The following is a 72,089-nucleotide window of genomic DNA, read 5'->3' on the forward strand; positions in this document are numbered from 1 at the left end:
GTTTTTCCTTTGTGTTTTATCCCCTGATCCCGGAATAAATTTCTACTTGATGGGAAAAATCAAAAATCATTGTTTGTAACCAGTAATGAAGTGTTATAGAGTACTTAATGCCAATCTAAGACGTGTTCTACCTGACATATATATATATATATATATATATATATATATATATATATATATATATACATATATATACTCCTGGAAATGGAAAAAAGAACACATTGACACCGGTGTGTCAGACCCACCATACTTGCTCCGGACACTGCGAGAGGGCTGTACAAGCAATGATCACACGCACGGCACAGCGGACACACCAGGAACCGCGGTGTTGGCCGTCGAATGGCGCTAGCTGCGCAGCATTTGTGCACCGCCGCCGTCAGTGTCAGCCAGTTTGCCGTGGCATACGGAGCTCCATCGCAGTCTTTAACACTGGTAGCATGCCGCGACAGCGTGGACGTGAACCGTATGTGCAGTTGACGGACTTTGAGCGAGGGCGTATAGTGGGCATGCGGGAGGCCGGGTGGACGTACCGCCGAATTGCTCAACACGTGGGGCGTGAGGTCTCCACAGTACATCGATGTTGTCGCCAGTGGTCGGCGGAAGGTGCACGTGCCCGTCGACCTGGGACCGGACCGCAGCGACGCACGGATGCACGCCAAGACCGTAGGATCCTACGCAGTGCCGTAGGGGACCGCACCGCCACTTCCCAGCAAATTAGGGACACTGTTGCTCCTGGGGTATCGGCGAGGACCATTCGCAACCGTCTCCATGAAGCTGGGCTACGGTCCCGCACACCGTTAGGCCGTCTTCCGCTCACGCCCCAACATCGTGCAGCCCGCCTCCAGTGGTGTCGCGACAGGCGTGAATGGAGGGACGAATGGAGACGTGTCGTCTTCAGCGATGAGAGTCGCTTCTGCCTTGGTGCCAATGATGGTCGTATGCGTGTTTGGCGCCGTGCAGGTGAGCGCCACAATCAGGACTGCATACGACCGAGGCACACAGGGCCAACACTCGGCATCATGGTGTGGGGAGCGATCTCCTACACTGGCCGTACACCACTGGTGATCGTCGAGGGGACACTGAATAGTGCACGGTACATCCAAACCGTCATCGAACCCATCGTTCTACCATTCGTAGACCGGCAAGGAAACTTGCTGTTCCAACAGGACAATGCACGTCCGCATGTATCCCGTGCCACCCAACGTGCTCTAGAAGGTGTAAGTCAACTACCCTGGCCAGCAAGATCTCCGGATCTGTCCCCCATTGAGCATGTTTGGGACTGGATGAAGCGTCGTCTCACGCGGTCTGCACGTCCAGCACGAACGCTGGTCCAACTGAGGCGCCAGGTGGAAATGGCATGGCAAGCCGTTCCACAGGACTACATCCAGCATCTCTACGATCGTCTCCATGGGAGAATAGCAGCCTGCATTGCTGCGAAAGGTGGATATACACTGTACTAGTGCCGACATTGTGCATGCTCTGTTGCCTGTGTCTATGTGCCTGTGGTTCTGTCAGTGTGATCATGTGATGTATCTGACCCCAGGAATGTGTCAATAAAGTTTCCCCTTCCTGGGACAATGAATTCACGGTGTTCTTATTTCAATTTCCAGGAGTGTATATATACAGGGTGGTCCCGAATTCATGGTACAAACTTTAATGGTAGGTACAGGACATTGTAACAAGGATTTATTGTATAGGAATGTATAGTCGCAGGTGACGCGGTGAGGCGTAAACAGGGGAAAGAGAAATGGAGTGATCGGTTGGTGTCACTGCCGGTAGAGGGCAGTAGATGAACATGATGTATCGCAGTAGGGACAAGCGCCATTCACAATTGTGCTGCCGTAGACGATGGGTGACTTTACGTATGCAGAAAAAGCAGACATGCATTACATGTACGGCCGTGCAAATGGTAACGCCAGAGCTGCGTTACGAATGTATCGCGCGGAGTATCCTAATCGACAAATGCCGGATCATAGAATTTTTAAACGGTTACATCGTCAACTTTGTGAAACAGGTACGTTCGACGTCAACAGACATGACGCTGGTCGATTAAGAGCTGTACGCACTCCACGACTGGAAGAACGCATCTTGAACATAGTGGCTGATAGACCCGAGTCAAGCACAAGAACTGTTGCGTGTGACGTACATGTGAGTCATCAGACTGTATGCAGAGTGTTAAATGAAAATCGCTTACACCCCTTCCATTTTCAAAAAGTACAAGCATTGAATCCGGCAGATTATCCTCTTCGCGTGAACTTCTGCCAGTGGTTGTTGCAGCAATGTGCGTTGCATCCGGATTTCGTAGGTCATGTGCTATTTACAGATGAAGCGACATTTTCACGCGAGGGTGTCTTTAATGCGCACAATTCCCATGTGTGGGCAACAGATAATCCACATGCAACGCGTCCACATGCGTATCAACAACGTTTCGGTATTAATGTGTGGGCTGGTATTGTGAACGACTTTTTGATTGGGCCATACTTACTACCCACGCGACTCTGTGGCGAAAGCTATCTTATTTTTCTGCAAGAAGTGTTACCAGAACTGCTGCAAGATGTTCCGCTCGCCATTCGTAACCGCATGTGGTTTCAGCACGATGGAGCGCCAGCACACTTCAGCACTGCTGTACGGAATTACCTGAATGCCACGTTTGGTGCTAGATGGATTGGGCGTGGTGGACCAGTCCCTTGGCCACCCCGATCTCCTGATTTCTCTTGCCTCGATTACTTTTTATGGGGACATCTTAAGAGCCTTGTTTATGAGACTCCAGTTGACTCAGATGAGGATCTCGTTGCTCGCATATCTGTAGCTGCTGCAGGTGTGCGTGAAATACCAGGCATCTTTGAACGTGTACGCCAATCGCTGCACCGACGCTGTCAAGCATGTATCGCTCATGGTGGACGCAATTTTGAACACTTACTGTAAACATGACACTTGTCAACAACGATTTCAATAAAATCTTTCGTTTTCCTTTCGGCCGTTATTTCCCCTGTTTACGCCTCACCGCGTCACCTGGGACTATACATTCCTATACAATATATCCTTGTTACAATGTCCTGCACCTACCATTAAAGTTTGTACCATGAATTCGGGACCACCCTGTATATGCGAGACAACAGCCATTTGGGTTATTGAAGTATTACAACAGTTCTTTTATTAAGAGATATTTATTTAACATTTTGACGGTACACTAATAGAATTTCCGTGTTTAAAAATGAAAATACATTTTGGCATACATTTTAAATAGTTACATACATTCGTGTCCCAAATTAAAGACACAAACGCATATTTTGCAAGGTTGCGTTTATTTTGCCACAAAACAGTATAAACAGGCAATAGCAAAGTAGAAACAATGTGAAGAATACAGAACGTAAACAGCTGCTACACGCATAACAGTAGACGAAAATGTTCTTCGTTTTTCCCAACTTAACAGATTTGCACACACATTCTGACGACGGAGAATGCTATGAATAACGTCATAAATGTCATTTTGAGGCAAAACCCCCATTCTTCCTGCGGAGCTGCCAACAAGTCCTGGAGAGTGGTTGGTGGTTGCTGACGTCATGCAACACGTCTTCCTAATGCATCCTAGACGTGCTCTATGGGGATTCAAATCGGGAGAGCGAGCAGGTCACGCCATGCGTGCAGAATCTTTCTTTCCCACGAAAACATCAACCACTTGTGCTCTATGAGTTCGAGCATTATCGTCCGTGAATACGAACTGTGGGGGCATAACATCTAGCTACAAGCATCACGATACCTGTCAGCAGCTAAACCTTTCCGATTTACCCGCACAATTTCATGAAGAGATGTGTGAGTGTTCAACATGACAGTTGCCCTCACCGTTAGCGATACTCCTCGATGTCGGACTCTTTCTACTATATTTGGGCCTCTAAATAGTGTTCCACATCCACTTCAGATGCGACTCCCTCGAGAATCACACTCCAGACCCAATCGGGACTCATTTCTAAAAAGAACATTGGCCCACTGCTCGACAGTCCACGTGCCCTGTTGACCACTCTAGACATTCCCTTTTGTGAAAACACGTCAGAGGCACAGAGGCACACATACAGCAAATTTCCAACAGTAAAGGCCACTCTGTCGAAGCCTTCTGTACACCGTTTGCTTCGATGCAACATGTCCAGTGCATGCTGCGAGGACAGATTCCAGCTGTAACGCAAGACTACGGCGGTACCGTCGTCCCCTGACAGCCATATAACGGCCCAGTCGTTTTGATATCATACGTGGTCGGCCCTGCCCTGATCTCCGGGATACAGTTTCGGTCTCTAGAAACTGTCGCCTCATCCAAATAACAACAGAGAGAGTCACGTTGAGCCATCGGGCCACATCAGTTTGCAACCGTCCTGCTTCCATTACTCCTGTAGCCCTCCACCGCAGAGAGTCTGCTAGGCGTCTTCTTTATGCCATACTACACCGTCTGTGACTGTACACACAGTGATTGTTGATGTGGGACTACCCGGCAAACATTACCCCCTTTGCTAGGTGTCCTGACGTCATCGTTGGCGTAGTTTTCCGTTGACCGAAATGCCATCTTCAGTGCAGAGCACGATCGTACGGACATCTGTTGACATCATGAATTAGGCGCAGGATGGGGAAATAGCGGTTTGTTGCTTTAATTTTGGACTCCAGTATGTAACACAATATAGCCTTATTCATGAAATTCTCGTAAACAGCTTACTCTCTTGTTTAGACACTGATGAACGTTGCATTTACTACACATGAAAACTGTCTTTTCCTGGCAATTTTATCTTTTACATCTTTGCCTTATGTCTGTAACAGGAGGCAGATGACGTAGCTCTTCGGGATTTGAATTCTACTACATAATTTTGTTTACTACGGCGAATTCTGAAACTGTCGCAGTCCTCCGTACGTGACACATAAGCTTTTACATCTCCATTTGCATTTCGTGAAGCATAAAACGTTCGGGATCCATCAGTAATAAAATATAATCTTCTGAGGATTGGCAGTTCTTAGACTTCCCTCATGGCAGTAAAAATGAAATGTATCAGACAAAGGAGTGCTGATGTCGAATGTTCGTAATAAATTAAAGTTTATCTATGCTAATAATGAAACCAGTTCGTCACTGAAATATTCTGGTGCTCCAAATTAGCATATGTTTGTTTTAATTGATTCCATTCCTTACATGCGCCCACGAAGAAACGCCTGTTGTTGTTGTTGTGGTCTTCAGTCCTGAGACTGGTTTGATGCAGCTCTCCATGCTACTCTATCCTGTGCAAGCTTCTTCATCTCCCAGTACCTACTGCAACCTACATCCTTCTGAATCTGCTTAGTGTATTGATCTCTTGGTCTCCCTCTACGATTTTTACCCTCCACGCTGCCCTCCAATGCTAAATTTGTGATCCCTTGATGCCTCAAAACATGTCCTACCAACCGATCCCTTCTTCTAGTCAAGTTGTGCCACAAACTTCTCTTCTCCCCAATCCTATTCAATACCTCCTCATTAGTTACGTGATCTACCCACCTTATCTTCAGCATTCTTCTGTAGCACCACATTTCGAAAGCTTCTATTCGATTCTTGTCCAAACTGGTTATCGTCCATGTTTCACTTCCATACATGGCTACACTCCATACAAATACTTTCAGAAACGACTTCCTGACACCTAAATCTATACTCGATGTTAACAAATTTCTCTTCTTCAGAAACGCTTTCCTTGCCATTGCCAGTCTACATTTTATATCCTCTCTACTTCGACCATCATCAGTTATTTTACTCCCTAAATAGCAAAACTCCTTTACTACTTTAAGTGTCTCATTTCCTAATCTAATTCCCTCAGCATCACCCGACTTAATTTGACTACATTCCATTATCCTCGTTTTGCTTTTTTGATGTTCATCTTATATCCTCCTTTCAAGACACTGTCCATTCCGTTCAACTGCTCTTCCAAGTCCTTTGCTGTCTCTGACAGAATTACAATGTCATCGGCGAACCTCAAAGTTTTTACTTCTTCTCCATGAATTTTAATACCTACTCCGAATTTTTCTTTTGTTTCCTTTACTGCTTGCTCAATATACAGATTGAATAACATCGGGGAGAGGCTACAACCCTGTCTCACTCCCTTCCCAACCACTGCTTCCCTTTCATGCCCCTCGACTCTAATAACTGCCATCTGGTTTCTGTACAAATTGTAAATAGCCTTTCGTTCCCTGTATTTTACCCCTGCCACCTTCAGAATTTGAAAGAGAGTATTCCAGTCAACATTGTCGAAAGCTTTCTCTAAGTCTACAAATGCTAGAAACGTAGGTTTGCCTTTTCTTAATCTTTCTTCCAAGATAAGTCGTAAGGTCAGTATTGCCTCGCGTGTTCCAACATTTCTACGGAATCCAAACTGATCATCCCCGAGGTCGGCTTCTACCAGTTTTTCCATTCGTCTGTAAAGAATTCGCGTTAGTATTTTGCAGCTGTGACTTATTAAACTGATAGTTCGGTAATTTTCACATCTGTCAACACCTGCTTTCTTTGGGATTGGAATTATTATGTTCTTCTTGAAGTCTGAGGGTATTTCGCCTGTCTCATACATCTTGCTCACCAGATGGTAGAGTTTTGTCAGGACTGGCTCTCCCGAGGCCATCAGTAGTTCTAATGGAATGTTGTCTACTCCCGGGGCCTTGTTTCGACTCAGGTCTTTCAGTGCTCTGTCAAACTCTTCATGCAGTATCTTATCTCCCATTTCATCTTCATTTACATCCTCTTCCATTTCCATAATATTTTCCTCAAGTACATCTCCCTTGTATAAACCCTCTATATACTCCTTCCACCTTTCTGCCTTCCCTTCTTTGCTTAGAACTGGGTTTCCATCTGAGCTCTTGATATTCATACAAGTGGTTCTCTTCTCTCCAAAGGTCTCTTTAATTTTCCTGTAGGCAGTATCTATCTTACCCCTAGTGAGACAAGCCTCTACATCCTTACATTTGTCCTCTAGCCATCCCTGCTTAGCCATTTTGCACTTCCTGTCGATTTCATTTTTGAGACGTTTGTATTCCTTTTTGCCTGCTTCATTTACTGCATTTTTATATTTTCTCCTTTCATCAATTAAATTCAATATTTCTTCTGTTACCCAAGGATTTCTATTAGCCCTCGTCTTTTTACCTACTTGATCGTCTGCTGCCTTCACCACTTCATCCCTCAGAGCTACCCATTCTTCTTCTACTGTATTTCTTTCCCCCATTCCTGTCAATTGTCCCCTTATGCTCTCCCTGAAACTCTCTACAACCTCTGGTTCTTTCAGTTTATCCAGATCCCATCTCCTTAAATTCCCACCTTTTTGCAGTTTCTTCAGTTTCAATCTGCAGTTCATAACCAATAGATTGTGGTCAGAATCCACATCTGCCCCTGGAAATGTCTTACAATTTAAAACCTGGTTCCTAAATCTCTGTCTTACCATTATATAATCTATCTGAAACCTGTCAGTATCTCCAGGCTTCTTCCATGTATACAGCCTCCTTTCATGATTCTTGAACCAAGTGTTAGCTATGATTAAGTTATGCTCTGTGCAAAATTCTACAAGGCGGCTTCCTCTTTCATTCCTTCCCCCCAATCCATATTCACCTACTATGTTTCCTTCTCTCCCTTTTCCTACTGACGAATTCCAGTCGCCCATGACTATTAAATTTTCGTCTCCCTTCACTACCTGAATAATTTCTTTTATCTCGTCATACATTTCATCTATTTCTTCATCATCTGCAGAGCTAGTTGGCATATAAACTTGTACTACTGTAGTAGGCATGGGCTTCGTGTCTATCTTGGCCACAATAATGCGTTCACTATGCTGTTTGTAGTAGCTAACCCGCACTCCTATTCTTTTATTCATTATTAAACCTACTCCTGCATTACCCCTATTTGATTTTGTATTTATAACCCTGTAATCACCTGACCAAAAGTCTTGTTCCTCCTGCCACTGAACTTCACTAATTCCCACTATATCTAACTTTAACCTATCCATTTCCCTTTTTAAATTTTCTAACCTACCTGCCCGATTAAGTGATCTGACATTCCACGCTCCGATCCGTAGAACGCCAGTTTTCTTTCTCCTGATAACGACGTCCTCTTGAGTAGTCCCCGCCCGGAGATCCGAATGGGGGACTATTTTACCTCCGGAATATTTTACCCAAGAGGACGCCATCATCATTTAATCATACAGTAGAGCTGCATGTCCTCGGGAAAAATTACGGCTGTAGTTTCCCCTTGCTTTCAGCCGTTCGCAGTACCAGCACAGCAAGGCCGTTTTGGTTAATGTTACAAGGCCAGATCAGTCAATCATCCAGACTGTTGCCCCTGCAACTACTGAAAAGGCTGCTGCCCCTCTTCAGGAACCACATGTTTGTCTGGCCTCTCAACAGATGCCCCTCCGTTGTGGTTGCACCTACGGTATGGCCATCTGTATCGCTGAGGCACGCAAGCCTCCCCACCAACGGCAAGGTCCATGGTTCATGGGGGGGAAAATAAACGCCTAGTGATGCCTATTTTATATTAACAGTATTCTCAAATTCACCTGCAGGTGCATCTAGTTTATTACATCAAAATCCGATTTGTGTCATGTTGCAGATACTGTGGAGCAAACAATATAATTTCAGAAGTGACCTCGAGTCTGTATCTATCTTGAGCGGTCCAAACAATGACGATTACTACTATGGTGCGTGCTGTGCACAAAACAGCGTACTCCTGTAGAAGTGCCTGTAACATTCAGGAGACGGAAACGCAGGTCACAGGCTCCCGTACCTTTGTGAAGAATCTACACCTACTGTTACAGGCACTAAAAAACAGTTAGCTTTCCGTTTATTAGCACCGCTTTGATATGAAGCGAATTCAAATGGTTCAAATGGCTCTGAGTACTATGGGACTTAACAGCTATGGTCATCAGTCCCCTAGAACTTAGAACTACTTAAACCTAACTAACCTAAGGACAGCACACAACACCCAGTCATCACGAGACAGAGAAAATCCCTGATCCCGCCGGGAATCGAACCCGGGAACCCGGGCGTGGGAAGCGAGAACGCTACCGCACGACCACGAGCTGCGGACTATGAAGCGAATTCTCTACGTTCGGCGTTAAGGTGTGTTACCAGAATTTGATAACAGCATTTGCCGAAACTGTGAATGAAATAAAAATATCGACGTGACGGAACAGTATAATAAAGAGTGTTATAAAAAACGTAAGTAAAACGTGTCGGGAGAAAGGCTTTTGTGACGAGGACAAACACCAGTTTTCATGCTGCCCTCATGTATTAACAGTGACAGCAATACATTTCAAACTTTCTGCTACAGCAACGAACTCAGATATCTGGTGTTATTGTAAATTGCTTTAAACTAATCTTCTTGAATCCTCAGTAAGAGCAACAGCGAAACGTAACCAATATCAAATTGAAAGAGATTGTTTTTACGAATAGAAATCAAAGCTGCAGGACAAACACCAGAATTCGGTCGAAAGTTTCGCTAACTAAATTTAAAAAGAATTAGCTAAAAATACATTCACTTGTACGGAAACCACACATTGGAGGCACCAAGGTTTATTTAAGAGATCTGATTAAAAGATTTTCTCCTGAAAGGATTTTTATTACGCTGCTTTCTTACAGAAATAGAATCACAGTATGTTACACACTATGCGTATAGTAATAATGTATTTCTGTCAAAATATTTTTACTGAGCAAAGCACTATGCGAAATAAATGACTTAGGGGTAGTGAGCTTCGAATGAGCAATAGCCTTTATACGGATTTATCAGCAAACCATGAACAGTATCCTTGATTCGTAGTTAACTGTGCACAAATTGCATATTGTTATTACTGTGTAAGCTACATGCGTCATGTATAGACACTGTATTTAGGTACTGAACTTTCTACACGAATATGCAAGTGACACCAATATTTACCTAGTACTCGCGTTTGAAATTGATTAACCTAGTATAGGCACAGCCGCAAAAATACTGAGGACTAAAAAAATCGATGGAACTGTTCCGAGAACATTTGAATGTTTTTTATGCTTTTCTTATTTTGTTTTGCTTCTTTGTTTGCTGTAACGATACACCAAACCGAAGTAAATTAAGGACAGAAGCATGCAGCAGCGCCAGAAACTGAATATTAGTCAGTTGTGTTGGCTGACTTCCGTTCTTAATTATGGCCAGTTGTCTCAGGTCCGCCGGAGATATATCTGGAATGATGTGGAGTTACGGTATCGTTTTGGGTTCCATCGTTTCACTGATAATGCGGACTGACTCGTTTAGATGTTTTGTTGGTATGCCTGCTTCAACACAACACTGGTGCACAATGCTGTACAATGTAATACATAAGTGATGGTGCGGTAATGCGTAGGATACTTGCTTGCGCTCTCCACTCTATACCTGCTGATTTGCTTATTGTGTTATTTCTGGTCTTCACTTTTTGTTCAGTTGAAACATGGCTGCGGTTTTGCCTCGTTTCAGTACGACAAGGGCCAAGCTGTCTGCGTAGGCACGACAGTGGAAAACGTGCTCCCAGAGTGGAATACCAGTGAAGCGTCATCTTAATCTGCAAATGAGTGGTTCCATCGCAATGGCGTAAAACACAACAGACAGTGGGCAACCACATCGTACTGCATGTTCGATCGATAAATGTTCTGAGAGAAACCTTGATGTCACCCCTCAAAGGCGGCTCATGAGCGCCTGTGTGAAAATGGCCATGTGGTACATCACTATCCTGAGGAATGCAAGTTTGATGCCGTCGCCGGCCGCGGTGGTCTAGCGGTTCTAGGCGCTCAGTCAGGAACCGCGCGACTGCTACGGTCGCAGGTTCGAATCCTGCCTCGGGCATGGATGTGTGTGATGTCCTTAGGTTAGTTAGGTTTAAGTAGTTCTAAGTTCTAGGGGACTTATGACCACAGATGTTGAGTCCCATAGTGCTCAGAACCATTTGAACCATTTTTTTGATGCCGTCGAACACGTAGTTGGAGTCGAGGGAGATTAAAACGCCTAGAAGTCTGGAGTGCGTTTCCACAGTGATAACATCTGGTTATTAAATGATAGCAGCCTTTATGCTACGCTCGCCACCTAACGAGGTTTGTCCATGTTTGAGTTGCATAGCTAGAAGGCGCCTGATAATCTTGAAACAGTGTAGCTTGATCAGCCAGTAACTATCATATCAGATCCCTTCCGCAGGTTTCAGGACTGGTATAAGTAAGCCTTCCACGAACGATGGTGATAGAAACACCACGCGGAACAGAAGTTCCCAGTACATGTCTCACCGTCCCAATAACATCCAGTCTTGCAAGGTTCTGTGAAGGTCGTATAGTAAGCTGTTGAGGCTGGCAGACTAATTTAGTGTGCCTTTGGCCACAGCTGTAAGGAGATGGCGGCGGTGGTGGTTTAACGTCCCTTCGACAACGAGGTCATTAGAGACGGAGCGCAAGCTCGGGTTAGGGAAGGATTGGGAAGGAAATCGGCCGTGCCCTTTCAAAGGAACCATCCCGGCGTCTGCCTGAAACGATTTAGGGAAATCACGGAAAACCTAAATCAGGATGGCCGGAGACGGGATTGAGCCGTCGTCCTCCCGAATGCGGGTCCAGTGGTCCAGATGGTCAATGGTCACTTCCACAGTAAGGAGGGTTGCAGCCACGGCATCTAAAGTGTGATGGGTGTTCTGGGTAACCTCGAGCAGTAGCCCCCACACTAGCTGGTACTTCTTAATAGAGGTGTGTGTGGTGTGTTGTGAAGGCATCGACGATGGGAGCTTGCAAGATCAGCTGTCATCCGTCAGGTAAGTCTGAAATTGAGATTGGGCCTGCTGACATCACTGAAAATTTTGAACAATATGATGCATAGAAGATTTTTCACCACTCCCTCGGCTGTGTGATCGAAACGGCAACTGATCAAGGCTGAATTTTTTTCTTTGATGTGTTGAGCTTTGTTTTGACGGTTTGGGATTGGGGATGGTCCAAGAGATCGCATGGAGAGGTATATTAAAAATCTGTTCCGTGGTGCTTCTACCTGTGTTTTGCTTTACCATATTTTGAGAAGGTGCAGCGGATAGCCGTTTTGCGGCGTAGTATCCTCCACAGCAGTGTGATCTCGTATCGTATGATGTGTTTAACTCACGCATGACTTGTGTATGTGGCGCGTTGATGATATTCGGGCTCTCGTAACAGCACAGTGCTGAGTTGTCAGGGTCTTGTGCTGCGCCATGTAGATTGTCTACAAAGGTTCATAGTATAGATATACATGTCATGATCCGGATACAAAGACTGTCAGTGTCCCGCATCAAGAAGATTGGGTGTCAGAGCATCAGCGACATGTGTTCTATCGATTTGGCTGACGAAGTGGCTCGTGATGTGTTTATGCCCCGGACGATCACCATGTACTGCTTTACAAGTGTTGACGAGACGAAGGCAGCGGACCAGGAAGCAAAGTTCCAGGCATGTGGTGAAATGTGGATATTGTTCTGTACTCTCAAGAACACAGTTGAAATCGCAGCTCACGATGAGGTGATAGTATCTGCCTTGATATCTTCAGCGTAGAACTGTGGCCAATCCCTGTGTCCGATGGTGAGTAGAGATTTTGAGCGTGGTTCCCTCAACTGTCAGGGCCACCCCTCACGACACTGGTAGATATATGGTAGTGGAGCAGGATGGCAGCACCCATGTGTTCCACATCCTTCAGGGTGGCCAACGTCCTGTAACCGTAAAATCTAGACCAAGTTGCTGTCCTCAGTTCTTGTAGAAGGGAGATGTCAATGTCCGCTGCTCTTGGCGTATCGTGGAGTAGTTTAAGTTTAACGTGGAAGCCGATAGTACTTATTCGGAGTACCTGGTGGGGGACCAGTGCTGCTGATATTCTCATAACTGCTGAAGTTTGTCGTGGAGTATTGTGGAAGTCGATAGCGGTCACAGGAGTCGTCGTGAGACGATGCTCCACTTTCATGTCGGTCTAGCGGATGAACACATATTTCCACGTCGGGTGGAGGCGGAAAATGCCCATTAGCTGCCCATGAAAACAGTCTGTCAGTTTCACCATCGGCGAGAGATGGCGGTGCTGATCGAGTCGGCTCTATCGCGTCGGCGACGAGGTGCGTGCTATTTTCCTTCTTGCTGACAATCTTTGGTGGACGACCCACAGTGTGCTGGGGACTGCGTCTCCATGGCAACGTATGCCGTCAGATTTGTGCGCCACCTTATCGTCTTGTAAAAGTGTTTGAGGTTGTATGTCACAAACCACCACTCCTCAGCAGCCGCTTATCATATTATTAAGCACCTGATACGTCGTGAATTGTGTCCATATTTCGGCTACATGAGTGTGGACTTTTCCCTACGGGCTTAGCGCAGCGACGACTTCGTCTTCATGTACCTCGAAAGGCACTTCGAAAACATAGATCATTCGAAGGACAACTCTGCCGTGGTCCACATCCACGGGTCCAATGTTGTCGACAGTGTCGAAATTTGAGTCTAGATTGCTTTCGTTGGATTATCTCGTGGCAGGCAGCGTCGGAAATCATCTTAATATAAGCGACGCTGCTGACGGTCGGTAGGTGAATGCCGATGGGATCGTCACGAGGGATGTTGACATCATCTCATAAGAAATGCTAGACGATCAGTGATGTGGGTTGCGCAGGAGCACTTAACAGTGTTCTTGCTGTAGGAGTTGGCCATCACAGTTTGTTAAACTTAGAAGCGTGATGTCGCGCAAGTAAACAAACACTACATGGGCGCAGTGGAGGGGATGGATGAGCGCTGTCGGCACTGCGGAACTGCCAAAGGCAGACTGGCCATGCGAGCTCGCCTTCCATCGTGCCCACATTCCCACATGTCCCACACTGTAGATGAAGTGTCTTCTGTCCATCATCCCCCGTTTGCTCGCAGCTGTTCAGCTGAGCCCCACTGGTGTTCGGACGAGTGAGTACATCTACACAGAAGATTGCATTTCATGTAAAGCCTGACTGCAACTGAAATCTGAAAAATTCTCCTTCATTCTGTATATATAAGGCTGCTGAATAATACAAATAATTTACAAGACTACTTCGTCAGCAGAAATTGAGAACTTCAACGGCAGTAATCTTGAATTTAAGAATCGAAATTCGTACAGAACAAGGGAGATATTTTGCAACTTTTTGCTGTCAGTTGAACACGTTTTCTTGGTAAATATATTCTAAGCTTTAATAAGAGGTTACCTATCTATGCCTCTTTCTCCTGTGGTGGCAACGTGTCAAATTCCCCGTTATATAATATACGAAGTCTGTTCAAAAACTCCGGAACTTTGTCCACAAAATTTTTCTACGCTACCTTTTACTAATTGTGCATGGTACCCTTCATATTACTCTCCTCCATAACTGATACACTGCTCCAACGCCTTGGTACGCCTCTTGCTCGATCGCGCGAAGCGCCGTCTGCAAAATTTCTTTTATCTCGTCTAGCGTTGCAAATCTTCGGGGTTTGCAACTCTGGAAAAAAGTCCGCAGAGGCCAGATCTGGAGAGTATGGAGGATGAGGCAGCACAGTGGTTTTCCTTTTTGTACAGTAGTCACGCACCAACATGGATGAGTGTGCGCGTGCGTTATCGTGATGAAAGAGCCATGAATTGTCTCGCCACATTTCAGATCGTTTCCTTCGCACATTTTCTCGCAGGCGTCGCAACACGTTCCGATAATATTATCGATTAACAGTTTGTCCCTGTGGTACGAATCAACGATGATCCAATCCTTCAAAGTCAAAGAAAGCTATCAGCAAGGCTTTTGACCTCACCTGAAGAGGCATTTTTAGTCTTGGAAACCTTTCCGAAGACTGGTCTCAACGCCGTAACCGTAGAACCACATCTCTTTACCGGTTACGATTCTCTTACGGAACATCTCGTTCTCATTTGCGCTATACAAAAGCTCCTTACAGATTGCAAGGCGAAGGTCTTTCTGGACTCGTGAGCTGCGGGGCGAACTTGGCGGCATCGCGATCCATTCCAAGATGCTGTGTCAGGATTTAATGAGATGAATGTTACATTCTTCTGCAATCTTTAGGACAGTCAGTCTTCGATTGGGACGCATAATTTCATTGACGTTCCTGACGAGTGTCGTCGGCAGACGTTGAAGGGCGCCCTGAACGAGGTCATCTTTAACTTCCGTTCGATCATTCTTAAACCGTGTGAATCATTCGCAACACAGAGTACGGCTTAAGCACTCATCACCGTAGGTTCAAATGGTTCAAATGGCTCTGAGCATTATGGGACTTAACTTCTATGGTCATCAGTACCCTAGAACTTAGAACTACTTAAACCTAACTAACCTAAGGACAGCACACAACACCCAGCCATCACGAGGCAGAGAAAATCCCTGACCCGCCGGGAATCGAACCCGGGAACCCGGGCGTGGGAAGCGAGAACGCTACCGCACGACCACGGGATGCGGGCATCACCGTAGGCTTCCTGCAACATTTGGTGTGTCTCTGTAAAGGTTTTCTTGAGTTTCACGTAAAATCTTATGCAGACACGTTGCTCTTCTAAATCTGCAATCTCTAAACTCGCAAACTGTGCGACACAATGTTCCACTCAGTACAGCACTGAACAATAAACAGTCGTACAACAATGAAACCACCGGTAGTTAACTACGAGGGTTTGAACTTAAACAGTGGCAACTATTTATACACAACCGATACAAAAGAGTTACATCTTTGCACATGTTAATGTCCTTCATAGTAGTCACCAGCGTTGCGTAGAACCCGTTGCCAGCGATGTCGAAGGCGTAGTATACCGTTAGCAGAGCCTGCTCTGTTGACGGTGAGAATGGAGCGGTCTACTGCCTGTCGAATCTCTGGAACAGTTCTGAAGCGAATGCCACGAAGTAGTTCCTTCATCTTTGGAATCAAATCAAAGTCACAAAAAATTTAAGTCCGGGGAGTATGCTGGATGGTTCAGTACTTCCCAGTGACATCGACCGAACAGAGCAGCCACAGCTTGCGCTATATGCTCCCGCGCATTGTCGTGCAAACTGATGGGTGGGTTGCGCAGAAAGTGTCGCCGCTTCTTTCGTAAATCTGGTCGCAGGTGATGCTCCAGAAACGAACAGTAATACTGTGCATTGACAGTCTGCCGTGGAGGAACATAATGCGTTAGGATAGCACCATCGCAGTCGTACATGAGAATCACCATAACTTTAGACCGCTCCATTCGCGCCATCAACAGAATAGGCTCTGCTAACAGTATACTACGCGTTCCACATCGCTGGCAACGGGTTCCACAGGACAGTAACAGGTGCAAACATGTAACTCTTTTGTATCGGTTGTGAATAAATAGTTGCCACTATTGAATTTCCAACCCTCGTATTAAACACAGACGTATGCAGGGATGCCAACCGCATTTGGCTCCAACACACCATTGGCGCAACATTACGATATGTTCCAGATTTTTTTGAACAGGCCTCGTACTTATTTCACACTGCGATTCAGCCTCTTCTTTTTTAAAATTTGTTGACGTAAGTATGGAACACTACCACAGTAATGTTGTACTTTGCACTTCGTACTCTACGTCGAATGCAGTCACTCCATTGCCAGACATGCTAAAATCGTATACACTACGAGGTGTGGCTAGAAAAAAACCGGACTAGTACTGGTGAAACAATAAAACGAATGCAATAAGGCTGAATGTCGCGTGGCCTGTCACGTGCCTCTCGCTCCGCCTACTGCTCGAGTTTCATCTGCCTCCTGCACTCAGTCTGCCCGTGGCGTCTGTTTTAAGTAGTTGACGTTTTGTCTGTGCGTCGGAAAATGTTGAGTGTACAGAAAGAACAGCGTGTTAACATCAAATTTTGTTTCAAACTAGGAAAATCTGCAAGTGAAACGTTTGTAATGTTACAACAAGTGTACGGCGATGATTGTTTATCGCGAACACAAGTGTTTGAGTGGTTTAAACGATTTAAAGATGGCCGCGAAGACACCAGTGATGACACTCGCACTGGCAGAACATTGTCAGCAAAAACTGATGCAAACATTGAAAAAATCGGTAAACTTGTTCGACAAGATCGCCGTTTAACAATCAGAGCAGTGTCTGAGTTAACAGGAGTTGACAAGGAAAGTGTTAGGTAGATTCTTCGTGAAAGTTTCAAAATGAACAAAGTGTGTTCAAAAATGGTTCCATAGTGTCTGACAATTGAACTGAAGGAGCGCCGAAGAATGATTTGTTCTGACATCCTGGAAAACATTGAAAGTGATCCCACCTTCTTACAAAATGTTATTACTTGCGATGAATCGTGGTTTTTTCCTTACGATCCCGAAACTAAACGCCAATCGATGCATTGGAAAACTCCTGGTTCTCCACGACAAAAAAAAAGCACGAATGTCAAAATCGAAATTCAAGGCAATGATGATTGTTTTTTTTGACATCAAAGGGATTGTGCACATTGATTGGGTACCAGAGGGACAAACAGTGAATCAGCATTACTACATTAGCGTCCTGGCTACCCTACGTGAGCGAGTACGGAGAAAACGGAACGATTTGTGGAGAAAAAAGTCACGGATCCTTCACCAAGACAATGCCCAGCTCACAGTGCGTTGTCAGTGAAGACGTTTTTGGCAAAACACAAGATTCCCATCTTAGATCATCCACCCTACTCACCTGATTTGGCCCCCTGTGACTTTTTTCTTTTCCCTAAAGTCAAGTCAGCTTTGAAAGGAACTAGATTTGAGACTGTTGAAGCAGTAAAAGAAAAAGCGACGGAAGTAATGTATGGACTTACCGAAAATGATCTGCAGCATTGCTATGAACAGTGGAAAATTCGTATGGAGCGGTGTAGAGACCGAGGAGGAGAGTACATTGAAGGAGATAACATGAAATTGTAAATAATTGTAAATAAATTTTTTTTCCAGCGTCAGTCCGGTTTTTTTCTAGCCGCACCTCGTATACTGTACGGTAATGACAAACAGCGGCTAGTGCTCGGACACAATAGAGCTGCTGATGTGGCAATGTGTTCTGAAGCTGCGCGTTAAGGGCACAGCTTCCCCTCTGCCCCTGCGTAAAAAGCGAGTAACGGCGATTCACTTGACAAGCTACAAGTCGACTACAGCGCACCGAAAACCAGACTCTGCGCCTCACTTGCTAAATGAGGCATAGTGTTCAATGTACAGTGAATAGCTTCTACTCTCTACTTGTGCTTGGATGACGTCGCGTGTGAATCACCTTTAAGGGACTACTGTCTGCCTTTCTAAAACGCTAGGCGTCACAGTACGTGGCACAGCGCATTGGTTCAGTGCCTTTCCTGGTTTCAGTCGGTCCCGTTGCAGGTACTGGATGTCTTTAGGGACGCGCAGATTTGACTTACCCCCGCCGTCTGCTGTATAACGCACACGAGATACCCTCTCGGGTCACCTTGTACCAAATGTGTTACCTACAATCAAAAATGTTCCTCCGAGCAGTCTGTTGTACTTCTTATGAACGATGACTGTATTTTATTCGTTACCTTGTCGATAACGACAACGTCAGCTATTTGTCATTAACAGAAAAATAGATACTTGTCAGGAACAATTGGTCTAAGAGCAGTCGTGCATGGTTTGACGGTATAAAGGTTACTGTGGTTGTTTGAGGTAGAAGTTCTTCTAAAACTGCGTTAAAACGTTGTTAGCAGTTCTCTGATTCCATTTTATACCGAATAAAGTGGCGGTTCATTTTAGTTCCTCAGAATTGTGTTTATTATTATTATTATTATTTTATTATACATTAGATCTCGACTACTTCATCTGATCCATCTAAAGCGACTGGCAGACGATACTTCTAAGTCTTGTTCAGTCACAGAAATTTTCGTGTTCTGAAATAGAAAACGTAACTGTAGGTAATCCAGAAAATGAGGAAGAGGAACCTGATGAAACAGAAAAGGAGGCCAAAAGGAGGAGATTACCAATTCAGCTATTATCCCCACTAATCGAAAGATACAAATCCACTTTACACATACCGTAGGCGGTTACTGAAGAAAAGAACAGATGCGGCTGCCGTAGACGGGGTTAATCAAACTTGACCAATACAGCATGTTTTCGAGATTAGACAGGATTTTGTTTTACTTGAGAAAGACATTGTTTCTCGAAATTTCATATTCCACAAAATATGCCAATTATTGTAATTTAAAAAAAAACTGTACTGAATTCTTGCACTTCAAAACGTTTGTTTACGCTATTTATATCAACAAGTAACATTAATGGGACAACGTTCAATAGTCTTGCGCACTTCAAAACGTGAAAAGATGTCTGTACTGCTTTAAGAATATAATTACAGACCATTTACGCACGTTTGTTTATTCCTCACTGAACTGTTGTTGAATGATGGAAGAATGGCAATAAATCGGACATGTTCCTTTTATTACTAATTTTGGGAAAAATCGTTACATGTTCACCGCCAAGAACGTCCGAGCCGCTACCGAGCTTCGCGTTGTATGACGAGGGGAGGGGGGGGGGGGAGAGGCGCGGCATCCAGAACTAGTCTTTGTCTCGGAAGAAACAAAGGAAAATATGAATATGTGATAGTCTGTCGTTGTATTGTGTTCAATCTAGACCGACTGCCATATGGCTCCGCAAGGGCAATTAAGATGTCATTAATAATTTTTGCAACAGTTAGAAACTTGCGTCTACAGAGCAGAGTGCCTGTGATATTATCGAAGGATGCACCGTGTTTTCAGTTCAGTGATTAACTGTTTAATTTACACAGTCAGTTTATTTATTTTCTGCAGGTTTGTGTAGTGGACAGTTTCTAAATTGCTGCATGAAACTGAGAAAAACTTTTCGTCTTTGATTCATCATTTTATGTTCATTGTTTTACAAAACGCTGCCGCAGCGATGAATTTTTTTAACGTAGTCGCATGGTAAATCTAGAGTTCCAGTTATGATTTTTTTTTCATTAATAAGTAGAATTTTGAGGGTAATTTAGGCTTCTTATAGCGGTCGTTAAACCGAGACGAAATGCAACAAGTGTCTAAAATTTAAGGACGAAAGGAAATTTCGAATAATATATCGCTACCAAGTAACACTGTGTCGACGAAATTTGTACCATACATACACCGCTGTTTGGAAAAAGCGAAACACCAAACCCGAGAGATGTGATCACAATGAAATTTATTCCACTGATTAAGGACCTGACACTACACAGATGATTACCACCACGGACGAGTACGTACACTGTGACTGTGGTTGTTCAGTACGTAGTAATGCCACCAACTGTTGCAATCGAAGGTGTCAGACGTCGTGGCATAGAATAAAAATGCGTGTGAATATGCTACTAGGGATTGATCTGCCACGCGGTTTGTAGACACGTCTACAAAGCATCAACTGTGGCTGAGGGAGTACCGGAACGAACAGGTTGCCGACCGGCCGTGTCCCCGACATGTCTAATGGGCAATATGTCAGGTGAATTGGGAGGCAAGGGAAGAAGTGGTACCCTCCATTCTTCCAAGATGGTTTGCACTTTCCGCACCACACGTGCCCGGGCGTTGTCGTGCTGAAATATGGCATGTGGAACGTCCTGCAAGGAGGGGGGGGGGGGGGGGGGGACAGTGCCTCGGGCTGCAAAACCTCCCTGACGTAGCGGTAGCTGTTCTGATTGCCCTCCAGACGTAGGAGGCGAGATCGTGTGGGCGCCACAAACCATCACACTTGGCCTTTGTCCACTATGCCGCTCAACAATACAGTCTGCCCGATTGCGCTCACCACAGAAGCGTCGAATGCGTATGCGGCCACCACTGTATGACAAGTTGAACCGGGACTCGCCCCAAAACACTATATTTTCCCACGCAGCACGGAAGTATCGGCAGTCGAGTGCCCATTACAGTCTGCGGCGTTGGTGGGTTCAGGTGAATGGTAGTCGACGCAGTCCAGCCGCAGAAGACGGCGCTGAACCGTCAATGCAGACATGTCCACATCCGTTTCAGTGCACCGGCTTCGCGCCAACGCTGTGGGCGAAGCTTTTCTGTCCTTTACGCCGAAGCGGACAAGATTGTCGTCATCTCTCTCTGGGATCCCACTGAGTCGCTCAGTACCCTGTCTGCGCTGTGTACAGCCCTCTTCATTCCACTGGTTCCACATAAGCCTCACTACTGAAGCAGTATGCCTATACGAGCCACAATCTCAGGGAACGACAGACCACCATCACGGAGACAAATCTACATCTACATCTACATTTATACTCCGCAAGCCACCCAACGGTGTGTGGCGGAGAGCACTTTACGTGCCACTGTCATTACCTCCCTTTCCTGTTCCAGTCGCGTATGGTTCGCGGGAAGAACGACTGTCTGAAAGCCTCCGTGCGCGCTCTAATCTCCCTAATTTTACATTCGTGATCTCCTCGGGAGGTATAAGTAGGGGGAAGCAATATATTCGATACCTCATCCAGAAACGCACCCTCTCGAAACCTGGCGAGCAAGCTACACCGCGATGCAGAGCGCCTCTCTTGCAGAGTCTGCCACTTGAGTGTATTAAACATCTCCGTAACGCTATCACGGTTACCAAATAACCCTGTAACGAAACGCGCCGCTCTTCTTTGGATCTTCTCTATCTCCTCCGTCAACCCGATCTGGTACGGATCCCACACTGATGAGCAATACTCAAGTATAGTTCGAACGAGTGTTTTGTAAGCCACCTCCTTTGTTGATGGACTACATTTTCTAAGCACTCTCCCAATGAATCTCAACCTGGTACCCGCCTTACCAACAATTAATTTTATATGATCATTCCACTTCAAATCGTTCCGCACGCATACTCCCAGATATTTTACAGAAGTAACTGCTACCAGTATTTGTTCCGCTATCATATAATCATACAATAAAGGATCCTTCTTTCTATGTATTCGCAATACATTACATTTGTCTATGTTAAGGGAAAGTTGCCACTCCCTGCACCAAGTGCCTATCCGCTGCAGATCTTCCTGCATTTCGCTACAATTTTCTAACGCTGTGAAAAGCAATGGTCCCATAACACTCCCCTGTGGCACGCCAGAGGTTACTTTAACGTCTGTAGACGTCTCTCCATTGATAACAACATGCTGTGTTCTGTTTGCTAAAAACTCTTCAATCCAGTCACACAGCTGGTCTGATATTCCGTAGGCTCTTACTTTGTTTATCAGGCGACGGTGCGGAACAGTATCGAACGCCTTCCGGAAGTCAAGAAAAATAGCATCTACCTGGGAGCCGGTATCTAATATTTTTTGGGTCTCGTGAACAAATAAAGCGAGTTGGGTCTCACACGATCGCTGTTTACGGAATCCATGTTGATTCCTACAGAGTAGATTCTGAGTTTCCAAAAACGACATGATACTCGAGCAGAAAACATGTTCCAAAATTCTACAACAGATCGACGTCAGAGATATAGGTCTATAGTTTTGCGCATCGGCTCGACGACCCTTCTTGAAGACTGGGACTACCTGTGCTCTTTTCTAATCATTTGGAACCCTCCGTTCCTCTAGAGACTTGCGGTACACGGCTGTTAGAAGGGGGGCAAGTTCTTTCGCGTACTCTGTGTAGAGTCGAATTGGTATCCCGTCTGGTCCAGTGGACTTTCCTCTGTTGAGTGATTCCAGTTGCTTTTCTATTCCTTGGACACTTATTTCGATAAGTGGTTCGAACACACTCACTTATCGATGTTCCACGCTGTGATGTCAACGAGGCATTGTGGCAGTCGGTTACAGTATCCACTTCGTATAACGACTCCGCATCAACCGAGCACAGCGTAACACTGACCTGTCCGGTCATACAGAAGAGGGCGCTGTTGTGCCTACGTGCACGCCATCTCTCTGCTATTCTGCTTATTATGATACCGCAGTTCTACATGTCCTCTTATCGTGGCGTGTTGCAAACTATTGCTTCTGAGTGTTTCACTTTTTCGAAACAGCAGTGTAGAAACAAATACCACAGCGGATAACTGAAACAAATACGCAATGAGACCGAAAGAAATGACAGTTTTATTCATGGACTACAATTACACCAAAGCAACCGCGATTTACACTGAAGAGCCAAATAAACTGGTACACCTGCGTAATGTCGTGTGTGGCTCACACGAGCACACGCAAGTGGCGCAACACGACATGGAATGAACTCTGAAACCTGGTAGTCAAGGAAGGCAGGATTCTGTTACGATTGTGGAAGGGGCCGTAATCAGTTACTATTGGTTGCCTTCTGCAAATACACACATTCATTTTAAAACGGTAATTCCCGACCCGGCAATAAATAAAGATATCACACGTTGTTGATGAAAGAGTAAACAACTACGTAACTAATAGTGATTTCAGTGGGTTACAATTTACCAGTGGTGGCAGGGGTAAAATACAAGCAGCGAAAGGCTATTTACAATTTGTACAGAAACCAGAGGGCAGTTATAAGAGTCGAGGGACATGACAGGGAAGCAGCGGTTGGGAAGGGAGTGAGACAGGGTTGTAGCCTCTACCCGATGCTATTCAATCTGTATATTGAGCAATCAGTAAAGGAAACAAAAGAAAAGTTCGGAGTAGGTATTAAAATACATGGAGAAGAAATAAAAACTTTGAGGTTCGTTGATGACATTGTAATTCTGTCAGAAACAGCAAAGGACTTGGAAGAGCAGTTGAACGGAATGGACAGAATCTTGAAAGGAGGGTATAAGATGAACATCAACAAAAGCAAAACGAGGATAATGAAATGTAGTCGAATTAAGTCGGGTGACGTTGAGGGAATTAGATTAGGAAATGAGATACTTAAAGTAGTAAAGGAGTTTTGCTATTTGGGGAGCAAAATAACTGATGATGGTCGAAGTAGAGAGGATATAAAATGTAGACTGGCAATGGCCAGGAAAGCCTTTCTGAAGAAGAAAAATTTGTTAACATCGAGTATTGATTTAAATGTTAGGAAGTCGTTTCTGAAAGTATTTGTATGGAGTGTAGCCATGTATGGAAGTGAAACGTAGACGATAAATAGTTTAGACAAGAAGAGAATAGCTTTCGAAATGTGGTGCTACAGAAGAACGCTGAAGATTAGATGGGTAGATCACATAACTAATGAGGAGGTATTGAATAGAACTGGGGAGAAGAGGAGTTTGTGGCACAACTTGACTAGAAGAAGGGATCGGTTGGTAGGACATATTCTGAGGCATCAAGGGATCACCAATTTAGTACTGGAGGGCAGCGTGGAGGGTAAAAATCGTAGAGGGGGACCAAGAGATGAATACACTAAGCAGATTCAGAAGGATGTAGGCTGCAGTAGGTACTGGGAAATGAAGAAGCTTGCACAGGATAGAGTAGCATGGAGAGCTGCATCAAACCAGTCTCAGGACTGAAGACCACAACAACAAGAACATAATTTACCAAATGAGCATAAAATATAGACACAGCAAATAATGTTTTAAAAACAAGCCAGTGTGATCCCAATTAGAATTTTAAGGCAAGTAACCACAGTCACGGCTGAAGGCCTTTAACGCCAAGACGGCAATTATAAAAATTTAACAAACACACTATAAAACAGCTCTGCGATAGACAGGGTTAATTTAAAAAGACAGGCAACTGATCACCAAATGTGTGAGACAAATGATGGTAAGCTTGGTAGCATAACCATTTAAACCTGCTGTAACGGTAAGAATCGCAATTAATTTTAAAAAATTTTAAAAATACAGTAAAACAGAAAATGCAGTAGCAAAAGTTAATTTAAAAGGACAAGCAACTGGTCACCAAACAGGTGAGACAAAATGATGGTAAACTTGGTAGCACAATCATTTAAACCTGATGTAGCGCCAAGAATGGTAAGTATATCAGAAATTTTTAGAAAGATACAATAAAACAGCAAATACAATAATAAATCACAAGGGCCAGTCACAGTGTAGCAGGAATCGACCTCTGAGTAGGTACAGAAAAAAACACTTTCGTGAGTGATGAGATGACTAATGAAAATCTTGCTGAGGCCTCCTGACGTCCAATAAACCAAATGCAAAGATGTAAAAATACGCCAAGGCAGGAACCGACGGTCTGCAGAATACTGTGGTTAGAGCGCCCAGAACGAGAAAGGAATCACTACCACCAGAGAAGAAGAATCACCAACCAACCAACAATCAAGAAAGCTGTCAAAAGTACACAGCTTACCGGACAGCAGCGGCAAGGCGAGGAAACGTACACTGCCGTTACATACATTAACCCCCAGAACAGGTAACTGGGGCGTTAGCGGCCAAGAGGCAGGAAAAATACCGCTGGTTGAACTTAACAAATAGTAACAAACTGAACGCAATAAATAGTAATTAGATGTTCAGGAAAGCTAACCAGATGCGCCTTCCCCAAGCACTCCACTCGCTGCTCTTCATCTCGGCAACACTACGAGCAGCAACACGAACCCAAGTCACTGGAGAATCGCAAGATCTCACAGTGGTGAAGGTTTCTCTATTTGAATCCAAATGCACTCAACTTAAAACTTGCAGGGTCCGGTTTACGACGAGGTCGTGCACACTCGTGACTACAGGCCTTCGATCTGGTAGTCCATGCGTGCCGCCAGCGGTCCTGGCGTGTTCTGGCACTGTGAGGGCCTGGCTCGTCCTGAGTCCCCAACCGAGTACACACTGACACGACCCGGAAGAACCACAACGTCACCCCAAGGATAGGGCCTCAGTTACTACATATCGATAACCACCGCTGCTGCCACTAGCGGACAGGCAACGCTTGCGAAACCAAGTGGCGGCAGTCAACATGAGAAGAAGGCAAACAACCGCAACCATGTTAGCTAAACGATACGGTCTGGCTTGCAACAGAGGATGGAAACCTACAAATAGCACCAACGCGAGGCGCAGCACGCCTCATACTCGACTAACGTCTGAAGTAGTGCTGGGGGGAATTAAGACCATGAATCCTGGAGGGCTGTCCATAAATCCGTAAGAGTGCGAGGAGGTTGAGATCTGTTCTGAACAGCACGTTGCAAGGCATCCCAGGTATCGTCAATAAATTTCATATCTGGTGGCCAACGGGAGTGTTTAAACTCAGAAGAGTGTTCCTGGAGCCACTCTGTTGCAATTCTGGACGTGTGGGGTGTCGCATTGTCCAGCTAGAATTGCCCAAGTCCGTCGGATTGCGCAATGGACATGAATGGATGCAGCTGATCAGACAGGATGCTTACGTATGTGTCACCTGTCAGAGTCGTATCTACACATATGAGCGGTCCCATATCACTCCAACTGCGCACGCCCCACACCATCACAGAGCCTCCATCATCTTGAACAGTCCCCTGCTGACATGCAGCGTCCATGGATTCATGATGTTGTCTCCATACCCGTTCAAGTCCATTCGCTCGACACAATTTGAAAGAAGACTCGTTCGACCCAACAACATGTTTCCTGTCATCAACAGTCCAATGTCGGTGTTTACGAGTCCATGCAAGGCGTAAAGCTTTGTGTCATGCAGTCATCAACGGTGTACGAGTGCTCCTTTGTCTCCGAAAGCCCATATCGATGACGTTTCGTTGAATGGTTCGCACGCTGACACTTGTTGATGGCCCAGCATTGAAGTATGCAGCAGTCTGCGGAAGGGCTGCAGTTCTGTCACGTTGAAAAATGGCTCTGAGCACTATGGGACTTAACTTCTAAGGTCATCAGTCCCCTAGAACTTAGAACTACTTAAACCTAACTAACCTAAGCACATCACACACATATATGCCAGAGGAAGGATTCGAACCTGCGACCGTAGCGGTCGCGCGGTTCCGGACTGTAGCGCATAGAAGCGCTTGGCCACCACGGCCGGCTGTCACGCTGAACGATTGTCTTCGGTCGTCGTTGGTCCCGCTCTTGCAGTATCTTTTGCCGGCCGCAGTGATGTTTTGTCGGATTCCTGATATTTACGGTTCACTGGTGAAACGGTCGCACGGGAAAATCCCCACTTCATCGCTACCCAGGACATTCTGTGTCCCACCGCTCGTGCGCTGACCATAACACCACGTTGAAACTCACTTAAATCATTATAACGTCCATTGTAGCAGCAGTAACCGATCTAACAAGTGAGCCAAAATCTTGACTAATATAGGCGTTGCCGACCGCAGCGCCGTATTCTACCTGTTTGCATGTCTGTGTTTGAATACACATTCCTATACCAGTTGCTTATGCGCTTCAATGTACAATAGTCCCCTGGACGCTACAAATGGCTGGAAGTGGTTCTTGATAGGATATGTGATCATTACGGACAGTGGCACAGCATGTTGTGCGACGTGTCCGTATGCCGGCCACAAGACTGGTAAGACATTCTTGTGGTAGGACTCTCCATTGCTCCACGAGCGCTCTTGACAATTTGTGTGTGTCGCTGGTGCATGTCGCGGTACTGCAGTACGTATCTCCAATGCGTCCCACACGGAGGAGCTGCCAGGCCACTCCATTCGCCGAATATCCTCTCGTTCCAAGAGCTCCCGCACTTGCGGTGTTCGATGCCGTCGCGCCTTGTCATGCATAAACACGAAGCCAGGACCGAATTGCACTCTTGATAGGACGCATATGGGGTTGAAGCACAGCGTCACATTAACGTACACCGGTGAGTGACGCCCATGCCACATTATGGCTGCCGACACTATAACACCTGGGGCATCCAAACGATCTTGTCAGACAATGTAGCTGGGAGTGCATTACGCGTTTCTACCTTTCGCCGTATGATAGTACGTCAAACATTGTTTTGGCGGTCCAGATGTTGCAGTGTGGAAGACTGGTTGGAGGTGACTAGTGGGAAGGCATAATGTTGCATAGACAGACTGAAATGGAAATGTGTGAGCACGATACACTCTGCGGCCATCGTTGCTGTGAAACTGTAGTCTTTCTTCAAGTGCATCTTTTGAGGGGTGGATTCCACCCTGGCTTCATTTTTAAGAACGATAATGCGCCATCGCATTGAACTGTGCAGTGGAGGACTCTTCGAACGAGAGCCTGTTCTACGACTGAATTGTCCTGTACGCTCCCCCGGCTTATATCCCATGAAGGACGTGAGCGAAGCGTTGGAGATACGTACTGCAGTTCGCGCACAAGCACCAGCGACCGTCCAGCAGTTGTCAACCTCGCCCTACCACAAGAACTGATAACCAACCTTTCTGGTGATGAAACACACTATTAAGAAGAATGTCTCTCATTTTGCAATCTCCAGAGGAACATCATGAATTGCTGTGAGATCAGCTTAAATATTGTCTTTGAATAATAGTGTCGTATTTGTTTGCTTCATTGTGTATTTCTTTCGGTTGCAGTCTGCGCTATTCTGTGGCAGTTCTATGTATGGTCCACGTTTCATCGACCAATGTTACTTGGTAGTGACAGGTCATGCGCGAGCTATTTTCGTCCTTACGTTTTGGACACCACTGTACAGGGTTATTCTAAATGATGGACCCATTTTCAGAACTTCGTATTTATTCAAGTTGAAATCCAAAATGAACATGCTTTATACCAATGAAAATATGAAGTTTCGCAATTTTTCATAATGTTTGATATCCATTTAATAAATTTAATAATTTTTAATTAATTAGTTTTCATTAGAAACATTATAAATGTTCAATGTGGCCACCGTTGGCTGCACGGTAAACATCGACGCGGTAGCCGAACTCGACCCACACACCCGAGAGCGTATCTGCTGTTACTGAGCGCACGGCAGCAGTGATTCGGTTCCGCAGATCGTTCAGAGTGGTTGGCAGAGGCGGGGCGTAAACAGCTTCCTTCACATAACCCCATAAAAAATAGTCGCAGACTGTGGTGAGATGAGGAGATCTCACTGGTCACAAGTGCAGAGCCAGGTCCTCAAGTACCCTGCGACCGGTCCAGCGCTGAGGAAGGGAGTCATTCAAAAAACCTCGTACATTACGGGGCCTACGGGGCGGAGGTCCATCCTGGGAATCTTCAATAACTTGAGGGAACATCAATGTTCCAACATGTCCGGGTACGTGATTCCCGTTACAGTTATTTCGGAAAAGAAAAATGGTCCATAAACCTTTGTACGGGATACGACAGAGCACGCTGATCTTCGGTGAGTCTCTTTCGTGTTGCAATGGCGAATGTGGATTTTCCAAGTCCCATATGCGAACATTGTGTTTGTTGACTTTTCCACTAAGGTGGAACGTCGCCTCATCGCTGAAAATTACACGCTGTAGAAATACGTCATCCTCCGTCTTTGCTAGCACATAACCACAAAATGAGAGACGCTTCTCTTTGTCATTTGGGTTGAGAGCCTGCACAAGTTGTAATCGGTAGGGCTTGTACAGCAAACACCGTCTCAGAACTTTCCATACAGTTGGTTGGGGTATTCCAAGTTCTCGAATAGCACTGTTGGTAAACTTACTGGGACTGCGCACAGAACTTTCTTCAATTCGTCGGACATCCGTGACACGCAGTCGGCCTGTGCTTTTTCTTTTGCACACTCTCCCAGTCTGTTTAAATTTCTTAAACCAACGGTTAACGCCTTTGCAAGTTGGTGGTTGAATACCGAATTTGGTACGAAATGCCCGCTGCACTGCAATATGCGACTCACTTTTCGCCAACTCAAGACCGCAGAAAACCTTGTGCTCCATAGACGCCTAGTCACTCTCAACTGACAGCGAAACTGAATGACGGCCCTATTGCCGCGCGAACTCTACCAGTCGCTTCTGAAATCATCATCGCCCGCCCGCCGCCGCCCGCTAAAAGTTTTGAAACATCCTCTTTTCATTGGTATAAAGCTTTTTAATTTTGGCTTTGTACTTGAATACATGCGAATTTTTGAAAATGGGTTCGTCATTTAGAATAACCCCGTATATTATTACGCAACTTAGCGCTCGGGATTGAATAGCATTGAATCACACTTTCATTTCAGGAAATGGACCCGGGACAAGTTTTTTTTTTCGTTATTATTGGTTAGAAGCGTGAAGAGACGTAGAATGTACGAGTAGTAGTATTTCAGAGCCCGAAAAATGTAACTCACAAATATGCCATGATCAGTGGGACTAACAAGGACATTAAATGTTGTTTTCTTCAATGTACAGTATAAATCTTGCTTCAGGTCTCTATAGAGTGTAGAGTAGGGGTGTCCAACCTTTCAGCTCACCTGGGCCGAATTAGAAGAAAACGAATATGTTTGGGCCGCACATAGTATTCTTAACACTAACAATTGCTATGAAACTTCCTGGCAGATTAAAACTGTGTGCCCGACCGAGACTCGAACTCGGGACATTTGCCTTTCGCGGGCAAGTGCTCTACCAACTGAGCTACCGAAGCACGACTCACGCCCGGTACTCACAGCCTTACTTCTGCTAGTACCTTGTCTCCTACCTTCCAAACTTTACAGAAGCTCTCCTGCGAACCTTGCAGAACTAGCACTCCTGAAAGAAAGGATACTGCGGAGACATGGCTTAGCCACAGCCTGGGGGATGTTTCCAAAATGAGATTTTCACTCTGCAGCGGAGTGTGCGCTGATATGAAACTTCCTGGCAGATTAAAACTGTGTGCCCGACCGAGACCTGAACTCGGGACCTTCCGTAAAGTTTGGAAGGTAGGAGACGAGGTACTGGCAGAAGTAAGGCTGTGAGTACCGGGCGTGAGTCTTGCTTCGGTAGCTCAGTTGGTAGAGCACTTGCCCGCGAAAGCCAAAGGTCCAGAGTTCGAGTCTCGGACGGGCACACAGTTTTAATCTATCTGCCAGGAAGTTTCATGTCAGCGCACACTCCGCTGCAGAGTGAAAATCTCATTCTGGACTAACAATAGCTGTTAAAAAAGGAGGAGTGATGAACCATTGAGAGAATAAGACCATGTGGCGGGAGCTTCAAATTGAAAATATTCAGTTTGTTATATCTTTACATAAACAGAATGTTATCGATTTTTTTTCTGGACGTGTGATAGATGGTTTCTTGGGCGCAATGATAGGAGGGGGTATCCAAAAAAAACACCGGAATAACATTGCCGTAGACAGAGCTTGTGTAGTACACATTTCTGCCGCTAGGCGTGTATAGCTCAACTAATTGCCAGTTCAGTGCCACCTGTGTTGTCGACCTGGCTTGTTCTGTTCCTCTGCAGTGGTTGTTTTTGTTCTTGTTTCGTGTTCTTTAATGATGGCAAATTATGTGAACAACGTGCAGCTGTAAAATTTTGGCTTTTACTCGGTAAATACGCTGCTGAAACTGTTGTAATGTTGAAAGAGATTTACCAAGATGACGCTTTGGGAAAAACTCATATGTCTGAGTGGTTTGCTCGATTTAAAAATGGCGACGTGTCGATTGATGGCAAACCTCGTTCTGCATGTCCATCAACTGCCCAAATTGACAAAAGTATTGAAAAAATTTGAGAGCTTGTGTTCACAGACCATCGACGGACAATTTATCAACTGCCAGAGATTATTGGGTTATCTTGGAGCTCGGTTCAGCGAACGTTAACGGAGGATTTAGGAATGAAAAGGGTTCCTCAGGTTTTGACTAATATTCAAAAGGAACGTCGAGTTGAAACATGTCGTGCTTTGAAAACAAAGCTTGAAACTGATCCATATTTTGCGTCAGAGATCATTATTACTAGTGATGAGTTATGGTACCATAATTACGACTGAGGAGCAAGGCAACAGTCAAGCCAATGGAAGACGTCATCGTTACGTCGTCCAAAAAAATGTCGTCAAGTCAAATAAACATCAAAATAATGCTGATTTGCTATTTTGATGTCAAGGGCGCAGTTCATCCTGAGTTTGTTTCCCCAGGTCCATCAAACCTTTTGTTTGGAAGTTTTAAGAAGATTGCAGAACAGTGTTCGTCAAAAAAGACCAGATTTGCGGGAGATAGGAAATTGGTTCTTCCACCACAACGCACCTGCACAGACAGCCGTCTTTGGTAGACAGTTTTTGACTCAAAATTGCATTGTTGCGCTACCCCACGCACCTCACTTGTCTGGCCTGGCTCCGTGCGACTTTTTCTTATTTTCAGGCATTTAAAGGGGCATGAAAGGACACGGATTTGACAACATCGAAGAAGTCAAGAAAAACACGAGGGAGGAGCTGTCAGCCATTTCTAAAGATGACTACAAGACATGATCATACAATGTAAACTTTCACGGCCGGTATTGTCTTCACTTAAAACTTCCGGGCTGATAGGTCGTGGTCGAAGTATAAAACTGTCTCCTGACGTTTCGTCTCCGACTGCGGGAGACATCCTCGGAGGTAAAGCGCGAACTGCGAAGAGAACTCGAGGAAGCGCTGATTATATAGGCAGTACAGAGGGCGCCACTGTCGATCACGTGGCGTCGGCTATGAGATTGTCTCTGGTAATGCCAACATTCTAGATTGAAAGTAATCGATCGTCAAGCTTGCGGTGCAACGCTGACATCCAAATTTTATCCAGTTTAACACCTTCGTCTTTCCTGTTAAAATTATTACGATGTTTATCAATCTCGATACCCTCTCTGCTATGGGCAGTCCTCTCAGTCCTGCTGTGGCTAACTTATTTATGGAGACTTTTGAACAACGGGCGTTGCAGACTGCCAGTAAGAGACCAGCCAGATGGTATCGCTATGTCGATGACACGTTCGTAGTATGGACACACGGAGCAGAGGAGTTGGATGCCTTCCTGACACATTTAAACAGCATTAATCCGAAAATCCAATGGAGACAGAAAGGAATGGGCAATTGAACTTCCTGGATGTGTCTGTGATTAAATTACCGGACGGAACATTGGAGTCATAAGGTGCATAGAAAGCCCACACTTACTGATCGTTATCTACACAAAGATTCAAAACACCACCCTAGACAAAAAAGAGGTGTAATGAAAACTTTGGTAGACAGGGCGCACAAACTGTGTGAACCTGTTTATTTAAAAGATGAGATTGAACATCTACGGTCAACTTTCGTGAAGAATGGCTATTCTAGCAAGGATATAGATCGAGCACTTCGCTCTAGGCAGAGAATCAGGAGTAACGACGAACAACAGTCGTCCATGGGCAAAGTTTTTCTTCCGTTCATTAGCAAGGTCACAGATCGCATTGGGAAAGTTTTAGGCAAGTATGGGGCGGAAACTATTTTCAGACCTACTAGGAAAATAAAAGAATTTTTAAGGTCGGCAAAAGATGCACGGCACCCTTTGGCTACACCGGGGGTATATAAAATTCCTTGTAGTTGTGGACAGGTTTACATCGGTACCACAAAGAGAAGTGTGAACACCCGTCTTGTCGAACATAAAAGGAATTGCCGCCTGGGTCACACGGATAAATCGGCCGTAGCGGAACATGTTTACCATGAAGGTGATAATGAAATAAAATTCAGCGAGACGAGCGTCATATCAAAAACCTCGCATTATTAAGCACGCTTGTATAGAGAGGCTATCGAGATTGATAAACATCGTAATAATTTTAACAGGAAAGACGAAGGTGTTAAACTGGATAAAATTTGGATGTCAGCGTTGCACCGCAAGCTTGACGATCGATTACTTTCAATCTAGAATGTTGGCATTACCAGAGACAATCTCATAGCCGACGCCACGTGATCGACAGTGGCGCCCTCTGTACTGCCTATATAATCAGCGCTTCCTCGAGTTCTCTTCGCAGTTCGCGCTTTACCTCCGAGGATGTCTCCCGCAGTCGGAGACGAAACGTCAGGAGACAGTTTTATACTTCGACCACGACCTATCAGCCCGGAAGTTTTAAGTGAAGACTACAAGACATGTTTCGACCAGTTGTAATGGAGAGAATTATGAAGGGGATAAGGATGTTCTGTAAACAATTTGAAAATATATAGCTTTTAATAAATAATTCCGGTCTTTTTTCCTTGTACCTGCTTTGAGCCGATTGCGGCCCGCGGGCAGCGGTTATGACGCCCTGCACTAGAGGACACGGGGGCCGCCCGCGCCTTTGCACCAGACACGCAGCAGCGGCAGCAGGTGCTGGGCAGAGCAGAGTTGCAAGCGCACTGGTTGAGGGTGCGGAGCGGCGCCATCCATCTGACCGGTGGGCCCAAGATTTGGTGATCCGTCTGCGGCCGGCGGCCGACGGTCGGCGGCCGGCGCTCTCCGATGACTGCGTATTGATTTGGAAGCCGTCCGCGAGGAAACGCACGCTGCGGCCGGCGGCTCCTATGCACTGACAAGGGAACCTCCCCATCGCACCCCCCTCAGATTTAGATATAAGTTGGCACACTGGATACGCCTTGAAAAACTGAACACAGATCAATCGAGAAAACAGGAAGAAGTTTTGTGGAACTATGAAAAAATAAGCAAAATATACAAACTGAGTAGTCCATGCGCAAGATAGGCAACATCAAGGTTAATGGCGCTCAGAAGCGCCGTGTTCCCGTGGTTAGCGTGAGCAGCTGCGGAACGAGAGGTCCTTGGTTCAAGTCTTCCCTCCAGTCAAAAGTTTAATTTCTTTATTTTCGCAAAGTTATGATCTGTCCGTTCGTTCATTGACGTCTCTGTTCACTGTAATAAGTTTAGTGTCTGTGTTTTGCGACCGCACCGGTAAACCGTGCGATTAGTAGACGAAAGGACGTACCTCTCCAATGGGAACCAAAAACATTTGATCGCAAGGTCATAGGTAAACCGATTCCTCCACAGGAAAACGCGTCTGATATATTCTATACGACACTGGTGACGGCATGTGCGTCACATGACAGGAATATGTTCTCGACCCACCTAACTTGTACACTTGGCGAATGGGTAAAAAGATTCTTCTACCTTACCCGATTTCGGTTTTCTTGAGCATGTGATAATCACTCCCAAAAAAGTGATGAAAACATAAGAGTTTGTCACATAAACTGGAAACAAAAAATTAAAATTTTCCCTCGAGGGAAGACTTGAAGCAAGGACCTCCCGTTCCGCAGCTGCTCACGCTAACCACGGGACCACGGCGCTTCTCAGATTAGATGAGCCTTGATATTGCCTGTCTTCCGCATGGACTACTCAGTTTGTATACTTTGCTTATTTTTTCGTAGTTGCACACAACTTCTTCCTGTTTTCGCGATTGATCTGTGTTCGGTTTTTCAAGGCCTATCCACTGTGCCAACTTATAACTAAATCTGAGGGGGGGGGGGGGGGTGCGATGGGGAGGTTCCCTTGTGAGAAGTGGCCGCTTGCTTCCCCCTCTCGCTCTCCATTTCAGCGATTCACAGGATCTTTCGTAAGTTAGCGAACGAAATGCGAGAATTTTGTAAAATATAAGAGAAACAAGCAGTTATTACCATCTCACTTAGACAGTGACTTGGTATCGCTTAGTTCCAGTAAGATGGATGTAGAGGAATTATGGGCAAAGTTTAAGCAGATTATAAATCGTGATCTGGAGAGTTATGGGCCTAGTAAGGCGACAGAGGCTGGAAAAGACCCACCATGGCTTAATAACGAAATCCGACGGATGCTGAGGAAGCAGAAGCTGTTGCATTCTCGGTTCAAAAGGTAACTCACAAATGACGACAAGCGAATGGTAGTAGAGACTCGGGCGTTTCTGAAAAGATCAATGAGCGAAGCACTCGAGGAGCGTTTGAAAAATCCGTGCAAAGTCCGAGAGATGGAACCACTGGCGCGTATAGAGGTCATGTTTCGTTAGTAGCATCTTTGGAAAGAAATCACACCAGTTTTCAGCCAAATTCGCCTATTTCTTTGTGAATGGCATTCGTGTGAATCAAGGAAGTCGAGTGATTATCAAAAAATGAACGAAAAAGAATTTCGTGTGGTGATTAAACATTACTCTATGAAAGGCAAAGCGCCTCAGGAGACTAAAGAGAAGCGTGATAAACATTACGGTGACTCTTCACTTTCGATTAGAACAGTTTATAAGTGGTTTCAATATTTTCGGAGTGGCCATATGGGCGCAAGTGATGCCGAACGTTGTGGACGCCCTGTGGAGGTTACGACTCCAGAAATCATTGATAAAATCCATGATATTGTGACGGATGGCAGAAGAGTTAAGGTGCGTGAGATTGCTAGTGCTGTGGGAATCTCGAATGAACGGCTACGTAACATTTTGCATAAACATTTGGACATGAGAAAGCTATCCGCAAGATGGGTTCCGCGATTGCTCACGCTTGACCAAAAACGGAATCGTGTGAATTGTTGCAAGGACGGTTTGAAGCTGTTGTGGAATAATCCGCAGGACTTAAAGCGTCGTTTCGTCACTGTGGGTGAAACATGGATACATTACTATACTCCTGATACCAAACACCAATCCAAACAATGGGTTCCCAAGGGAGAATCTGCACCAAAAAAGGCGAAGACCATTCCTTAAGCCGGAAAGGTTATGGTGAATCTCTTCTGGGATTTGCAAGGGATACTCCTCAACGACTATCTGGAAAAGGCTAAAACTATTAGAGGTGATATTATACATCGTTATTGGACCGTTTGAAAACCGAGCTTCAAGAAAAACGCCGGCGATTCGACCGCAAAAAAGTCCTTTTCCACCACAACAATGCAGCAGCACACACCTCAGCAGTTGTGGTCGCAGAATTATTGGAAATAGGATTCCAACCCGTTTCACTCCCCCCTATTCTCCAGACATTGCTCCCTCGGACTATTATTTGTTCCCCAGTTTGAAGAAATGGCTGGCGGGACAAAGATTTTATTGAAACGAGGAGGTGATGGCAGCAACTATTAGCTATTTTGCAGACTTCGACAATTCCTATTATTCGGAAGGGATCAACAAATTAGAACAGCGTTGGACGAAGTGTATAAAAGGAGACCATGTCGAAAAATAAAAAAGGTTTATCCCAAACACGCAAGTAGTTTTTATTTTTGCACGGACTTTTCAAACGACCCTCGTACAACGACTACAACCGTCACACGTCAGCAAAAGATCTGGCAGAGAATCCGAGAAAATCCTGGTCCTATGTAAAATCGCTAAGCGCTTGAAAGGGTACCGTTCAATCTCTTGTTGACTCGTATAGTGTGACAGTTGTAGATAGCAAAACAAAAGCCGAAGTTTTAAACTTCACTTCAAGAAATCATTCACACAGGAGAATCGTATAAACAAGCCGTCATTTGACAATCGGACAGACTCCCGTATGGATCGGATAGTAATAAGCACGCCTGGCGTAGAGAAACGGCTGAAAGATTTGAAATCAAATAAATCACCAGGTCCGTATGAATCCCAATTGGATTTTACAAAAAGTACTCTACGGCATTCGCCCCTTAACTAGATTGCATTTATCGTGAATCTCCAACGTAGCACAACGTCCCAAGCGACTGGAAAGAAGCGCAGGTGACTCCAGTATATAAGAAAGGCAAAGGGACGGACCCGCAAAATTACAGATCAATATCCCTAACTTCGGTTCTGTTGCATAGTCCTTCAACATACTCTCTGTTTGAATATAACACTAGTTGAGACTGAGAAGCTTATATCCACTAATCAGTGTGGTTTTAGAAAGCATCGCTCGTGCGGAACTCAGTTTCTCGTTTCTCTCCTGATATACCACGAACTATGAAGAGCAAGAGGGAGATTCCGTGTTTATAAATTTTCGGGAATTTGACACAGCGGTTGCTAACGGAGATACTAGCATGTGGGATAAGTTAACACCGTTATGAGAGTTACTCGAAGACTGCTTAAGTAATGGAACCCAGTATGTTCTCGACTGCGAGTGTTTATCAGAGACAAGGGTATCGTCAGGAATGCCCCGGGAAGTGTGATAGGACCGCTGTTGTTCTCTATATACATAAATGACTTGGCGGCCAAGGTGGACAGCAATCTGCGGTTGTTTGCTGATGAGGCCGTGGTGTACGGTAAGTTGTCGCAGTTGAATGACAGTAGGAAGATACAAGACGACTTAGACAAAATTTCCAGTTGGTGTGATGAATGGCAGCGAGCCCCAAACGTGGAAAAAATGTAATTTAATGCGAATGAATAGGAAGATCAAACCATTAACGTTCAGACACAGTTTTACTAACGCCCTGCTTCACACAGTCAAGTTGTTTAAATATCTGGGAGTAACGTTGCAAAGTGATATTAGGTGGATCGAGGGTTTGAGAATTGTGGTAGGCAAGGCTTCGGACAATTGGAAGAATTTTAGGAAAGAGTGGTTCACCAGTAAAGAAGATCGCTCATAGGACGCTGATGCGGCGTATTCTTGAGTACTGCTCGAGCGTTTGGGATCCGTACCGGATCAAATTTGAAGGAAAACATTGAAGCAATTCAGAACCGGGCTGCCAGGTTTGTCACCGGTAGGTTCGACGAACTCGTGTTACGGAGATGCTTTAGGAGCTCAAATCGGAATCCCTGGATGGAAAGCGACGTTCTTCTCGAGAAACACTATTGAGAAAATTTAGAGAACCGGTATTTGAAGCTGACTGCCGAACGATTCTGCTGCGGCTAACATACCTTCCGCGTAAAAACCACTAAGATAAGATACGAGAGACCGGGGCTCATACGGAAGCATATAGGCAGTCGTTTTTTCCTCACTGTATTTGATAGTGGAACAGAAAAGGAAATGACAAGTAGTGGTACAGGGTACCCTCCGCCACGCATCATATAGTGGCTTGGGGAGTATCTATGTAGATGTAGATGTAGATAATAAGAGGCAAGAGAAAAGAAATGGCCAAGGTAAGGACACAGGTGTCATGCTTGATGGCATTGTTATACTGCTAGCCATTATGCATGCTGTAGTGGTCTTTCATTGGTGGCGGCAGGAATTCATGGAAGGGCCAAGCGCCAGGATCAACATCACTTGTGTTTGACAACATCTATATTTATTTCGTAAAAGTGTTCGAAATTATCTTTGCAATAGAATGAAGCGAAAAGCCAGTTAAAAACAACAATAATCACAGAGCTCCAGAAGGGCTACAAATTTGCTTTTTACTTTTCAAAAAGAATTACACCAAGACCAACATCAATAAAAACAGAGCGCCAGATGGTTCAGAACATAATTTAAAATTCTCTCTTAAAAAAATGTACAACAAGATCAAAATAAATTACCACCAATGACAAGAAGGCTTATGAATTGCCTTGAAATTTTTTAATATTCCAGCAAGGAGGTTCAGAAATGTTCTCTTTTAAGAAAGTTAAAAAAAGGAAAATTAAATAAAACTTAATAGAAATAAATCAAGATATTCTACAATTCTTCGAAAACAATTTAACCTTGTGGCGCATAGCGTCCACTACTGTGGACAGCTGTTAAAGGTCGGTTCTTTAGCATTTTCAATCAGGTCTGAGGCTCCAAATGCACACAGTTCGCTGCAGTGGGCACTCCCTACTGGTGTTGTGCCCTGCATGCATTTGCAGCCTCATGACTGATTGAAAACGCCAGAAGATTGACCATTAAAAGTTGTCTACTGCAGTGACATTCATCCACCACTGGGTTAAAAGAGTAAAAACCCCGCTTCAAAACAACTAGGCCACGGTGGTGGCTACCAGGAATACAACAGATGTAATAAGACCAGTGACAGGAAGCAAGCCTGTAGGGGTTTAAACGTTTGGTAAATTGGCAACAATTTTGAGGCTTGATTCTGTGAGGGGAAGGCAGGCAAGGGCAAATTTAATGAGGGAAGAAAAATTAAGAAGACCCCAGGACAGAGCGTCGTAGTAAGCATAAGAGAACTTACGTGACCGAAGACCCGAAACCGCAATTCGGCACGGAATAGCGGTCAGAGTGAGGTTCTAATGTAAGACCGAAAATGCAGATAAAATATCTTCTGCGACATCCAAAACTTGCGCCGTTTAATGTTTTTTGATAGCTTACGCTGTAGTTTTGATTCTGAAACCATAAGCTGTATTACAGAAACTATATTTAATACATAATCGAAGTACTAGTGTATTTAGTAATTAAAACTTCCGGGCTAAGAGGCCGTGGTCCAATAGTAGAAATACTTCTCCCTGACGTTTCGTTGCCAGCTGCGGGCAACATCATCTGAGGTAAGTCTACGACTGGCTGCTAGGCCGTGGAGGTCCTGTTTATATAGAGCGCTTAGAGGGCGCCACCACTCGTCACGTGTTGTCAACAGTAAAACTGTCTCTGGCTGGCGTCATTACTCTCGATCGAAGGTAATCGATTGTCACATCTTTGGTACAAAGTCGATCGCCATATCTTATCTAACTTCAAGCCTTCTTCTTTCCTGTTAAAATTATTGTGGTGTTTAAAAATCTCTACAGCCTCTCTATACATACGTGCATAATAATGCAATGTCTTAGCTAGCACGCTCGTCTCACTAAATTTTATTTCATGGTCACCCGTTTCAAAAACATGTTCCGCTACAGCCGATTTGTCCGTGTGTCCCAGTCGACAGTTCCTTTTGTGATCAGTTAGGCGAGTATTGATACTTCTTTTTGTGGTTCCAATGTAAACCTTCCCACAACTACACGGAATTTTATACACACCAGGATTGCCTAAAGGGTGTGGTGCATCTTTCGCCGATCTTAAGCATTCACTAATCTTCTTGGTGGGTCTGAAGATTGTTTCAACTCTGAACTTGGCCAGCACTTTCCCGATACGGTCCGTAATATTGTGGATGAATGGAAGAAAAACTTTCCCCACCGATGGTTGTTGTTGTTTCACGTTTTCGGACATTTTTCTTCTGGGATCCATCAAACACATCGAGGACTGGCGGTAACATGCAGTCAACTATTAAATCTCCATCTATTTATTAGCAATACAATGCAGGTTTGCGACACGAATAAGGTGGATGGGCTAACGTTTAGATCCATGGAACATAGTGCAGAAGTGTCTGCTAATAGGCAGAAGAAGAAGTTTGATAATCTACAGAAGAGCAGACAGGAAACACCGGTTATAGACAATTCTCGAACGGTTATAAATTTGTCCGGAAAAGAATTATCCAGGGAAGAAACTTCTGTTCTCTCGAAAGGAGGAAAGTTGGCAATTACTCCACTGAAGATTCCAACGGAGGATATTGTAGCTAATATAGAGGCGGGGATTCGGCTGTTACCATCACACGCTGCTGATGAAGTTAGGATGCAAACAGCCAGGATACTGCGTAAAGCTAAGCCACGTAGCAGTAATCTGTCTCAAGGAGAAAAGAAAGCATTACGGGAGATTAATGCGGACAAGAGTATTATTGTACTTTCTGCTGACAAGGGAAATGCTACCGTGGTGATGAAGAGTGAAGACTACCACAAGAAGATCAGTGACCTTTTCGATCTTACCACTTATAAAAAGTTGAAAAAGGGTCCTACAACGAAAGTGTTGACAGTTACCAATCAATTAATAAAAAAGTCTTCTATTCCTTCAGAGGATAAAAAAGATCTCTGTAAAACGGAAGCTTATCCTCCTACCTAAGGTGCATAAACCTAATGTCCCACTGAGACCGATAGTAAGTGCTTTTGGATCCCCTACTCAAGAGCTGGCTAGACATCTTGCCACCTTGTTACAACCGTTTATTGGAAAAACTGATCATCATATTAAAAACTCTATGCACTTCATCGAAAAATTGAAGGAGATTACCGTCAGCCCCAGTGATATTCTTGTCAGCTTTGATGTGGTGTCTCTGTTCACCATGGTTCCTGTCAACGAAGCTCTTGCTTGCATATCTGACATATCATTTCCTACTGATATAGTAGCTTTGTTTAGACATTGCCTTTCCACGACTTATTTTCAGTACAATAATGAGTTCTATGAATAAATTAATGGAGTGCCGATGGGTAGCCCTCTAAGTCCAGCCGTCGCTAATATTTTTTTTGGAATTTTTTGAACAGCAAGCACTGCAGTCAGCCAGAAAAAGGCCTTTGAAGTGGTATCGGTATGTGGACGACACTTTTGTCACATGGAATCACGGTGAAGAAGAACTGAGCCGTTTTTTGAAGCATTTGAATAGCATCAATTCAAAAATACAATTCACTATGAAGACAGAAAGTAATGGACAGATTAATTTTTTGGACATCTCAGTAATTATCCGAGCAGATGGGACTCTGGGTCACAAAGTCTACAGAAAAGATGCGCATACCGATCGTTACTTCATAACGATTCGAACCATCATCCCAGGCAGAAGAGAGGTATTACCAAGACATTGGTGGACAGGGCTAATAAAATCAGTGAGCCAGCTTATTTGCAAGAGGAACTGAACCACTTGCGAACCGCTTTCCAGAAAAATGGGTACGCTGGCAAGGAGATAGATCGAGCACTCCATCCCAGAAGAAAAATGTCCGAAAACGTGCAACAACAACAACCATCGGTGGGGAAAGTTTATCTTCCATTCATCCACAATATTACGGACCGTATCGGGAAAGTGCTGGCCAAGTTCAGAATTGAAACAATCTTCAGACCCACCAAGAAGATTAGTGAATGCTTAAGATCGGCGAAAGATGCACCACACCCTTTAGCTACTCCTGGTGTGTATAAAATTCCGTGTAGTTGTGGGAAGGTTTACATTGGAACCACAAAAAGAAGTATCAATACTCGCCTAACTGATCACAAAAGGAACTGTCGACTGGGACACACGGACAAATCGGCTGTAGTGGAACATGTTTTTGAAACGGGTGACCATGAAATAAAATTTAGTGAGACGAGCGTGCTAGCTAAGACATCGCATTATTATGTACGTATGTATAGAGAGGCTGTAGAGATTTTTAAACACCACAATAATTTTAACAGGAAAGAAGAAGGCTTGAAGTTAGATAAGATATGGCGATCGACTTTGTACCAAAGATGTGACAATCGATTACCTTCGATCGAGAGTAATGACGCCAGCCAGAGATAGTTTTACTGTTGACAACACGTGACGAGCGGTGGCGCCCTCTACGCGCTCTATATGAACAGGACCTCCAGGGCCCAGCAGCCAGTCGTAGACTCACCTCAGATGATGTTGCCCGCAGCTGGCAATGAAACGTCAGGGAGAAGTATTTCTACTATTGAACCACGGCCTCTTAGCCCGGAAGTTTTAATTACTGAAGACGCCGGCCGTGAAAGCCTACAAGCTATGATTACTAGTGTATTTATTTTTGACTGTGGTTAACTGATTGCAATTATAATGAAAATATTATGAATTGCTGAGTAATAGCCAAGGGAACTTTATTGAAATGTATCGAAAGCAACGACGAAATGTTAGCAGTTGTGCCGTTGTTTATCTCTGAGTGTGGGGAGTCTCTGTCACGTTGCGAACAGAGACGAGGCAGAGCAGCCCGAGTTACGGAAGAGTGCAGAAGTGTTTGTGGGCGCTCCCGCCGATGCGGTGTGCAGCTATGATCGTGCCGGTGTAGACGCTCTTGATTCGTTAACCTGCGAGTATTGAGAGAACGGTGAGAGTGGACAGTCGGAGGAAGCTGCAGTTCCAGCTGTTGCCTGCCCCATAATTAACCGTGGCTCAGGAGACGACTCGGGGTTCTTTTCATCGAGCAGCAGCAGCACAACAACAACAACAACAACAACAACGGCAGCTCAGCATTGTCGTCGGCAACATTCTTAGGCGTCCTCACAGCTACAACATCGAAAGACTATTAACTCACAAGTAATGTAGAGGCTTTGCCCACCAACATTTCACAAAGATTGAACAACTTGAATAATAACTTGCAATAGTTAAAACTTGTAGGGCACATGTGTTGTCATTGTCCTAAGATGTTATTACGGTCCCTTTCCTTTCCATGTAATTACCGAGTGTCGTAAGAATACGAAAATTGATTAAATATTTACTGCCAGTTCGTTGTATTTGGTGCTGCCTAGTTTTAAATCTAAATTTTCTGCCTCAGTAACTGTTCATTCTTGCGTTGCATAACAGAGGCTACTAAAAGTAAAGTAAAGTTTCACTGCAAAATCTAACAACTAAAGATACAGCATAAGTCAACAGTGCGCAATTTCATTTATACCGTATTTAGCTTAGTGATTGACTTCTGCTGGCTTGGTATGTGTTTTATTGTTGAGTCCTGGTGACCAACGAAGATGTGTTTGGAGACGACCCGGACAGCGGTGGGTTAAAAGCCCGACTGTCGACCGCCACACGGCTTGACAACCAGGAGTGATGATCTGGTATGCCATCTCTTATCATATCAGAATCTCTTTATTTGTCACCCGTGGCATCCTTACAGCACAGCGGTACGTCGACGATACTCTACGCCCCCTTTTGTTGCCCTTCATGGAAAGCCATGGTGGGTATATATTTCAACAGGATAATGCTCGTACACACGTCGAGAGTCCATACCGCTCGTCTTCATGCTTGCCAGACCATACTTTGGTCAGGAAATCGCCGGATTTCTCCCAAAACGGGAATGTTTCTAACATTATGGGCAAGGCTCTCCAATCAGCTCGGGTGTTTGACAATCTAACGCGCCAATTGGAACGAATTTGGCATGATATCGCTCAGGTGGACATGCAGCAACTCTGTCGATGAAGATAAGACGAATAACTGCTTGCATAAGGGCTGGAGGTGGACCAATGCGTTATTGACTTGTTCGATTTTCTCTTGTTTAATTTATCCCATTTTTCTGAAACTATTATCGTTTGTTTGTCTGAATCTGTACGTCACATCTACCGACTTCCGTTCCAGTCGGATAATTCCTTTGTAATGTGTCGTCCGTATTTCCTCCTAGGGTGTCTTTGAATTACACTGAAGCGCGAGGGAAGACAGCATCTACGAGGTAGCGATGAAGCGGGGATTTTTCCCGTACGACCTGAAACATCCCCTTAGAAAAATTAAGAATGACAGTGCTTGTAATCCTCTTACGTTATTTGATTTTCAAGCAGCTGATCAAAACTGAACGTACTCACAAATTTCTCTCTTTTCTCTCTTTACTTATTCTGATCAACAGTAGACACACACACACACACACACACACACATATATATATATATATATATATATATATATATATATATATATATATATGTGTGTGTGTGTGTGTGTGTGTGTGTGTGTGTGTGTGTGTGTGTGTGTGTGTGTGTCTGTGTGTGTGTGTGTGTGTGTGTCTGTATTAGCAAAACGCAATCTGACTTTCAATAATCCCTACAAAAGACTGGCCCTGACTAACAATAACCTATACCTTTCATGAATCACTTACCTCACAAAAATCTTCGTTACTCAAACTACTGCAACACAGCGAGCGCCAATACTGTCAGCTAAATAAAAGATTCTAACTACTGAAGGCACTAACTACTGATAGGCATAGTCAGCAAACGAAAGATTTTGAGAGAGAACAAACAATGTGTTTACCTTAATAATGTTCAAAAGTCATAACATATATATCAGTTCATGACATCCAGTCTTACAAATTTACTTTTTCTGGCGGACACATGTCCAGATCGTCCGCTCTCAAAAACTCTGCCATCTCTCTCCCGACATCCACCACTGCTGGCGACTCACCTCCAACTGCACAACGCTACGCACTGTTCACATCCAACTGCCCAACACTACAATAGCGAATATTCCAACAATGCTAAGCAGCCACAGATTGCACACGGCACAGTCAGTGATTTTCGTACAGAGCGCTATGTGGCGTTACCAACATAAAAACCTAAACAGCCTACTTACAGACCATTTCACGAGTGTGCCGTGAATATCAGAAATCCGGTAAAACATCAAATCTCCGATATCGTTGCGATCGGAAAACGAAACTGCAAGAACCGGACCAACGACGACAGAAGAGAATCGGTCAACGTGACAGAAGTGCAACCCTTCCCCAAATTGCTGCAGATTTCAATACTGGGCCATCAACAAGTGTCAGCGTGCGAATCATTCAACGAAACATAATCGAAATGGGCTTTCAGAGATGAAGGCCCACTCGTGTGCCCTTGATGACTGCATGTAATAAAGCTTTACGCCTCGCCTGGGCCCGTCAACAGCGACATTACACTGTTGATGACTGGAAACATGTTGTCTGGTCGGACGAGTCTCGTTTCAAATTGTATCGAGCGGATGGACGTTGTACAGGTGTGGAGACAACCTCATGAATCCATGGACCCTACGTATCAGCAGCTGGCAGTTCAAGCTGGTGGAGGCTCTGTAATGGTGTGGGGCGAGTGCAATTGGAGCGATATGGGACCTCAGATTTATCTACATATGACTCTGACAGGTGACATGTAAGTAAGAGTCCTGTCTGATTACCTGTATATATTCATGTCCGTTGCCCATTCCGGAGGACTTGGGCAGTTCCAGCCGGACAATGCCTCACCCAAGCGTCGAGATTTGCTACAGAGTGGCTCCAGGAAAACTCTTCTGAGTTAAACACTCCCGCTGGCCATCAAATTCTCAAGACATTAACATTATTGAGCATATCTGGGATTCCTTGCAGCGTGCTGTTTAGGAGAGAACCCCTCGTACTCTTATGGGTTTGGCTAGCCCTACAGGATTGGTGGCGTCAATTGCCTCCAGCACTACTTCAGACATTAGTCGAGTCCATGCCACGTCGTGTTGCTGCACTTCTGCGTCTCGAGAGGGCCTTACACGATATTAGGCAGATGCACCAGTTTCTTTGGCTATTCATTCTATGTCACAGTCCTCATCCTTGCTCCAAGTCTCATTCGTCTGCTGTACAGAGATGAATCTGTAATGGAAGGATAGAAATTATTATTGTCAGTCAATGAAGAAGTTTGGTACACGGCAGAGAACATAGCATACTTCTCAAGGTTATATACTGATTATTCTGTGATGTTCAAAAATCTTGGAGGAGTTGAAATATAAGAAGTAATAATTACAAGACACCGCCTCATGTGCGTCATTCCATGTTCCATCAACTCTATGCCAGTTCATCATAGTGGCTGAAGAGTAGTGGCGTGCCAGTCGCTGGGTGAGAACTCCCGGAAACTACTGGCCAGGGTACCGGTCGAACACCTTGTCTGGCGACATAAGGCAATAGTCAATTCAGTATGGGCAACATGTGACCTCGCTTTATCTTGATGAAAGCTGGACAACTGGAAGACAAAGTAAAGTCACCGGACTTATCACTTCAGACATCAAGCACCTGCAATCCAAATCAGCGGCAATGCGAACCACAGCTATTCGTTTTGTATATCCAATACCTACAAATAACAATCCGGTCAGCTACTGGAGCGGACTGACGAATGCAACGCGGCAATGATCGTTCTCATAGGTGACCTCAGCACACGGATACTTCCGTCGTAATGCTGTTAGCAGAAACGGAACCCATCTGAAAAGAAGACGTGTTGCCACAGCTCTGTTCAGTGTGCTCGTTGGCGCACCACTGTCGGCGCATCGCTCCCCCCCCCCCCCCCTCACTCTCTACTGCCACAGCCATCACCGCCGTACTAACAATCAGCTGTGCTGCAGGCGTCGTCGCACTGTGCGTGTCGATATTTGTGCTATTAGAATCGAGCCCACTACCTGAACGAAATTTCCGTGACGGGGCTGTACATTTCCTCACGATATTTGAGAAGATTTAGTTATCAGGCCTCAATATGCCGAAAGGTATTATCGACACATGGATAAATCGACAGAAAAAACAATAGACCAGTCAAAAAAATAAAATCGGCTGCACATTGTAAATCTACTGCCAGTTTTACAGCTATATATTTAAGTATTGAGTCATTATTAGATATTCTGCACATCAACAAGCTAACAGGCTGCTTATTTCCCTCAGAGCAAGAACGAAAGGAAAACGATGCACCTTCACGCTTGACGATAATCACTTTGCTAACAATGGTAACTGCAGGTAAGTGGCTCAATAAAAGGTGCCCGATGGGTCCGTCGTTCGGTTTCGTCACATATCTCTGATTTTTTTGGAACACTTCATGTCGACTTCCATGTTCTTTTTTTTTTCCATTTCTGCAAACGGCAGCGACCTAGCAGTTGTAGTGTCAAAACTGCGTGCTGAAGTTAAACGTTCCTGTTGGTAGCGTCTAGCGCCGATCACGTCAGCATTTCCCTTACACTTATCCGCCCACCACTAAGACGAATCTTGTCATTTAGGTTTTTGTTGATCAGTTTCAGCAGCTGTTTTTGAAGAATGCCGATCTGAAGAAAAAGCACACTAGGTGCGTTAAAAGCTGATTTTAACAAAACTGGTGTACTATTTCTTCACATCGTAAATCTTACCATTCCATTCACGCGAGACTCGAACTCGGTCCGCCACACAGCTTTAATCTGCCTGGAAGTTTCATATCAGCGCACACTCCGCTTCATAGTGAAAATATTCTGGAAACATCCCCTAGGCTGTGGCTAAGCCATGTCTCCGCAATATCCTTTCTTTCAGGAGTGCTAGTTCTGCAAGGTTCGTAGGAGAGCATCTGTAAAGCTTGGAAGGTAGGAGACGAGGTACTGGCAGAAGTAAAGCTGTGAGGACAGGGCGTGAGTCGTGCTTGGGTAGCTCAGTTGGTAGAGCACTTGCCCTCGAAGGGCAAAAGTCCCGAGTTCGAGTCTCGGTCCGGCACACAGTTTTAATCTGGCAGGACGTTTCAGAACTGTTTTATTCAACACTAAGTACATATCACGCCGTTAGCAATGCGGGGCAAACACTCCTGAGACCCTAGCACGCGTCGGCTCGCGGCGGCTATTTGCGCCCTGGTGAGGTGATGCTCGCATAGTTGCCCATCAAGCCGTGTGTTGGCTCGTGGTCCGACAGTAGGCTGTGGCCCTGACGTCACCAGTGTTCCACTACGTCTGTGGCAGGGATGTTCCTCTATGCAACAGTTGTTGTCGGAGACAAAGGTCCCGCGTGCGTCCACTGAGTCACCTCCAGAAGCGAGCGTATCTTGACTGGGCAATTCACGTCGACCTCCAACGAAGGTCCGTGGTAGTCGATCCAGTTGCTCCCGCTGTACTGGATATGCAGCAGAGGGGCCGGTGAATCCAAGTCGCGGTTGTTCCGCGCGAAGATCTGGGTGGTCACTTGTTAGCTGCGTCCCCCCGTCCGAAGTGTAGCAGGCTATGCCGTTTTCATCGTTGTTCTAGTCCTCTTTTGCCGCCTCGTCCGAATCTTCGTCGGAGTAGTGTCGCTCCGTGAACTTGGTGTAGAAGGCCACCGTAGCTAGTTGCATCTTCTTCTGTGTGTGTGTCTTTCGGCTGCTGTGTCTTCCTTTGCTCACTGTCGAGAGTAGGGCTTTTGATAAAACATCGATGTATCACCAAAACGATATATTTTCCAAAAGATATCGATATATATCAGCGATATTTACTGCACTTGGGCATTCTGCCCCGTGTGCTGAGTCTGTGGCAGTTCTTTGTTTTATGTGTCATCATTTTTGCTACATGACGAGACAGTGTAGGTAGTCCAGATGCCTCATAATTAGATAGATGAAATAAATGTGGTCGCGTCGGTAGCTCTGTTCTTGTTGAAAGGGTACAGTACCGCCCGACATTGAAAATAGGTACAACATACTTCATTATTTTTGTCAGAACAACACATTTTTTTTGTAAAATAACTCAATTTCAATTAATACAGCGAAGTCGGATACCAGTGTGGGAAAGAATGACAATTTATTTATTTAATTGATCACATGTGCACTCCCACAAAATAAATCCCTACATCCAGTTTGGTGAGATCTGTGAAATGAATGAATGTATGGTCGTCTGCTAACAGCAGATAGTGAATGTGCATATATGATCATCTTTGAGTCGATCCTTTGGCCACCTTTGGTGGGTCCGAAGAGATGAAATTTACCTGAGCTTTGAGCGCCTGAAGTGTGGCTGACCAATAAGGTAGCAAGGTGCTTCTCCCACTTCGACAGAGGTGCGAGAGAACCTGAATACGGCCATGTTTCAGCACTCTGCCGCTGGATCTTGTGCTGTTAAGACCTGTTTTAGTTGTGCTCCGTGATGACGAAAGAGTGGAGACATGGTATGCATGTGGAATATTTAAGAGTAGTTTGAAATAATAATTTCTCTATCTCAGGAACTTTTGTGGGGAGAATTAAATGTCAGGCAGGTAATATTAATGGGATTGTAGTAATCATCAGAAGTGACCAACGGTCACAATGAAACCACGTGTAGCAATAAGTTGAAATACCTCCGTGTGCTTAAGTTAAGCTGAATTACTAGCGTGTGTACAATAAGTTGAAATATTTAAGAAATAGCGTGTGTACCATAAGCTGAAATATTTAAGAAATGGCGTGTGCAGGACTTGAAATTAGAGACGAGTACTTCCACCTGGTGAGTACTGTGTGAGTCTCAATCTCTGTATGAGACAAAGGATAAAGAGAAGTACTCGTCCATGGTATCAGTTGAGGACTCGCGTGTGTGATGAATACATTCTTAATATTACCTTGCGTGATATAATTCCGTGTGACGCTAGATTTAAACTCTGAGAGAGAATCAAGGTGAGTCGGCCGTCTATCCAGCAACGCCACTTGGCTTGCATTGCACAGGAAGACGTGCATATATCTCCAGAGTTCACAGTAGGAAAGTAGAATTACAAAGTGGGGCAGTGTCGTGTGAAACTGGGATAAATATTAATTGAAGTGGGAAAGCTGAATGTGATAATGTTGTAACCATTCTCTGTGTAGTATTTCATATTGTTGTGTGGTGTATGTCATGTAATTTGGGTATGTGTGGTTTGCATGGGAGAGTAGCAAAGTAGTTTCAAAAGATTAGCGGGTTATGCTTGTTCCTTCTGTACCGCTCGGTCTGGAGGATAGTTTCGTGATGATGATTGTGAGAGTCGAAGTGTGAGAGATAATAAAAGATCCACCATCCTATCCAGAAAGTGCACTGTAGCGTTAAATAATTACGAGACCATAATATAGAGATTCACTAATGTAAAGCCATGCCCACGGGGCGGAATTTCTCATGTGATATTGTTGTAGGTTATAGAATTTGTGTGTTTAGGTTATAGAATTTATCGGAATAAATAAGATAGTGAAAAGAAAAAGATTGGTGGCCTTTTCCTTCGAATTGTATGTTGTCATAATGTCCCGAATTTATAATGTGTGCGCCATTCATATTCAGTGTGGTGGCCACGTGTTGATAAAAGCCGTTAAATAAAAGACAAAAAGGAAATGTGGTATTGCCAGTGCGTAGTGTACAGTCAGAGTTCTGTAAATTACTGATAGTCAGATGCGTGTTTCCGTTGCGTATTATTCATACAGGAGGATAATTTGTAACTAAATAGTAAGATACGAGAGTTCATGTTACTCGATAAATTAAGAATGAATCCACTCGCTTGGCAGACCACTCATCTTGCAGGCCTGACTGCTTGATGCCACAGTATGAGCATGGCATGTGGGTGCCTCTCATTGTTAATGTTGAGCTATTGTTGCTGAGTTCGTAAAAATGAGTAAGGGCAATAGGAAAACCAGATACTGGTGAGGAAACTAGGGAATTACTGGTCCATCAGGTAGCTCACGTTAAGGGCAGAAAATATGTTTTAGAATGATAAATGGCAGAGAAGACGGAAGGGTTGGGTCTGTTGAAATCGTACAGTCTACTGGTGTATCCAGCTCCCTTTAACGGTAGGTTGTCCGAGGATGTGTTGGTATTTATAGGAGTATCTCCTCTCATCGGCTGAAACAGGGGATTGGTTGGAGAAGCAGTTCTTGCAAATAACAACGCATCTGTTGAGATAAATGTAGCCCTTTGTACGATGCACGGAAGTAATGGACAAGGGGGAAACTTTGAAACAACTGAGGCAGCGATTGGTTGAGCGATATAGAAAACAGGATAGTGAGCGCTTTTCCTGTGAACAGCTGAATATAATTTATAAGGGGTGTAATGAAGCCATACAGGACTTTGTCGACAGGATTAGGAAACTTATCCCGTATACATATGAGTTAACACGGAATGAAGAGGCAAAAAAGTTACTGCCACAAGAAGCCAAGCAACTGGCACTCAACACTTTCCTGCGGAATCTAGTGCCAGAAAGGTCTAGAAGGGTTTCATTTGTGCACCTGCTGTAGCTCGTATGTGAAAACAGTCTTTCATAAATAAATAAATCATCGCAGTCACAATTATGTCTGATTCTAGCGTCTTAACTCACCCTGGTTTCAAATGGCGTCTGTTGGTACTATCTCCGCAACGGATTTTGCCACTGAAATATGTTCTCGTGGTCGCAGTTAGGGTCATTTTCATACGACTTTATTAGGCATTCGATACAAATTTCTTCCTTGTTTCATCTGAAAGTTACTATCTTGTATAAGAGCTGATTAAAAACTGATACCCTTTTTACTAATATGTGAACAGGGATGAAAATACTCATACGCAGTTCACTTGGTAAATTGTTACAATCTCTAATAATCATATAAACCATTGTACCAGGCCTTGGGAGAGCCAGTCCTGACAAAACTCTACCATCTGGTGAGCAAGATGTATGAGACAGACGAAATACCCTCAGACTTCAAGAAGAATATAATAATTCCAATCCCAAAGAAAGCAGGTGTTGACAGATGTGAAAATTACCGAACTATCAGTTTAATGAGTCACAGCTGCAAAATACTAACGCGAAATCTTTACAGACGAATGGAAAAACTGATAGAAGCCGACCTCGGGGAAGATCACTTTGGATTCGGTAGAAATGTTCGAACACGTGCGGCAATACTGACCCTACGACTTATCTTAGAAGAAAGATTAAGGAAAGGCAAACCTACGTTTCTAGCATTTGTAGACTTAGAGAAAGCTTTTGACAATGTTGATTGGAATATTCTCTTTCAAATTCTGAAGGTGGCAGGGGTAAACTGCAGGGAGCGAAAGGCTATTTACAATTTGTACAGAAACCAGATGGCAGTTATAAGAGTCGAGGGGCATGAAAGGGAAGCAATGGTTGGGAAGGGAGTGAGACAGGGTTGTAGCCTCTCCCCGATGTTATTCAATCTGTATATTGAGCAAGCAATAAAGGAAACAAAAGAAGAGTTCGGGGTAGGTATTAACATCAGTGGAGAAGAAATAAAAACTTTCAGGTTCGCCGATGACATTGTAATTCTGTCAGAGACAGCAAAGGACTTGGAAGAGCAGTTGAACGGAATGGACTGTGTCGTGAAAGGAGGGTATAACATGAACATCAACAAAAGCAAAACGAGGATAATGGAATGTAGTCGAATTAAGTCGGGTGATGCTGAGGGAATTAGATTAGGAAATGAGACACTTAAAGTAGTAAAGGAGTTTTGCTATTTGGGGAGCAAAATAACTGATGATGGTCGAAGTAGAGAGGATATAAAATGTAGACTGGCAATGGCAAGGAAAGCGTTTCTGAAGAATGGAAATTTGTTAACATGGAGTATAGATTTAAATGTCAGGGAGTCGTTTCTGAAAGTATTTGTATGGAGTGTAACCATGTATGGAAGTGAAACATGGACGATAACTAGTTTGGACAAGAAGAGAATAGAAGCTTTCGAAATGTGGTGCTACAGAAGAATGCCTTGAGATTAGATGGGTAGATCACATAACTAATGAGGAGGTATTGAATAGAATTGGGGAGAAGAGGAGTTTGTGGCACAACTTGACAAGAAAAAGGGGCCGGTTGGTAGGACATGTTCTGAGGCATCAAGGGATCACAAATTTAGCGTTGGAGGGCAGCGTGGAGAGTAAAAGTCGTAGAGGGAGACCAAGAGATGAATACACTAAGTAGATTCAGAAGGATGTAGGCTGCAGCAGGTACTGGGAGATGAAGAAGCTTGCACAGGATAGAGTAGCATGGAGAGCTGCATCAAACCAGTCTCAGGACTGAAGACCACAACAACAACAACCAGATTCAGTAATATTTCTGAAAGACCATTGTTTTACCTGTTACCGTTGTTCTTTGAAACTAAGTCTTTATCATTTAAACACTGTCCTAAAAAATTTTCCCTGGCAAAGAGAAGTCAAGCTTAACCTTGCCATTTATTACCCTTAATATACAAGCCCAACGCAATCTGACTGCTATACAGTGACAACATGACTTCCAATAATTAACACAAAAGATTGGCCCTGAATTGCAAGAAATTCTAACAATAATAAAAATCCAAAAAATATGAAATTCAAGAAATAATGAAACTAACTCCAACTATGTTAATTGTCTAAACTCATTTCAGTGAATCCTATTTTTTTTTTTGTAAGTCACTTACCTCACAGGAAATCTTCATAACACGAACTACAGCCAGCTAAATATAAATGCCGGCCGGTGTGGCCGTGCGGTTCTAGGCGCGTCAGTCTGGAACCGCGTGACCGCTGCGGTCGCAGGTTCGAATCCTGCCTCGGGCATGGATGTGTGTGATGTCCTTAGGTTGGTTAGGTTTAAGTAGTTCTAAGTTCTAGGGGACTGATGACCACAGATGTTAAATCCCATAGTCCTCAGAGCCATTTGAACCATTTTAAATAAAAAGAATCTAACTACTATAGACTCTTATGAGGCATATGTATAGCAAAAGAAAGATTTTGTTGAAGAGAAAAGAATGTATTTAGAAAATTTTACCTTATTCATGTGACATCCAATTACAAAAATTATATTGTTGTCATAAATCCACAACCCAAACATTACCAGCAACATTCATCCTCATGTAACATTTCCTTGCGTCTCACTTTACAATGCATGTCCTGCTACCAACACAGAGTCTCCACTAAGAATATCATGTCCAAACACTTCCCAATCCACTCGCTGGTAGTCCGTCCAACCACAGAATCTCTTGCCGAAGGCGCAGTGCGCTGTCAGCGATATTAACACAGTCTATGGCGCTGCCAACATACAAACAGGCTACTTACACCTTACCTGAAAAATTACCCTTAATATTTGTACAAGATGCAAATAAAATCAAATACAACAGGAATTTGTACGGTGGTAGGATTTACTGACATATACACCTTTGTTCGACGAAACTGTCAGATTTCAAGCAGAGCTATAGTTCCTTCTTGTGGCAATTTGTTAGCTTCTCTAGACCGTTCGCCCTCACGCCATGTGAGTCAGATGTGACGTGATTGTTCGAGGAGCACTAGATACTGCGATTATACCACTTGTAGGCACAGAGTACGCATGTTGACTGGAATACACATTTTGCAGGAATAAAATGCAGGAAGTGAAATATTGTCAGCAACTTATACAGAAACCAGACTTCCTTTATAGAAGTGGCGGGTCATGAAAGGGAAGCAGTAGTTTAGAAGATAACTGATGTTATTTGGTCTGAGCACTGAGAAAGCAGGAAAGGAAACGAAGGAGAAATTTGGAAAAGGAATTAGAGCTGAGGAAGAAGAAATAAAAATTTGCTGACAGCTGATGACATCATAATTGTGTCAGAGAGGCCAACGCTGCTGCAAGAACAATTGAACGGAGTGCATAGTGTCGTAAAGGGATCTTGTATATCAACAAAAGTAAAGCAAATGTTATATTTTTTTCACACTGCGTCAGTTTGGGGGCGATCTGAAAATTATAGTATTCTTGAAGAATCAAGTTTGCCAATATCGCTAGCAATTGTTTCTATTAATAGGACCGTTTCCGACAGATCTACGCTGTCGTCACCGGATCTTGTAACATTATTAGATGTAGATGCTTGTTACAATACTGAAAGTCGCCCAGTGTTGTTGCGTCAAACAAAACGTGGCAGGGAACGTCAGCATGCCATGTTTTATTTGACACAGCATCACTATGCGGCTTGCAGTATTGTAACAATGTTACAAGATCCGATGATGGCAGTGTAGATCTGTGATAGTAATGAAAAGAGCTGCTAGAGATGTTGGCAAACATTCGGTGGCAAGAATAATATAAACAAAGTGCAAAATTTATGGATGTCCATCTTATTGCACGGACGAGGGACTTCAGCTGATGACGTTTATGAGAAGTAGTATCACGATAGTTGGGCCTTGAGCATGTGTTTATTCTACCACACGACTAGTTTCGGCGGCACATTTCCGCCGTCCTCATAGCCCACCACTGCCAAAAGAGTATTAGATTTCATTGGCACATTTACAGTGCTTAGGATCCTGCCCACTCATCTCTTACACGGTGCCTTAAGGATGCTGCCTTCTCGGACAGATATACAACAATTCAAACAAATCACATCAATAGTTTTTATTACAATAAAGAAATTGACAATACTTAACTTTGGATTTACAACGAGTTGACACAAGCGATGGGCGACGTGCAAACAGTCAGTGTCCTTCACTATATACAATGTCCATGCAAGCATTCACACTCGCTCTTAAGTCACTGCTACCGTTAAATCACTGCTCTTCTAGGCGTCTCTGCTAGTGTGTCAGGAGCGGCGCTTATATTGCCTTCGTATAGATGCCAATCCTGTCGTGGTGCGGTCCTAGCCAGCAGGCTATTGGCTGACGTTGTCTCACAGCCTTCTCTGCTCTTTCGTTCTTCATCTTCGTGCCGGCGATTGTCGATATGCCCGGAACACTGTGGGATCCTTGTTCCAACCACATGTGGGATAGCTCTCATCAAGAGTCTGTACAGGACACCGTTGCATGGGGGCTTAATTAAAAAAAATGCAAATAATTTTAATTTTTAGTATCTGTATGTCCGATTACGAAGTCTCGTAAACGGTTGGCCCTGACTAGTATTATTACGCAATCTGACTGCATAGAACAACAACAAAGAATGAAATGGAAATTTTCATTAACACAATTAATTAATTAAGTCCCCAGCAACTATAAAACCTACGAAACCAAAACACAAGTATAACTGTTCTGTGTGTGGAAGTGTGATTCAACGTACGCATCTGGCATGGTTCTTCTTCAATAACACAAGAAATTTTAAATAACATTTATACTGAATTAATTAAAGAAAATAGAAATACCATAATTACTCAAGAAAACCAGAATTACACTCTAATACAAGAACACAAGCCAGATGCTTTGTTGACTGAACCTGTAATGAAGCATTATTTACGACATTAAATAATGAAAAATAAATCAAGTTTCGTGACCTTCATATATTGACCAAAATCACTCTAATCATTACAATATATCTCCACACCGACTCGCTATTTCCACATCTCAACAAGAACTTTTCAGTATCACATCTCAGCAAGCACTGCCTACTAGCTCATCTCAACAAACACTACTCACTACGACATCTCTGCACTGACTACCACGAGTTCTCCCAAGGCACTGCCCACTACGAGTTCTCAATAATCACTGCCAGTGGAGGCGGCGGAACAATACTCTCTAGCGCAATCTCTGGCGCTGTGGCTCAGTGTAGCCACCTTTCATATGCCCTTCCTCCACGGGCTAGAATTTGATGGTATTTTTGCCAGCATCGGTGGTGAAAATACCACCAAATTCGTCAAAAAAATACAGACAAAAATAAAAGATAATATTAATGCGTAAATATCATATAACTAGATAAAATTTTGGCTTTGCACTGACCTTTCAATAACCTAATATATAGAATACAGTAAGCAATACAAATTCTTTCATACATGTGACTTTACATAATAGTTTACACAAGTATTATGTGGTTAAACAGTTCAATCAATAGCGTCAGCAATGACGAATATGTGCAGGTAAGAGTCTCATAACTTTTCACAAACAGTAATACACAAAAAATCAGTTTACACAAATATTCACATAAACGCTTTCCATAGCTCAAGAAACAAGTAGTTGACAGTTCCAGCAGTAGCACCCAGCAATGGTCAACAGGTGCAAATACCAACAAGTAACATTATTTCAATAGAAGCAGTCCATCAGTGGCACCAGCAATGTTGAACAGGTGCAGATATCAACAAATGACATCATTTCAGTAGAAGCAGTCCATCAGTGGCACCCAGTAATGTTGAATAGGTGCAGACACCAACAAGTAACACCATTTCAGTATAAGCAGTTCCATTAGTGGCACCAGCAATGTTGAGCAGGTGCAGACACCCACAAGTAACATCTTTTCAGTAGAAACAGTCCATCAGTGGCACCCAGCAATGTTGAGCAGGTGCAGACACCAACAAGTAACACCATTTCAGTATAAGCAGTTCCATTAGTGGCACCAGCAATGTTGAGCAGGTGCACACAGCAACAGGTGACATCTTTTCAGTAGAAGCAGTCCATCAGTGGCACCCAGCAATGTTGAGCAGGTGCAGACACCAACAAGTGACATCATTTCAGTAGAAGCAGTCCATCAGTGGCACCCAGCAATGTTGAGCAGGTGCAGACATCAACAAGTAACACCATTTCAGTATAAGCAGTTCCATTAGTGGCACCAGCAATGTTGAACAGGTGCAGACCGCAGTCCATAGTATTCACTTTCACTAATCACACTGTTCATCAGCAGAAATTAAACATGACTAAATGTCACACATCATGTTGAAAAGTGCAGCACCATCACTAATCAGACAGTTCAGGCATGAACAATAGTTTGAATACACATACAATGCTTTTACACTAAACATACAAATCATAACAAACACACAAATGATATCAGATAATTGTCCTATTAACTATTACAATACACAAATACCAGTAAACCTATAATATTTATGGGTGTCAGTGCAAGCCACAACAAACAAGTAAAATAATATTTAGGAGATAGGTTGGTACCAATTTGGGATAGGGAAAGGAAAACACACAAAACACACTCACTCATCTTTCATCCACATTTAGTGCTACTGTGTAGTTGAATAGTGTTAACTGTGTAAATGCAATTCTGTCAAAATTTTATGTTCATCATGTGTATCAAGTAGTAGTGGCAGCAATGTATAACAGTCAATAATAGTTAGTCAACGTCATAGTCATCATGTCAAGACCAATGTTTGCCAAGCCAGATCAAAATGTACGGTTGCTGGACAACTGTCAGTGAGCCAAGATATGCAATTACTTCCTCTCTCCAAAAAAAAAGTATATACTGCTTAGTGATTTAACAAAGTGTGTGTGTAGACAATCTTCCTTCTACTTGAGTGTTCTAGTCTGCCATCTTTATCCTCCTTGTTCCATATAGACCAACAAAAAAAATATGCTCCTCACTTACTTCACCTCTTATCTACCAAAACTCCAATAATCGTCAGCATCACATAATCTCAATACTTCAATAATACCTCTTCAATACGTCGATCATCAATATCATTTACCTTACCTCTTGTCCACGAAAACTCCAATAATCATCAACTTCACATAATCTCAATACCTCAATCATACCTCTTCAATACGTCGATATATATAAACCTCATTGCCAATATCATTTCACTTCCATAACAACTCTTTCCTCTAGTCAGTCTCCTCGAACAAGTGCAGACAAAATCCTAATGCAAACCTCAATTCATCATCTCATACAATCCGAAGACACAGTGTCCACACACAACCTCTGTGTAATCCATCTGACCCAAATTTTCTACTCATTATAAATTATAAGATACATTTTGGTTCCTTGTCCATCATTAAATAAAAGAAATACATACATGACCTCTAACAGCCTTTAGTTTGAATAACTTTCAGTAAGTAAGTACGATTACGAAGTGTTAATGATCATAATATTTCACAGTGTGTACACCACTTCAAGAATTATGGCAAACAGAAGCAAACATGTGGAGTATTTCTTGTGTCAAGTGTCACTTCCTATTTCAATTACTCACGAAAAATGCAGTGTAATAACTGTCAATGGTCTAACCTAGTGTTGGTATGTCATGTCGTTAGCTTCCTTCCTATTAGCATAAATTTATACAGCTTCCATAAAACCTCCATCTCATGTGACTTCTATGAAGTTTCTAGTACTAATGTCGTTCGTCGAATTATAGCAGTTCATTTTCTTATCTTAAAAATATAAGGCACTGAGCGTAAGCAAAACATGCAATAGCGAGTAAATATACCAGTAGAGAACAGAATGTCAACAAGTGGATGCAGCACAATCCCTACAACGAGGCTCTGCCAAGCAAACAATCTATAATTAATACCACAGTGTAACCTAAACTCTATGTTCGTACACAGTATATCAGCATTTCTATATTCTAAATTAAAGAGTAGTTATGACAACAAAACAGAAGTGTGTAAATATGCAATCCATACGCACAGCAGCAAACATATATCTTACGTAATAAACAAGTCATTAGCATCATTCAGCATAAGCAAATAAATGTTCATATGTAATCTTAATAAGTAAACATGAAGGCGCAAGCAGATAAATCACAAAGTGTAACCTACATACCTAACTACAGTCAGCACAATTAATCAGGTGACAATTATAATTTAAATAAATAAGCACAGCAGGCACATAATAGAAAAATATGACATCAGTGAAAAAGCAGTGCAGCCAAGCGATGCATAATATATACAAGTAACAACCCTATTCATTAATCACTCATTGTTAAAATCAGTTAATGTGCGCAAGCACGTCGCTTCACAAGTAAATTCATAGAACATGAAATTTAGCACAAAGTATGAGTCACGTAATCGCGAGCAGCACATTACGTCTAAAGTTCGTACCTAAGTGGAAATATGTTACCTGAAAAAATAAACTCTATTAATCGTTACCTTTTTGGTTTTTTACTTCTTTTTTTCCTTTTTGAAATTACATTCTTCCTGAAATTTTCTCCATAGCAAGTCCTCTTAATGTCGGACACACACAGAATTTACCTGAAGGTCTTAAATATTTTACACAACCGTATCCTGAAAAATACTGAACGTTAATAACATAATTTATAAAGTCACCATTGCTTTATACAGAATTTATTCGGAGAAATTAGACTGTGTATTTGTTTACGTCTGTCAGTGCATTCGCACTGAGCGCTCGATCAGCTGTAGGCGCGTGACGTAGAAAGTGATTGTTTGCGGTCAACGACTGCCTTGTGCGGCGCGCAGACTTGACTGTTGCTTTGAGTACGCGCCGCCGCCAGAACACGGCGCGGTATCCTTGTATTCTCTGCATGTTTACATGTAGCTGTTAGTTTCTCTAAAGTATGTCATTCCACAAAAATTTTAACGTTCGATATGTGATGTATTCCCTTAGAGCGCCGAGATTTAAGAGTTTCTACTTCAACAGTGTTATCATGAATGATTTTGCGAACTCTGTATGGACCGTTATAAAGCAGAAAAAATTTGCGACATAAGCCTTTTCCTTTATGAGACAAACGATGAGACTTAATTAATACCTTCTGACCAACTGACAAGATTTTTAAACGACCAGGACGCTTAGCTGATTTCTCTCTTCTAGCAGCCGCAGATGCAATATTTTGTAGAGCCAGGTTGACAACTTCAGAATGCCGGAGTTTTCGTGAAGGTGGAAAAGGAACAATTTCAGAAATGCGATTTGTTGGTACTTTATTTTTTAATATCAATAGGGGCGGTAAAGAAGTTAAGTCATTAGGAAGTTCATTCAGAATGTTTTGAAAATAATGAAGATACTGATCCCAAGTTCTGTGATTCTGATGACAATAAAGTCGACACAATTTATTGATTTTCTTCATCCATCTCTCTGAAGCATTAGATTGAGGGTGAAAAAGTGAAATAAAAATTGGTTTAATCTTACGACGCCGTAGAGTACGAAGCCAAATTTTAGAGCGAAACTGTGATCCATTATGTGATATAACCTTATCAACATGACCAACTTCTTTAAGAAAATGTTTGATGAAAGCATTAGATACTGAACGAGCTGTTGCTTTGCGTAAAAGTGTAAAACACACGTATTTTGATGTCAATTCCACTGCTACGAAAATGTACGCAAAACCATTAGTAGAACGAACCACTGGACCGAACAAATCAACTGCAGCCATCTCCTTTAATTTCGCTGGAATGATAGGAAACAACGGTGCTCTGTGAGAAACAGTTGGCGGCTTAGCCTGTTGACATAATTTGCATTTGGCAAGAATAGAACGAATACGTTTTTCCATATTACTGAAGTAGCAATTTTCTCGTAATTTATGAAAGCATTTTCTGGGACCAAAGTGTGCATAACTGAAATGTGTAAATGAGGTGTGGCCAAATCATCCAATCTAACAAAGCGTCTAAGAAAATTACAGACACCAAGGAAACTACGAACATCACGTTTTGTGGTAGGAACAGCATAATTACGAATTGCGTCTAGTTTCTCTGGATCAGGAAGAATACCTTCTGTAGAAATAATGTGACCGAGAAATTTCACCTGAGAACGACCAAATTCAGATTTTTCCAAGTTCACTGTCATGCCAACTCGTGCAAAAATCCGTAACAATGAATCCAAATTTTGTTATGCTCACTCCAAGAATGTTTGGCAATAAGAATATCGTCAACATATGAAGTAATATTGTCACGAAGATAAACAGGTAAAATTTCATTTAAGCTACGAATGAATGCTGCAGAAAATATAGTAAGTCCAAATGGTAATTTCCAAAGTCACTTTTGGGTAAAACAGTCAAATCCGGTTAATCTTTACCTACTGTCTAGATAGATGGATAGTAGAAGAGTTGTTTTTTATAGATGCAAAGAATAGAGAAAGAGTAGGCAGCGGTGCAGAAAACTAAAAGGGAAATAGCACCACTACAGCTCGGGGCCCTGTGAACGCTACGGCACATATTCACTTAGTATAGTGAATCCCCTGAGGACATTAATAGCTGCACATAAATTTCAGTTTGTGACTTTGTGGCACATCTGGCGGAAGTGCGTACGTAAATTGATCTAATCATGAACATGGATGTATCTCATTCTTAGAATTGCGGAAGATCTTAAATTTCCGAACAGTCAAAAAGTGTTTATAGTCAAAGTTTTCGCCTCGTGGCGACAAAGACCTACCGCGTCTGTCCCAGTTTGAATGTCGATTATTGTCAAGTTCGCGCGCCTGGCGCTCTCTTGTTGCATCCCGTAAATGAAACAAATTATTTTCTTCAAACCCCTTATTTTGCTGTCTTTTCCTACAATTTCCCCTTCAATTTGTTTGACTTGCTTTCGTAATGCCTCAACTTCCCTTTTAACACGTTCATTAAATTTTCCCTGATTTTCAACATGCTTACTTATGTTCTGGTACTCTTCGGTTTCTGCAAATGGTAATGGAGCTGTATCATCTGAATCTCTATCCCCATTTAAACTAAGATTTGTCAATTTATCTGAAATCTCCTCAACTCTTTCCGATAAGTCACCTATTTTTTCTTTCTGTTTACCTACGTCTTCCGTAAGTGTCGCGACTGGGGTTTCAGTGTTGACACATTTGGTAGTTAACTGTTCATATTGTTGTGTTAGGTTATTTATTCTGTCATTTGGTACTGATTCCTCGATTCTCTCAAATATTTCTTTCTTATCGTGTGCACGTTGTAAATTTAACTGTGAAAATTTCTGTACTATCACGCGATCTCTTTCTTCCTGTTCTCTATCCTGTTCCCTTTGTCTAATCTCTACTGCAATTAATCTATTATTGTGAGAATTCAAAATCGGTTGTACTTCTTCTCTGATTTCTTTCTTTAACTCATTTTTCATATTTTTGAAACATGTCCCTATTCGTGAGTCTAACCGTGTTTCCATTGTTCCCATCTCAGTTTTAATTGTTCCTATTTGTGAGTCTAACCGTGTTTCCATTGTTCCCATCTCAGTTTTAATTGTTCCCATCTCAGTTTTAATTGTTCCCATCTCAGTTTTAATTGTTCCTATCTCTGTTTTAAATTCAGATCGAAAATTTAATATTGCACTCATCAACTGCTCCATATTAACTTGTTCGAAATTCTTTCCGCCCCTAACATTTCCCGCAAAACCAGGTTCCTTCGTCATCGCTGTAAAGCTATCTGTGTTCGATACTGTTCCAGAATCTTCTGTCGTTAATCTCGAATTCTGAAAATTTTCTAATTGTGAAAAGTTTTGAATTGGTTCCGGACTATTTTCCCGACTTATTAAATTGTTTTCAACTTCATTATTCATGATACTGTTTTCCTCTGTTGGCGAGTTCGCCATGTTAACAATTTCGTCATTCTCACTATCCATCATTTTTGCCTTTTCCATCGATCGCGTAATCATTTACAAAACGTACAAAACTCGTCACTATATGAAAATTACACACAATGACACAATATCTCCAACAATACCATTCACACGAAATGTTTCCCTCAAACACGATTAATCGAACAATTGAAAAAATTCCACTAAATTGTCAAACCCGTAGACAAGACAACAAAAAAAATAAATTTTGAAAAAATACCATTACAAGAATGCCAATTACCACATCTACACATGCAAAATAGACTACAATTACTAAACTACAAATTACTACAACAATACTACTGTCTACTATTTTTACAATCAGAAGAATTCCAAGGGACGATCCGAAGCAGCGGTCGCCACGTGCATGGGGGCTTATTTCTATATAAAAAAAATGAAATAATTTTAATTTTTTTGCTTCAGTAGCTGTCTGTTCGGTTATGAAGTCTCATAACGGTTGGCCCTGAGTAGTATTATTACGCAATCTGACTGCATAGAACAACAACAAAGAATGAAATGGAAATTTTCATTAACACAATTAATTAATTAAGTCCCCAGCAACTATAAAACCTACGAAACCAAAACACAAGTATAACTGTTCTGTGTGTGGAAGTGTGATTCAACGTACGCATCTGGCACGGTTCTTCTTCAATAACACAAGAAATTTTAAATAACATTTATACTGAATTAATTAAAGAAAATAGAAATACCATAATTACTCAAGAAAACCAGAATTACACTCTAATACAAGAACACAAGCCAGATGCTTTATTGACTGAACCTGTAATGAAGCATTATTTACGACATTAAATAATGAAAAATAAATCAAGTTTCGTTACCTTCATATATTGACCGAAATCACTCTAATCATTACAATATATCTCCACACCGACTCGCTATTACCACATCTCAACAAGAACTTTTCAGTATCACATCTCAGCAAGCACTGCCTACTAGCTCATCTCAACAAACACTACTCACTACGACATCTCTGCACTGACTACCACGAGTTCTCCCAAGGCACTGCCCATTACGAGTTCTCAATAATCACTGCCAGTGGAGGCGGCGGAACAATACTCTCTAGCGCAATCTCTGGCGCTGTGGCTCAGTGTAGCCACCTTTCACCGTGTTGTCTCCAATGCCACCACATGTACCTAACGTGCCCAGTAATAGAACCAGTGTAGTTCTACATCTACATTTACATCTACACTCCGCAAGCCACCCAACGGTGTGTGGCGGAGGGCACTTTACGTGCCACTGTCATTACCTCCTTTTTCTGTTCCAGTCGCGTATGGTTCGGGGGAAGAACGACTGTCTGAAAGCCTCCGTGCGCCCTGGAATCTCTGTAATTTTACATTCGTGATGTCCTCGGGAAGTATAAGTAGGGGGAAGCAATATATTCGATACCTCATCCAGAAACGCACCCTCTCGAAACCTGGCGAGCAAGCTACACCGCGATGCAGAGCGCCTCTCTTGCAGAGTCTGCCACTTGAGTTTGCTAAACATCTCCGTAACGCTATCACGGTTACCAAATAACCCTGTGACGAAACGAGCCGCTCTTCTTTGGATCTTCTCTATCTCCTCCGTCAACCCGATCTGGTACGGATCCCACACTGTTGAGCAATACTCAAGTATAGGTCGAACGAGTGTTTTGTAAGCCACCTCCTTTGTTGATGGACTACATCTTCTGAGGACTCTCCCAATGAATCTCAACCTGGCACCCGCCTTACCAACAATTAATTTTATATGATCATTCCATTTCAAATCGTTCCGCACGCATACTCCCAGATATTTTACAGAAGTAACTGCTACCAGTGTTTGTTCCGCTATCATATAATCATACAATAAAGGATCCCTCTTTCTATGTATTCGCAATACATTACATTTGTCTATGTCAAGGGTCAGTTGCCACCAAGTGCCTATCCGCTGCAGATCTTCCTGCATTTCGCTACAATTTTCTAATGCTGCAACTTCCCTGTATACTACAGCATCATCCGCGAAAAGCCGCATGGAACTTCCGACACTAACAAGGATCCCACATTAAATACGTCAACGTAATCAAATAATCTTTTGGCAGTGGTGGGGTCTGAGGGTGGCGCCGAAACTAGTCCTGTGATAGGATAAAACATTCTTAAAGTACAGCTGTGGTGCTATTTTTCTCATATAAAGCATGTGTATTGGAAGCTACTCTTATTAAATCATATGGAACAGAGGGAATTAGACTGGGTATTGAAACACTTAAAGTGATAGATGGCTGTTGTTAGTCTGTCAGCAAAATAAATGACGACGGCTCAAGTATATATAGCACTCCGTCTTCAGGCCACATGTGGCCCATCGGGACCATCCTACCACCCTGTCCTCCTCAGCTGAGGCTGCAGATAGGAGGGGCGTGTGGTCAGCACACCGCTCTCCCGGTCGTTATGATTGTTTTCTTTGACCGGAGCCGCTACTATTCGGTCGAGTAGCTCCTAAATTGGCATCACGAGGCTGAGTGCACCCCAAAATATAGCAACATCGCATGGCGGCCTGTATGGTCACTCATCCAGCTGCCGGCCGCGCCCGACAGCGCTTAATTTCGGTGATCTGACGAGAACCGGTGTACCCACTGCGGCAAGGGCATTGCCTACGGCTCACGTACAGGGTATATATAAAAGAAATTCCAAATAACAAGAAAACCGTTTATTAAAAAGAAGAATTTTTCAATATCGAATACAAATTTAAGTGTTAGGTTGTGTTTTTGGTAACTGTTTGTTAGGGGTGTAGTCTCGAAGAGCAACACTGAAGACAACTCGAAGACAAACTGTTCAGACAGGAAGAGAACAGGCGATTTTGAAATTTGATGGTGCAGAAGAATGCTGAGGTTGTAATAGGAAGATCGAGTAACTGAAGGGAAGAGGGCTATGAATCGAATAAGAAATAGTAATTTATGGCGATACTTGACTTAAACAAAGACTCTGTTGGTGGTACACATCCTCAGGCACAAGGGAATAGTCAGTACAATAGTCAGTACACAGGGTGCGGCGCTTAAATCCGGACAAATTTCAAGTTGAATTTATGGCCATATCGTAGTTACGGCGGAGGTCGCCGTTGGTGTTCATGAATGCCATAGGCATCTAGTAAACAGTCAGAACCTCAAAATGGCCGAGATGTTACGGACAAGTGCGGAGTACAACCGAAGAGCAGCGGTTATCGCCGCTCTTCGGATACCCGATATCAACTGTTTACTGTATTGTGGGCAAGTATAATGCTTGGGAGAAGTTTGAGGTGCACGTCCTAGGTGTTGTGTCCAGTAAGCGTTATATCATTGCCGCCAGATTCCTTTGAAAAGGACAAACTGTTACAAAAGAAGTTTATCTGTAAGTTTTGACGAATGTCGCGAAACCGTAGTTAGTAACTGTGGCCTCAGGGAGACAATATGTCTATCAACTGGACACTGCACCGGTTCATACGAGCCATTCAGTCCAAAACTGCCTCTCGGATAACTTTGACATGTTCTGGTCATAGGAGTTCTAGCCCAAGAATAGCCAGGATTTGAACCCCCTCGACTACTACGTTCGGGCGTAGCCGATGGTTTCCAAAATGAAATATTGTCTCAAAATATGGTAGAAAATCCAAAGAGATTCTGCTCGTATGTAGAGTACATCAGTGACAAAAAAACAGTCAATACAGTTACCGTGCGTTAGCGATGGAAATGTTACCGATGATGGTACCACTAAAGCGGAGTTACTAAATGCAGTTTTCTGTAATTGGTTCACGAAAGAAGACGAAGTAAATATTCCACAATTCGAAACCAGAACAGATGTTAGCATGAGTGACATAAAAGTAGATATCTTAGGTGTTGCGAAACAACTCAAATCACTTACGAATCGGAAGTCTTCCGTTCCCGATGGTATACCAATCAGGTTCCTCTCAGAGTATGTAGACACAATAGCGACTTTCTTAGCAATCGTATACAACAGCTCACTTGACGAAAGGTCTGTTACTAAAGACTGGAAAGTAGCACAGGTCACATCAACATTCAAGAAAGGAAATAGGAGTAAATCCATTGAATTATAGACCCATATCACTGACCTCAGTTTCCAGTAGGATTTTGGAGCGTATACTGTACTCTAACATTATGAATCACCTTGAAGAAAATGACTTATTGATACATGACCAACACGGATTCAGAAAATATCGTTCTTTATTCGCATGAAGTAATGAGTGCTGTCGACAAGGGATCTCAGATCGATTCCATATTCCTAAATTTCCGGAAGGCTTTTGATACCGTTCCTCAAAAACGACTATTAATCAAATTGCATGCGTATGGGTTACCGTCTCAGTTGTGAGACTGGATTCGTGATTTCCTCTCAGAGAGGTCACAGTTCGTAGTGATGGACGGTAGATCATCGAGTAGAACGAAAGTTCTACAAGGTAGTGTCATAGGCCCTGTGCTGATCCTGATTTATATAAATGATCTAGATGATAATCTGAGGAGTCCCCTTAGATTGTTTGCAGATGACGCTGTAATTTACCGTCTACTAAAATCATCAGACGATGATCTGGTGAGAATTTCTGTATGGTGCGAAATGTGGCAATTAGCACTAAACAAAGAAAAGTGCGAGATCATCCACATCGGTACTAAAAGAAATCCGATAAATTTTGCCGGCTGCTGTGGCCGATCCGTTCTAGGCGCTTCAGTCCTGTACCGCGCGACTACTGCGGTCGCAGGTTCGAATCCTGCCTCGGGCATGGATGTGTGTGATGTCCTTAGATTAGTTAGGTTTAAGTAGTTCTAAGTTATAGGGGACTAATGACCTCAGATGTTAAGTCCCATAGTGCTCAGAGCCATTTTGGACCATTTGATAAATTTTGGGTATACGATAAATCGTACAAATCTAAGAGCTGTCAATTCGACTAAATACCTAGGAATTACAATTGCGAGCAATTTAAATAGGAAAGACCACATATTGTGGGGAAGGCGAAACAGAGACTGCGCTTCGTTGGCAGAACACTTAGAAGATGCGACAAACCCACTAAAGAGACAGCCTACATTACACTTGTCCGTCCTCTGCAGGATTACTGGTGCGCGGTATGGGGTCCTTACCAGGTAGGATTGACGGAGGACATCGAAAAAATGCAAAGAAGGGCAGCTGGTTTCGTGTTATCGCGCAATAGGGGTGAGAGTGTCACTGATATGATACGCGAGTTGGAGTGGCAGTCACTGAAACAAAGGCGGTTTTCTTTGAGGCGAGATCTATTTACGAAATTTCAATCACCAACTTCCTCTTCCGAATGCGTAAATATTTTGTTGACACCTACCTACGTAGGGAGAAATGATCATCATAATAAAATAAGTCAAATCAGAGCTTGAACGGGAAGATTTAGGTGTTGCGTGCTTGGGGTTAATCTGCTATTCTGTTATTCTGCGCAACGGATTAATCTGAGATGTACCCTTTACCCTGTGGCTCCAGCCAGATGCAATTTCCACCCCCACATTACGACAGAAGTCAGGCAGACGCTCCTAACGTTCTAAAGAGAAATGCTTAAAAAACTTTCAGCAATAAATATCTTCTGGGGTCGTCCACTGTAAGGAAATGACAGAAAAATTCACAAAATTTCTTACGTAACTAGTGGGATACTTGGGTACTGGAGTAGTGCTAGTTAGTGTAAGAAAAACATGAAACTAACGAAAATTATTATTTATTTTTCAAAAATTCTGAGAAATCACAATGGCACTTTTAGTTATGAACTGAACAAGTTACATCCTGGTTCTTTTTGGAATGTGAAGTTACCTCTCAAGTATAGGATTCGCTAATGAAATTTCTGTACAAAGTTTAAGATCGTTATTGACTTGGCAGAATGGCTGAGAGCCGCACCTACTCTACTTGAATAATCATCCTTTAGAATGTTGCTAGGTACGGTCGAGGTTGTGACGTGTGAAATGCAGTGAAGTGTACTGTTGTGGAGGAAATATGTGGCTCGCAATATCTGTAGTGCACAATACCGTACGCTGCGATGACTGCTGTCTGCGCCGCTCGCTGCTGACAAATAAGACAACTCTGATTCTATATGGATTGACCTTCGCCAATCAAACTCTCCCTACGCCCTGATGAAGTCAAGGATTCCTACTCCCCCTAGTCTAACTATTGGCGTGGTACACCAGTCAGATAACCAGTCCACCGCGATGCCACTCAAAAATTCGTTCGCAGGCGTTTAACTATAACTGTGTCCATTCACACCGCACAATAAGTGTGTCGGCCAACACAGTGAACAACGCTTAATCGCAAGGACTCAATACAGAGTCGCACTTCGATTCTGTCTCGATAGAGGTGCTCTCCCAGTGAAGTACTGAGGAGAGACTTGTTCCTCGCTCCAAGAGCGTCAACAGAATGGCGCCTCTCCACGCCAGACGTGAAGGGGTATATCTTTCAGGCTCTTCCATTACTCCTTCAGCTAAAGGCGTCAGAAATATCGTCTGCCAATCAGCATTGCTCTTCTAAAACGGGAGAATGACGTTTGGTTTAAGGTGACCAGTCCGGAAATCAGTAGTATCGGCGTTTGGCGTTTGCTGTCTCCCCGTGAAAATCTCTGAAATTGTGTGCTATGTGTAAAGAATGCGTAGGCTGGCCGCTCCCACACAATTTAGCGGAATTTGCTTCTAAGCCGAACACGGGGTAGTTCCCCTGAGTGAAAACTCGGGCAAACGCTGTCTGCTCCACGGGCGGCCGAGGTTGACTCGTCCTATGAAGGACCGGCCTCCCGGTGTGTGGTCTGCCTCTCTCGAACTAAAAGCTCCTGTGACCGCCGTGTCTGGAATGTATGTGTGTACGCCAGCCTCGAGTATTTCAACCCCGATGCGCACTTGTTATTTGCATATCGTTTACATGAATTCATACAGCATTGACTTTATCTTATTGATGTGCGGAATATGATTGTGAGGGCGGAATATGTAAGCAATGAAGGTCAGGAGACCGCAACGTCTTACAGTGGTCCTTTTTCCCACGCGCTATTTGAGAGTGGAATGGAGAGAAGTTCTATGACAATGGTTCGATGAACCGTCTGCCAGGCACTTAAGCGTGAATTGCAGAGTAACCATGTAGATGGAGATAGTTACCAATAAGATGAGGCACCCTAATGTTGCATCTCTACACACACTTTCGAAGCAACATTTGCGAATATGGACAGCGCTGTTTTAAAGAGTGCGTGCGATCGTCTTAGGGCAGGGCTTCACAACATACGTGCTCGTGGAGCAAGCTGTGAGCAGCAAGGCGCGAGCACGGAGCAGCGCGAGCACGCTACCCCCACTACCGGACGAGAGCGGAGAGTGGGGAGAGTCACATGGGGCACACAACAGCTGCCGCCAGTCAATGTAAATCCGCGGCCACCTGCAGGGATATCACTCACGAATTATTACTGCGACAAATGAAACAAATGAAGGAGAATGTACACGTGCCACATAATTTTATTAGCTTAGTGTATGCCTCTACATTCGCATTAATTTGTGAACTGTTACACAATAAAGGTGTCACTGAAGTGTGGGATTCTCGGTTATCTTGTACTTTTTGCCCTTTACAATTGCGTCTATGTTCGGAGTAATTATTCTTGTGCATTTTAGGCGCAGCGTGCAGTTTAAATTTAGATCAGACAACGCGTTTCTCAGGCGCGTCTTGTTACATTTCATTGCAGAGAACAGTTGTTCACAAACATACGTGGAACCGAACATTGATATTATTGTAGCCGCCAGTTTGTGCAAACGAGGAAATCTATCCTGAGGGAAGTGTCTGTAGAATTCCAAAATGTTTTTCTCGTTCTGAAATTTGTCTCTGTATTCTCTGTCTCACTGCAGGTCAATAATTTCTTGCTGCAGCTCAGGACGAATCTCTTAAATATTCGCTGAATATGGACAGAACAGATCAAAATCACTGTCTAGTGCTGTCAGATCTTGAAAGCGCTGATCAACTAAACTATGTGAATAACGTTCACAGTCTTTGTGAACATCTTGCATGGATGATAATTTAGGAAAATGAGCTAGGTTTCCTGTTTACAGCTGACTCACCCAAAGTGTCAATTTCATTTTAAAATCTCGTATTCGATCTATGAAATGAGTAATTAGCAGATCTTTACCTTGTAGTAAAATCTTCAAAGCATTCAGATGGCTAGTTAAATCTGCAAAGAACGCGAGATCACATTCAAACGTGCGCGCGCATTTCCCCTCCCTCACCTCCCAGCGACCTTGCACCTGCTCGCGAGCACGTGCGTGAGCAGACGCGAGTACTCGCGCTCAAAACCGGCCAGTTGTTAAGCCCTGTCTTAGGGCAAGGTTGAAGGCAGTCATTGTGGCTCAAGGGGGTTACATCGAGTAACGTTACTCTTGAAAGATACTACCAGTTATATATGTAAAAGGATTTTCATTTATATTTTGTTTTAGTAAAAAAAAGTTTCATTTGTGCATAATTAAATGCCGAGCGCTGTAGTGAGCATTGGCATGGGGTGAGGGGGGTTGGGATGGGGTGGGGGTAGGAAGAAATGTAGGGGCAAGTGTTGTAGAAAGGGACCAGAGTCTCAATACAGTAAGCAGGTTGAAGTGGGTGTAGGTTACAGCAGTTTATGGGGAGATGAAAAGGCTGGCATACGACACAG

The sequence above is a fragment of the Schistocerca nitens genome, chromosome 6 (genome assembly GCF_023898315.1).
Source record: "Schistocerca nitens isolate TAMUIC-IGC-003100 chromosome 6, iqSchNite1.1, whole genome shotgun sequence".
NCBI lineage: Eukaryota > Metazoa > Arthropoda > Insecta > Orthoptera > Acrididae > Schistocerca > Schistocerca nitens.